Genomic DNA, 72089 nt, shown 5'->3' on the forward strand with positions numbered 1-72089 from the left:
CTGTTAGGATTATAAAGTGTAACAATTCTAACAGCCCATTCTGGCCTATGGAGAACAGGTAGCCTTGCAATAGTGAAAAACGAAAATGGCTGTAATTCACTATTAGGACATGCCTCACACATCAGGGCTTGTCCTACCTTATCCTTACAATGCACCCTGCCCTTGGGCCTACCATTGGGGTGAAAATTATGAAGATGAAGGAAGGTTTAATGACTGGCAAGTGGGTGCACTGGCTTAGTCAGCATGACAGTACCAGACTGCACGCAGGCTCTGCAATGGCAGACCTTAGACACGTTTGACAAGGCCGCTTCTGTGGGGGGCACAACCAGTACTGCAAGCCCACTAGCAGCATTTGGATTTACGTGCCCTTGGAAAACTCAGTGCATTGTATTAGGGTCTGACAAGTAAACCAAACATCAAATCATGGAACCACTAGTCAATACTCAATTTACAGTAGGGAGCACTCGCACTGTGGCACTGGACAGCAGGCAGGTCACAGTGTCCTTCCCGTCGCGGTGCAGGCTACGGTTCCTTGACGGCGTCAAGACGGAGTCGGTGAGCGCAGAGTTTGCACTGTTCGAGGCGGATGTTGCTCGTTGCGGTGCTTTCAGCTTACGGTGCAGGCAGTGACAGAGCGGTGGTTCGGGAGCTGGCATCGATCAGTCTGGATAGCGGTCCAAGTCGGGCGGTGCGTCGCGAAGCGTGCGAGGTGGTGCCCAACTCCGGTGCGTTCACAGGACTTGAAGTCAGCAGCAGTGACCGCGTCGGTCAGACCAGAATGAGTCGGTGTAGCGAGGCGTTGCACGTCACGGTGTCCTTCCAATCGCGGTGCTGGCTACGGTTCATTGACGGCATCGAGATGGAGTCGGTGAGCGCAGAGTTTGCATTGTTCGAGGCGGACGTTGCTCAATGTGGTGCCTACAGGACACCAGGCCGGTCGTGAGAGTCGGTCACAGCTCCCTGCCTCTGTAGCCACTGAAACAGCATTTCCAGCAGCTATTCACAAAGGCTGGTGAAGTCCACTGGTCCTGGGACTTCAGTCAGGGGGCAAGCTCTCCTCCAAGCCCTTGGAGATCTTTAAACAAGTTGAAAATAAAGTCCACAAAGTCCTTTCTCCTCCCTTTGGCAGTCAGGCAACCACTGCAGGCCAATCTCCCAAGCAGCACTTCAGCTTGGGAATAATCTCTCCTCAGTTTCTTCAGGTTCCTTCTCCTCAGCAGAGGTTTCCTCTTGTAAGTCCAGAAGTGATCTAATTTCAAGGGATCAGGGTCCCAATACTTATACCCCAAAACCCTTTGTTCTCTGAGGGGAGACGGGCCTGTGCCTAGTCCAAACCAGTTCTGAAGCACTCTGTTTACCAGACTTCTCCTTTCCTTTCACACCGCAGCGCAGGCACATCAGACGCACCACAGGAGGTGGAGCCAGCATTGTGGAAGGCAAGTACAGCCCTGGAACACTTTGTTGATAGTCTTCCTTCTCTTCTTTCAGTGTGTAGGGCAGAGACATGCGACGCACCACACGGGGTGAAGCCAGCACTCTGGGGTCCGGGACCAGATTTTTTCAGGTCCCAGGTGCAACTCCTCCCTCCCATCTAGATGCAGATCTCTCTATTCACCACCGGCTGCCCCAGCCTGTCTCCTGGAATCCCCCAGCCCTGTCACTCGCAAAACCAGACAAAGGAATACTCAACCTCGCAGAGGCAGGCTCAAATGGTTAGGCAAACAAATACCTATTTTCTAAAAGTGGTATTTGCAAACACAGAATATTGAAATAAACTTCACTAAAAGATATACTTTATTATTCTGAGTCCAGGCATACTAAAGTCGAATTTCTATGATGTTCTCAGAGCCTGTGATGATTATAAAGTGTAACAATTCTAACAGCCTGTTCTGGCCTATGGAGAACAGGTAGCCTTGCAATAGTGAAAAACGAAAATGGCTGTAATTCACTATTAGGACATGCCTCACACATCAGGGCTTGTCCTGCCTTACACTTACAATGCACCCTGCCCTTGGGCCTACCATAGGGGTGTCTAATATGAAGAAGATAGAAGGTTTAATGACTGGCAAATGGGTGCGCTTGCCCATTCAGCATGACAGTACGAGACTGCACACAGGCTCTGCAATGGCAGACCTTAGACACACTTTTACAGGTGGGTAATATATATATATATATATATATATATATATATATATATATATATATATATATATATATATATATATATATACATATATATATATATATATATGTGTATATATATAAAACATAATAAGGTGGGAAATGCACGAAGTTCAAGGTGTGCTACATATCGCAATCCCGTGCCCAGCCAGGCTCCATGTTCAAAGGGCCCCAGGACTCCCTTTCAATTGTTGGCAGCGGTGCGTCTCCATGGCTTGGACTGCCGTGCATATTTAACCTTTCCACATTGTCCAATAACGAGACCCAATCGCACCAGAAAAAATCATTTGTAGTGCACCAAAATTCAGCGTGACAGTTCCTTTTAATAATAAGGCCCAACGCGTCTCAAATCTTACATCCTTGTTCACGGGCCTGCAGCATTTGAGTGCCAGTTGATAATAAGGGATTCACCATAAATAGCCACACAAAGAGTAATTCTCCTCAGGTGAGTGAAATGAGATGCCATGCATTGTGGGATTGGTAGTCACTTAACAATAGTTCTAAACTGCCGCAAATTTTCCACATATCATATTGAAAACCATAATAAGTTGGGAAATGCATGAAGTTCAAGGTGCGCTAAATATCGCAATCCGGTGCCCTGCCAGGCTCCATGTTGAAAGGGCCCCAGGACCGCCTTTCAATTGTTGGCAGCGGTGCGTCTCCACGGCTTGGACTGCCGTGCATATGTAACCTTTCCACATTGTCCAAAAACGAGACTCACTCGCACCAGAAAAAATCATTTGCAGTGCACCAAAATTCAGCGTGACACTTCCATTTAATAATATGGCCCAACGCGTTTCAAATATTACATCCTTGTTCACGGGCCAGCACCACAGGCCAACCTCCTGCCTTTGCTAATGCTTTTTAAAATATTTTTATTTAACATCTTTGCAAATAGATAGAGAGGCTTGCAAAGATAGATAAATAGGGTTGCAAAGACAGTTAGAAAGACTTTCATAGATAGAGAGCATTGCAAAGGCAGATAGAGATGCTTTCAAAGATAGATAGTGTTGCAAAGACAGATAGAGAGGGTTATAAACATAGACAGTGTTGCAAAGACAGATAGATACAGAGGGTTGCAAAAAGGAGGCAGGCAGACAGACAAACAGACATCAGGAAATTGGTACAACAGCAGAGCTAAAATTAGTAGTGCCAAACTTAATAATATAATAATGAAGTTGCTAATAAAGCAATGCATGCAAGAGCACTGAAAGCACATGCCACACAAGCAGGACATACAGTCCTAACTGGTTTCCAAATATAGCTGCAGTCCTCAATTAAAATACATACCAGCATGACATATAGGAGTGCAGTTAAAAAGTACTTCATTGCTCGCATACTAGAACAACTTCATCAAGAACTGTTTTAAATGGACACAATGTGATATACTGTGAAATAGCAGCAGTCAGAGTCAAACAGGACTAGCCCAAATAAATTTACAGCAGGTGAAAAGGTACTATAAAACTGGAATGTGCCCTCTGTTCGACATGAAAGACCTGGGGGAAAATGGCCTGCTATCACACCAGACTCTAAACATAAAAGGATCACCAAAGCAATAAAGTAAAAAATAAACACTCGCACGGAAAAGAATTACATTGGGTTGGGATGCGCTCCTTGTAAAAGAGAAAAATAAAGTCAATAAAAGTGCATTTATCCAGTGGCTGAAGAGGGCTGACACTCTGCCTCCTGGGGTATGCTGTAGTGGGCAGAAGCATAACGTGAATGGCACACCAGAAGGCCAATGGATACAAAAAGCTGGCAGAAAGTCCCTTTAAATAAGTATATTACACATATATATATTTTTAAATCAAAAGTTTTTGGTTAATGTCAGACCTAAAAAGGTAACCTTTCCACTGATTGGTCACAGAGTATAAATATTGCTTTTGATTTTATATTCAGGCAGAAAATTGAACTGAGCTAGATTTGTATTCATTCTGGAATCCAGGGGAATCCGTTAAGAGCTTTTCCATTCTATTTGGTTCCTTGATGTACAATGCAGCTATTATGGTTGTTTCGCACATTGTGTGCACAATGCTTTGGTGTACTGTATTCAGAAAGGTTGCTCGCCACCACAGGTGGAAATACCTTATGTTTGGGCAATAAAATGAGTACAAAGACTGTAGAGCGCGGAGTTCTTTTTCGCTGATCCACCACTGCTTGCATGCAATCATTGGGGCGGGGAACGAAGCCCGTTTAACTAAAAATTGTTTACATGTTTCGTCACGCTTTCTCACCCCCGGCTGCTTGTGTGGATGTGTCTCTGATTTGTACCATTAGATGCGCATTGTCAACCTTTCCGTTCATCTATTTTTAAATTCCTTAAGCAGCAGTTAAAGCACTTCAGCCAACATTGCAATTCACGGGCGGTTAACGAGGGTATACATCTGGCCTTTGGGAGCCCTCAAGGGATTTAAGCACAGCAGTGGGCGGATCACTGGCATGCACTAACGAGCTTGTACATGATATGGCCACAGTGTCATGGACAGAGCTATAGTCCTGTTTATTTGATTTATTTTAGCATTTTTACACAGCACTAACTTGGCCTCAGAACGTTTTATATGAGATAACCAAAAGAAAGCCCTTGTGTGCATTACACATCTAGTATAGAACTCTGGGCAGCGGTGGCTGGCTCAGGGAAGTGCGATGGGGCGGGGCAGGACAGGGTGGGAGGGGGGGAAACCGGCAGACGACGGAATAGGTATTATTAAATAAATAAGTAATACCTATTCCATTGTCCGTCTTTTTCCCCCCTGCCCTACCCCACCGCGCTTACCTGAGCCGACCACCGATGACTCTGGAAATCCCTATAGTGCGCTCACACGTGCCACTCGCTGCGCCCCACTGCATCACTCCCAAGGAAATGGACAAAAGTCATTACTGTGGTTTAACCAAGGGTGTAGCCTTTTAATCACATACACACACCTCATTGTGAAATGATAAGTGACAACCTTCGTCATAGTAAAGCATATATTGTTAATAGAACACCGTTCATAAGATCAGCCAGATCATACATAATTGTTTGAAAGCAGGATATAGGGCAGATGAACAGTTCATCGATTGTGTAAGCAACACCTCAGTATCTCGACCTTCCTCTACCAAGGAACATTTCCAAAAGGTTAATGGCAAGTGCCAGCAGGCCCCTTTACTTATCCATCGCCCTCACCGTCAACCAAGGGTATACATTTATTAAAAACTTCCAGGGCACCACATCGCGGTCCATCCCTGCCAGGGGATACCTACCACTAGGCAATCTCCCCCAAAAGGTTCAATTTTCGGGCATCCCGGGGTAGGGCAGAAAGGTCCAGGACCACCAGCAGGTCAGTCCACCCTCCTGCCTGCCAAGTGCTCACATTAATAAAAAAACCTTTCCAAGGGGAAAGGCCAGTAAATCAGTCCACATTTGGGGTGGCCCCCATTTCTGCTGCAAGAAATTCTGCCACATTCTGCCTTCTTGCCAAGGTGGGTGGGTGGTTGTGCGAATCCGGTGTGATGGATCCCGGAGCTCGGTGGAGGGAAAAATATGCCGATCCCTCGCTGGCGGTGCCTTATAAGCAGTTGCCCCCCTTTGGCGCCCTCCGATGATGTCATGGGTGCGACCCCCACATTGTGGTGACACAGAGGAAGGACGACTCTCCACCCTTAGCTGCTCCTGCCCGTATCGCGACTAAGGGCGCCCCTCTGCTATGCGCCGAGTGCGCCTTCATTTCTAAAATTTTAGATAGAGAAAAGGTCCTAGTACATATCTTTGAACCCCTCATTTGGTGTGTTAGCCTAAAACCAGATCCAGTGCCCCACAGTGGATACACTAACTTAGAAAATGTGAAAATATAAGAAGTGCCTCACGTAAGCAGCTTCTAACGAGCGGTTGGCAGGTTTTCACCAACTTGCTCACTCTTTCATCATTGGCAACTCTTCCTATATAGGAAACAGAACCAACACCCAGACAAGTGTAAAAAAAGAAAGAATGTTGTACGTGTATGTTACCTAAAAGCATCTGTCATGTATACTGCACATCGAAAATATTTCCTGTGGGGCTCTCGAAAGGAGGAGAGACTTCTTCCTCACTACAAATTAATGATTAGTTCTGAAAGTACAGCGTATTCATCTTTAATTTGTTATGCCCACACTCATGGTTAAAAAACAAATACCATGTTTAGAGGGTGTGGTTGGAGCGCAAGTATGATGGCGACATAAGCGCTCAGCTCCGCTCCAAGGGAACAGACAAATGCTGAATATCTAGTTCCTAACTACGGATATGGAGACCTAAATGGCTGTCCTGACTGCCGAGCAACTCTAGCACCCGGAGGATGCCAAAGAAGACCCTTGACGGATTGGATTCTATTCTGTTGAACCCGCAGAGAACCCGATCTGAACACAGCTTACAAACACACCGGGCAGGGGAGGGGCAGAAGATAGTAGGCATAAGGCGGTGAGCTGAGCGAGGTGCCTGCCTAGAGCCCGGTGTGTTTCAGCCTGATCTGCAAAAAATGGCAAACTGTAAGTATTACCAAATGCAATATTAGCTGCCATCAGGGCCGGCCTTAGGCATGTGCAAGCTGTGCACCTGCACAGGGCCGCCAAACCCCAGGGGCCGCCACGCCAATATATATCCTTAATATAATAATCCTCTGAGGATGGATACATATTTGCGTGGCGGCCCCATTGGCAGGGATTTAGCGGCCTCTGGCTCTGTTTCACTTCCAAAAACCCTGACCCATTCCTGAGCTCCAGGGGGGCTCCGCCCCGCCCGGACCCCCTCTTCCGCGGCCCCCTACCTACGCTCCCAGCCCAGGGCCGCCATGAGCCTAGAGCCGCCCCTGCTGCCATGATGGCGGCGGAGAAGCAAGTCAGGCACATATTCCCCAAGCAGCTTAAGCGCCGCCTAGGAAGATCAATCTGGCCACTTTTTAGCTAGATGATTTACAGGGCCACTTTAATTTTACTGGCCTGGGTCTATTTTCTGTTCAAGTCCCTGCGTCTGCTATACAAATTACATACTCCGAACACTTGGTCCGCATCCTCTGCATGCGCTGTCTACTCACCGCATAGACTGTCCATCCGCATTATGTCCCCTTCACTTAGTGGTGTTAATTGTCAACCCTCTGCTTTAGCAGATGCAGCGAGTGTGGGGCTCTTTTGTCTGCAACTTGGCACAGGACAGACGGGAAGGTGAGCGGATGAGTGAAATGGTGGAGAGGTGGGTGATTGAAGGGATGCATGGATAGGTGAAATAGTGAAAGGATGGATGTAAGAATGGAGTAGTCAAAGGAAGGAAGGATTAACGGATCGGTAGGTGACTGAAGGGATGGATGGATGAGTAAGGGAAAGGATGGCTGAATGAAAGGATGGATGGAGTTAAAGGCTGGATGGATGGCTAGGTTGAAAGAATGGATGGCTAGGTTGAAAGGGTGGGTGGATGTGTGAGTGAAAGGATTGATGGATGAGTCAAAGCATGGATGTGTGAGTGAAAAGGTGGATGGATAAATGCATGAATGAATGAGTGACACAAATGTAAGGATAGATGAGTGAAAGGGTGAAAGGCTGGATTGATGATGGGAGAAAGGATGGATGTGTGAGTAAAATGATGCATCGATAAGTCAAAAGATAAATGGATGGATCAGTGAGTGGATGTGTGAATGGGCTGAGTAAAAGGGTGGATTGATGGATATATGGATGAGTGAAAGGGAGAATATATGGATAGCTGGATGAAAGGGTGGACGGATAGATCAGTGAAAATGGTGGGTGGATGGATGAGTGAGCAAAAGAATGGATGAGTAAAAGTGTAAATGGATGAAGTTTTGCTAGTCGGCAAGAATGCTAGTCTGTGGGGTGAGCACTGGTGGCCGAATGCTTTAGGTAAGGCCCCGCAACCTAAGAAGGAAGTCGAGAACTTGGGGGTGTGGATGGACTCCTCTCTTAGTTTCTGTATTCACAATAAAAAAGTGGCAGGTACATACTTCGGCCTTTTACGAGGTCTTAAACCTATTCTGAAATTGTTTGAGTCGTCAATCTCGTCTGGACTATGCTAGTTCTTTGTTATTGGGGGCTAATCAAGCTGAGATTATCCGGATGCAGTGTATCTAAATCGCGGCGGCCAGAGCCTTGGTAGGACTTCCACGGTTCTGTCCTATCGCCAATACCATCGGAGACTTCATTGGATCCCTATGGCGGAGCGGATTAAATTTAAGACTCTATGTCTTTCTTTTAAGATTCTGAAATTTGCCACACCTAATCTGCTGACCCCGTATGTTCCACCTCGCGCACTGCGTTCTCTGGGGCAGCATTTGGTTACTGTTCCCCGTGTGAAGCGTTGTCGTGCAGGGGGACGCTCCTTCCGCTACTTGGCAGCCAAATTGTGGAACTCTGTGCCGGTTCATGCATGTGGACTGGAGGGTCTGTTGGATTTCAGGAAGGCTATTAAAACACACCTCTTTCCTCTAAAATAGTCTATTCTCGCCGTGTTATGTTAGAGCTTCCCGCCGTAGTATTCAGTTCTTTTTTCTCTGTTGTTGGAAGCGTCGGGAAGCCCCTTTGCTGGGGCAGCTGAGCGCTATATAAGCTCCTATAACATAACATAACATGAGTGGATCAATGTGTTGAAGGGTGAATGGATGAGTGTAGGGAAGGGTGGCTGAACAAAAGGGTGGATTGATGGATGAGTGAAGGGGAAGATGGATGGATGAGTTAAAAGGTAAATGGATGTGTGTGTGAGTGAAGAGGTGGATGGATAGATGAATGAATGAAATAATGGAGGTAAGGATGGATCAGTAAAGGAAAAATGGATTGATGACTAAAAGGACGGATGGATAGATGATAGGACGTGTGGATGGCTGGTTGGATGAGGGAAAGAGTAAATGGAAGGACTGAGTGGATGGAAGAATGGATGGGCTAAATGAAAGGGTGAATGGATGGATGTATACATGGATACTTGAAAGGAAGGGTAGATGGCTGGCTGTATTAAATGGTATCCAATTAATTGGAGTCTCGGGGGAAAGGTAAAGGGATGCAGGCCGCCCCCCACTCAAAGCATAATCCACAAACACAGGCCTGTCCCCCAAGGCACTTTTACATTAGTTTAAATATAACGCGGATACGGTGATAAAGAACCCGCTATGATCAGAATTATCAGCAGATCGTGGGGCTGATAGCGAGAAGAAGCACTGTTACATGTTGTTGGTCTTTTTCTGTTGTTTGTTTCCTTTTCCCACTGTTATGAGAGTGAGTAACCAATGATGATAATTGGGATCACTGACAAATACTAGTCAGATAACCCGATTGGCGGTTCTTCCGTGAGGTGCTCACTCTCTTCTCCACACTTTTTTTCCCACGAATACTGCATGGTGGGTGATGGTACGGCGATAGATCGATTGGTTGTAGTGTGAGTACCGTATTAACTTAATTTTTGGACACTCAGATGGATGTGAAAAGCCAAAGAATACTTAGCTGGTGGTAATAAAAATTCGTTATCACCTTATCCGAGTTATATTTAAACTAATGTAAAAGTGCCTTGGGGGACAGGCCTGTGTTTGTGGATTGTATTAAATGGTAGACTGATGATGAGTGAAAGGCTGAATGGCTGGATAAATGAATGAATGGATGGGTGGATGAGTGAGTGAAAGGGTATATGAATGGATGAGAGGATAGATGGGTAAAGGGTGGATGGATGATGGAAGGATAGATCGCTGAGAGAAATGATGGACCAGTCAATGAATGAGTGAAAGGGAGTATGGATGAAGTAAAATGGGAGTTGGCGGAAGCAAGATGGCGGACTGAAGCCGCCACAGTGAGGACGCTTCTGCTGGACCTCCCGACCTTCATGCTAAGCTGAACCAAACGGCATCAAGAGAACTAGGAGGATGGAGTAGAGATACGTTTCTTTTTCGTACGATTGTACGATGTATGCAGACGAGCAGATGACTTAAGAGCCTGGGACCCTAAGCAGCTTTAAACTTTTCTTCAGAAACGCGGTTAACCCGCTAGATAAACTCTTTAAAAATTACTTACTTGCTGCTGCTTGCTCGAGAGAGAGAAAAGACGCTGTACAAGCATCACGCTACGTGGAGTCAGCAGCTGCTTGCTCGATAGAGAGAAAAGACGCTGTACAATCATCACGCTACGCGGAGTCAGTAGCGGTTAGTAACGGTAGCAGTGGCGTGCTGGGAATCCTTGAGACGGCGGCAGCTGCAGCTGTGAGACGAGCAAAGCGGAGTTAGTGAAGCCTCAGCCAACCCGTCAACCCCGCAAGCGCAACTACGCGAAGCAGAGCGGAGCAGAGCGCTGCGGAGGGGAAAGCGTCAGGTAGGAGCAAGCCAGCGGTTTTCCCAGTTGAGAGCTCAGGGCGGCAGCGAGGGTTAAACGAAAGTGGCGAGGACCAGGAGTAAGAAGAGGCTTGAGAACGGTGCAGCGATGGCCCCTAAACAAGCACCCAAAACCCCCCCTCGCCCGAATAAACTGCAGAAGGAGACTAATGAGGGTAAAGAGACTGTGGTGCCGGTGGGGGTTAAACCAGCAATAGCAGCACCAGAAACTGTAACAGTAATAGCAACAGCAACAGCATTAATACCAATGGCTGTTACCAAGCCTGCCTCTTCCCCAAGCGCTCTCACTCCCAGCACACAAGGAAAACAAGTCAGTAAACCAGTAGTAACCCGTCAGTTGGTATTACTGACCTCAGAGGGGAAAGATACAGCATCAAGTGCTGGAAAGAATGTAAAAGGAAAGAATGTAACTGTTAGCAATAAGGGGCTAGCTGGCCCTCCGGTTTCTTCTACTACTGTCCCCATGGCCAATAATCCTACAGACGTTGGCTTTACCACCACTAATGGCGTGCCTATAACTACAGACGACACCATTACAATTTCAGTCAACACATGCCAGTCCGAGACAGATGCGGCGCAGAGCTTCGTCGAAAACTGTCAAGGTCCTGAGGGGGCGAGCAGGGTGGCTCAGACCCCAGGATCTGATACGGAGAGAGTTAAACTGATCAACGATGTTGTATCTAATCAACCTGAATCACCAGCTAACTCAGACAATGATATTGTGATTACTAATTACATAAACACAAACATAGCAAATGCCTCAAATGGGACTGCAAACGAAATTGGAAAGGGGGAAGATCTAGCCAGAATTGACCTTTCAGCATCAGAATCTAATGAGGATGAATATGAGGACCTAGGGGTTAGAGAGGGCCTCGAGGGTCAGGAGACTGAAGAGACTGAAGATGATTCCGCGATAGTGATTAACGGTAAAAACACTGGTCTCTTAAAAAGGAAAGGGAAAGCTAAGACCAAGGTTAAGAAGGGCAGGGGCTTGAACTTTAACACTCTGCCATCGACATTGACATCTGCCAGTGCCCAGGAAAACTTTTAAAAGATCAGAGCCCACTGCGTAAGTGGATACAGGCAAAAGGAGGAGTTAAAACCATTGCTAAACGCCTCTCTGGCAATAATAACATAAATAACTTTAAGACTATATCTGCCAGTAATAATATACCTCCAGACTCTCTGCAGATAGCTTCACAGAATGTAATAGGTAATGGCTCCAGCTCCGCTACTACAGTGGGTGAGAATGCTGACTCCTCGTCTTCCTTTCACGTTGGTAGTGAGTCTCAGTCTACTCAGTCCCCTCATACCACATTAGCCCTAGCACCGATACCAACCTCACCCCAACAACAACCATCTCAAGCAACTGCAGCCTCCCCCACGGGAACTTCTTTGGATCTAATTTTGAAGACGCTATTAGAACATCGCCAAGAAGTTCAGCTCAGCTTCTCTCAATTAAGGGAGGACAACTGTAAAATGCAGAGCTGTTTGCAGGAGGTTAGAGGTAAACTGCACAATGTCACTGAGGAGATTGTTGAAATACAGCAGAGGATTGTCACAGTTGAGGAAACTCTTGCTACTACTGTAGTATCTTCAGATTGCCAGGATAGAGACATTCTGGTACTTAAGAATAAGGTTGAGGATTTGGAAAATCGCCAAAGGCGCCAGAACCTGCGTTTCTTTGGAATTCCCGAGGGGTCAGAAGGGGCGGACACCCGGGCATATATGGTCAAGTTTCTGCACAAAGCCTTCCCAGATCTATCCGATTGGGATTCCCAAATACAAAGAGATCATAGACTACCTTTGTTCACGAAGAAAAAAGATGGCAGATTTCCTAGACCTACACTGATTTATCTGGGAAACTTCTTATTAAGACAGGCTATTTCCATCAAAGCCAGGCCCAACAAACCGGTGACTGTGGATGATGTTACATTCTTTACGAAGTCAGACCTTAGCAAAGTTACAATGGACAAACGATGGGAGCTGCGAAAATTGATAGACCCTTTATAATCTATGGGGGCAGTGGTCTATCTCCAGGAGCCCGCCAGGCTTAAAGTTATAAAGGCAGGCCACACCCACATATTCAATGACTTTAAAGATGCTGAACAATATCTTGGCAACTGATCATTAGCTTAAAAAAAAAATGATTTTCGATAAAATATAGAGGGTTGGCTCTCTTATTTTTTCTTTTTCTGTCATTCTCTTTCCGTGTGTTTTTCACACCTTTCTATTTTTCTCTACTCTTCTAATAAGGCATTAAGGTACTCACGTATGATTTAATACGGAGGGAGGGGGTCCTTGAGGAGCTCCCACTGACTGGCTGCCCATCCAGCGGCAGCAGAAGATAGGGGTAGGCTTCCGGGTAGGTACAGGGTGTGGGGAGGGATGTAGGTTGAGGTTAGGGGGAGTTTGTGGGAGGGGTGGGAGGGACCTAGGGGAAACTGAAAAAGGTGACACAAGCAGGCACAATGGCAGGTACAAATTTACAATCTTAGAAGTGTTTTTTTTTTTTGAAGCAATTGTTCAAGACATATCTGAATTAAGACATGTGTCAAGTTAGCTGCCTTGCTTGGAATGTTTTAGGGCTTAATAATAAAAGCAAAAGACAACTTGTTTTTGAAGAATTAAAAATGTACAACCCTCATTTTGCACTATTAAATGAAACACATATACGATACAAAGATAGGAAAATATTGGAGCAAGGGGGGTATGAGCTTATAACATGCACACCATTGAATGCCTCTCTCCGTGGGGTGGCTATACTCAAGAGAAAGCTATTTCAGGTTGAAGTTAATAGGGTAGCATCGGATAAAGCTGGAAGATGGGTAATTGCTCAAATTACGCTATCTAATTTTAAATATGCCCTATGCACAGTGTACGGGTCTAATCACGATGATGCAGCAATATTCGACTGATTAAACATTGAACTACTAGGCTGGGAAGGGGAGATATTACTTATGGGGGACTTTAATTGTGTTATAAACTACGCAAAAGATACTACTAAGGGCATTCCCTCACAAAGAATGCGCAAGACCAGGGCATCTATTTTAGAACTAGCCCGTATACATAAACTGAAAGATGTTTGGAGGCATCTTCACCCTATGCTCGCTGGATATACTTATCACTCTATACCACATAAAATGTACTCGCGCATAGATATGGCTTGGGCAACGACCCATATTTTGGAGTGTTGTAAAATGGAGATTTGCCCTAAGGTAACATCTGATCATAACCCCATAATGGTAATCTTCAAGATCGTATCTAAAAAGACAGAACCTAGGCTATTCTCCTTTCCCAGACATTTGATATCTAATCCGAGGTTCACTTCTCTTTTGAAAGAACATATAAAAGAATTTCTAGAGTTTAATATTGATACGGCCAAAATTACCTCCGTTTGGGATTGTTGTAAAGCTAGCATCAGAGGCTTTGCCCAACAGTTTATTATACAGCAGAATGCCAATCGTAAGGAAGAGATCCGTTTAATCACATCAAGGATAAGGGGGTTAGAAGAACATTTGGCCGAAATTACTAGAAAAGAAGGTGCGGGGGCCTCTCATAACCTAAAAAAAGCTAAACTAGAACTCAAGCTGATAACGCTACGATGCGAGACTAAGAAATTTTTAAGAGATAAAGTCATCACTAAACTACATAAATATAAACTTTTGCAATATGAGAGCGGCGACAGAATAGGTAAAATCCTCACTTATAAAATTGCTGAAGACAGAGCCACTTCATTAATTAAGAGCATAGAAAGTGCAAACGGTATTAATTATACTCGCCCAGATCAGATATTGCAACAATTTGTAGAATACTATACTAAATTGTACACCCCAGAAGGTGTCCCCCCTACGGAGCTAGTGGAAAACTATATCAGAAACAATTGGCGGCTAGAGAAGGATATAGTAGATATGGAAGGACTGGAAAATGACTTTACTCAGGAAGAATTAAAATTAGCTATTTTTTCTCTACCCTCTGGGAAGGCTGCGGGGGATGACACTTTGCCGATTGAAATTTATAGAATTTGCTGCGAGGAACTACTTCCATTATTTTGTTCAGTCATTAATCAGATAAGTACAACAGATAGGACCCCGACCTCTTGGAACACTGCAAAAATTATTTTTTTCTTAAAAAAGAACAAACCACCTACGGAGTGCGGGTCTTACCACCCAATCTCCTTGATTAATGCCGATGCCAAGGTATTTGCTAAATTAATTGCCACAAGACTTTCTCCCCTCATGCCTAAGCTGGTTAGTGAACACCAGCATGGCTTTGTATTGGGCAGAGATACAACTCAACATGTAAACACGGCTATAACCTTGTTTGACATAGCTGCCATTAATCCCTCCCCACTCGGAATGATACTACTCGACGCTGAAAAAGCTTTCGACCGAGTGGGGTGGGATTATCTCTGGGTAATCCTTAAAGAAATCGGGTTTAAAACTAAGTTTTTAACGAAAATTCAAGCACTTTATGAGTGCCCTAATGCTGTAATTGGGTATGATTGTTTACTTTCTTCTAAATTTTCAATTTTGAGAGGGACCCGGCAGGGATGCCCGCTATCACCTCTATTATTTGCTCTGGCCATGGAACCTTTTATTAATGCTATACAGGCGCAGGTGATGATAAAACCATTTACATCTGGGACAAACTCGCTTAAAATTACTGCTTACGCGGATGATTTGGCAGTTTATACAACTGATGTGATTGAAGCTATGGCAGGAATTATCAAAGAAGCAGATGCATTTGGCGAAGTTTCAGGATACAAGTTAAATTTAGGCAAGACTCAAATTATAGCCAATTACAAACCACAGATACAGGTAACTGGAATATGCCACGCTGCTACCTATCTAGGTATTAAGATAACATCCAATATCAAGGACATAATGGCATTGAATTATGATGCTTTACTAAAAGAAACTCAGACTCTCCTTAAAAAATGGCATAAGGTGCCTTTAAACCTTATTGGGCGAATCAATCTTATTAAAATGAACATTTTGCCAAAATTTTTATATTTATTTAGATGCATTCCTTTGAAGATAAATAAAATATTTTTTAGGAAACTTGACGGCATATTGGGCAGTTTTATATGGGGCTTTAAAAAGAATCGTAGAGCACTTTCTTCTCTGAAATTACCTTTCATTAAAGGAGGGCTTAATTTTCCAGATTTCAGACTGTATTACTTTGCCTCATTTCTGGGACGGTTACAGAGGTTGTTTAATTCTAGCGATCCATATTTTTTCCACCAATTTATGTTAGGATCAAATTCCTTACAATTCTTGGCCAGAAATAATGACCCGAACTACTTTAAAAGAGTTAAGTTCAAGACAGCGAAAGATATAATAAACATATGGAAGACAGTAATGACTCAGAATAAAGCATCATTCTACCATTCTCTTTTAACTCTTTGGAATAACCCGGGATTACCAAGTATTTTTAGCGATTCAGGATGTAAGATATGAGCGAACCGAGACATAACAAGATTGGGGGACCTATATGGGTCAGCAGGATTCCTTGACTTTGATACACTTAGGCTATTATATAAATTACCAGCAAATACTTATTTCAAGTATATACAAATACGCGACTTCCTTATAGGGAAATTAAACCTTAAAGAGATTGTTGACTCAGACTTTTGGTTATGTATGTATAAAGGAGCGGGGAACAAGAAAAATACCATTAGCCAAGGATACAAATGTTTTATTGAATGCAAGATAGATGACTGTCCCAAATTAGCACTGAAATGGGCTTTACGGTTTACTACCGGTATTTGTTCAAATGATATTTCCTCCTTTTTAAACAAAATTGATACATTAGTCCACTCTTCAAGCTTAAAACTACAAGCATATAAAACGATATGTCAACTATACTATACCCCTTTACCAATAAGTAAATGGGCTCCCAACAACGCTTTCAGTGATCGTACTAAATGCCCAAAGTGCCATACTCAGGCTACCGATTTAGAACATATGCTGGTTCTTTGCCCTGTTCTTGCTCCCTTTTGGGACAGTATAGAAAATACTCTGGATCGAAACATCTAATTGAGGTACCATTATCATCAGATATGATTCTCTTAGGCCTGCAACTCAACACTTTTTTATCTCAAGATCTAATTTTTATTTTATTAGCATGTGCAAGGCTGGTTATAGCTCGAGCATGGATATCGGAACAACCACCTCATGCAAACGAATGGTGGTGCTTGGTGACAGAGATTCACCACATGGAACTACTGCTAGCTAGGAAAAGAGGTGCTAAAGCACTGGCCAAAATAGATAGAATATGGGGCTGCTTGTTTCCTACCTGCGAATTGAACTAATGTGAAACTAAGCCCTGTTTTATCTTACTATTTTGCAATTCTTTTTACTCATTCTATTCTTTTGTCTTCTTTTTATTTTTATTTTTTTTCCCTTCAACTGCTTCTTGTAATATTTACACAGATGATGGAAGTTTTGTTAAATGAAATACTCTGTATGTGCTTCAATTGCTTGTGCCACTTTTAAATAAAAATGTTTAAAAAAAAGGATGAAGTAAAATGATGGATAGATGAGAAAAGGGTGGATGAATGAAAGTGGGGATGGACAAGTGAAATGATGGATGACTGAGTAAAAGGATAGATATGTTTTGTGAATAGGTTTGAAGATGGATGAATAGGTTTTCATGTAGATGGGTAGATGGATGGATGGAATGGTGAAGTACTGAATATTGGCTGGAAGACAGAATGTAAAGGTGAAATGATGATTATCAGCAAGTGGATGGAAGTACCAATAGATGAATGGATAGATGTTGGATGCAAGAGAAAAGCAAACCTTTCTGGGAGGATCCCGATGACTTGCTTGGTGTCATAAGAGTTTTGGTTCAAAGTTGGGGGTATATTAGTTTTCTGGCTACTCCCTTGCCTATACTCTGTGTAATTCCACTTTCTAACCTTTTATCCGCTATCTCCACTCACCAAATCCGATCTCTACTGTGCACATTGTTGTCCACATCAGGCATCCTTTTCATACTGCATGTGTTCTCCACCCTCTAAGGCCATTGCCACCCTATTTATCTACTCTTTACGCTATAGTTTTTCTCTCAACCGTTCACTTGCTCTCTTCCCTCAGCACACATCTCAATATGGAAAGCACAAATGAAGCACATTTTTTGTAATTCTTTGAAGTGTGGTGGAAACAAATATTTCACTATGATTTAGAACAAATCAGTACACTAGGAGATGACACTTCCACACATTGTTTTGTGCACTGTATACTTTAAATCAGTAAAACTGTATGCCTGAGCAAATGTAATAGTCATTTAAATTGGAAATGTGTTGACTGTGCAGGCAGTGCACCATCACACCAGGCACACTCCACACTACACCACTCTACTCTCTACCACACCATGCCCCACCCCTCTACCACACACCACTGCACTCCCTTCTACTTTACAACATGCCACTCCACTCTGTCGCACTACTCTGACACTATGCGACATACCACTCTATGATACACCCCTCCACCCTACGGTCCTACATTTTTTGCAACAGCTCTCTACTTAGATACGCCAGTCTATGACACTTCACTATATTCTACACCACTCTAAAGCACTCCATGACGCTCTATGCCACTGTGTTAAACTCGCTCTACACCACTTTACTCCACGCTATTCTGACACACAACTCTGCTCTATAACTCTCTGTGCCCCTCCACTATACAACACTTCACTCTGCAACCCTTTACTCCACTCTACTCTACAACAATCTACTCCACTTTATGCAACTTAACTCTCCGACCCTCTATGCCACTTCACTCTACTCCACTTTATGCCACTCTGCGCCTCTCCCTCTATGCCACTCCACCTCACTTTACTCCACCTCACACTACTCAATCCTACAACACTCTGTGCCATTCCACTCTAGGACACTGTACCACTCCACTCTACTCCACTTTATGCCACTGTACGCAACTCCCTCTATGGCCCTCCACCTCACTTTACCCCACTCTACGCCATTTTCTGCCAGACCACTGTCACTCCATTCTACGACACTATTTCACTTTTTGCCACTCTAAGAGACAATCTCTATACCACACCACTCCATGACACACTACTACACTCTACGACCTCTGTGTCACTCCACTCTAAGATACTATGCTATGCCACTCTACTCTACAACACTCCACTGAACTCCCTCTATGCCACTCTACTCTATGACACTGTACTCCACGCTACACTACTCTGACACTCTCCCCCACTCCACAACACTCTACCCCCTCCACGACACTCTATGCCACTCCATTCTATGATACTCTACTCCACTCTCCCACTCCACATCAACAATCTAATACACTCTACGCAACAACACTCAACTCCACTGTCCACAACAGACTTTTGCGCCCCACCTAACTTTAATGGACAGGAGGTAAGCAACTTTTTTTTAATGTAACTTAAGCATCATGTGGTAGCGCATTATTTGCAGACAGCACATTTTCCATTTAAATGGTCAGTAAATGCGCACAGGCATACACTTTTACTGATAAAACTATACTGCACACAAATGATAACGTGTGGAAATTGGATTTCAGTGAATGTTATTTGATCATCACCAAGTAGAGTCTTAATTTGTTCTGATCCAACTAAAATCTTTGTTTCCATCATACTTCAGAATTGCAAAAAAGTACTTCGTTTTGCTTTCCCAACTGCTTGATATGTTCAGTTCATTGACAGATATTTAGATTTTGTTGTATGTTAGGTTAAAATGACATCCTTCAGCTTTCCTTTCACATTTCATGTACCCCAGCAGGATTGTCAGATAATTCACTTTACTTTCTCTGAATGCAAAGTGAGAGGAGTTCGTAAACAGCAGTTGTTGTGTTAAAATAATAAGCAGTCGAAGGGCTAGCCTATATTTTCCTGGACTTTGGCAACCCACCAAATTTGGCGTGGAAACCACAGTTTGGGAAACACTTCTCTACAATACTCTATGCTACTCTTCACCCTTTCACTCTACTCCATCTATGCCATTCCATTACAATCTATGCCATTCCACAACACCCCACTCTACGATATAGCACAACCCTTGTACCACTCTACTTTATGCCACTCTTCTGTACGACATGCCCCTCTATTCTGCGACACTCTTTCTGTCCTTTGCCAAAGTGTTCTCCTCCCTGCACAAGCACCCTCCACCCTGTATGTCCACGGTCCTCACTCACTATCGATATCTGTTTTCTAACCCACCACACTGTTCAAATCTACACATTACACCCAATTACTTAACACTGTATGTCTGCTCTCCACATGCGTGCTACAATCTGTACATGCGTTCCCTGTGTTCACACTTTATTTGCATGTTCGCTTTCTATCATCCATAATTTTATTCTACCCAACACTTGCACTGCTTGTGTACGTACATGTTTCACCCTCTGTATCCACCATCTACATCTGTTGCTTATCTCACATATCCAATCTAAGCCATCTGCATCCACTCTGAACCCTGTACATCTGTTCTCAACACTTGCTCTAGCCATTCCAAACACCACTTTTGCTCTTGGTGCACTACATCCACTCTCCATCTTATCTGCTAAATACTAACCTCACTAACTCCCAGCCCTTCTCATTCTCTCTGCATTACGACCACATCTAACACCATTTAAGTTCCCTCTGTGGGAGTCTTCTAGCTATTAAATTCATCTTCTACATCCACTCTTCTTCCATGATAGGAGCTTTCCATTTCCACTAAACATTCATTGACACTCCACTTCCACTTGTCTATAACCTCCAAAAGCGCACTCAATTTTTCACTTGGAACTGCTATCTTGCTGCTAGCCCACACTTCAGAACTGATCTTCAGATATGCTCTTCATAGAAGCTCTCCATATCCAATCTCAACATCCACTATGCCTTGTTCTCTTTACAAGCTCTCTTCAAATCTTCTGTCCAAATATACTTTGCACAACATATTTCACACGCCTTATCCTTACTCTTCTGTCCAGTGATGCACTGTTCTACCATTCACAAACGGTACTCAACTCATTACATATTCGGCCTTAGCATGACACATTTACACCTACAGTCCCATGCGTTTTTATGTTCCACACTACATATGTTAATATCTCCTCTCTGCAGTCAACATCTGCTATCCACATAGACTTTCCACATGAACATCCTCTCACACTGTACATCTGCAGAGTTTAACATCCACTTGCACTTAAATCCCATTCTTAAACAAAGAGTCAGAACAATAATTAAACTATTTGCCAACTGGGATTTAGAACACTTCTCACTGCATGGCTTACTAACTACACACATGGAGCATTGTGACTATATACAGCTCCAAAATCCATCACCATGCTCACTTATAGTACTAAACACACCCAATACAGCACCACACAAAGCACAACTTAGTAAACCACATCCATGAACACTAGCCAATAGATAATTAGAATACCACTTGGGACACCCTCACACCAAACAGCCATTGGCAAGACCACCATTTTCCTAAGCTGCTCAGACCTACTCACTACCTCACTGTACCATTCACCCACACAACATCATGAACGTGCAAGTCCATACACACCAAAGCCATTCACAATAAAACCCTCAGCTGTGACCATACTGCATTGAGTATTTTGCCCACTCGCCCCACTTGAAACTCATTTGAAATCCACTTTCTATACTGAACAACAATATCTCATCCATAGCTCCTCAATGCTACTCTCCTGCATCTGTGAAATGTACATGATAGTTCCAATTTAGAGAAAAAATATACTATACATTACTGAAAGCTGCTGTGAGTCCCTTTAAATTGGGAATGATGTATGAAAATGTGATTTTTATGTTATTCCTAATTTATTTTTAAGCTTACGGTTATCACAGTTTGTAGTTGCTGTAATAGTTACTAGAATTGTAGTATTACCACAACATTATCCCAGGCAGATGTCTTATATACACTAATTGAGGGCCTCTTTTTGCTTAACAGTAACCTCCAGTGCTATTAAAGCCTACATGAACTACCATGCAACCTATTCAGATGCGCTCACAGCGCAATAGTGAAGTAATAAGATTACAACCATAAGTGGTCATAAAGTAATTGTGAAGTAATACAAACACATCCTGAAGTAATCATGAAGTGCTCATTGGTCAATCTGCTCCCATCCCCTAGTTGTCATGGAGTCATCATGAGGTAATCTGCCCTCATCCTTTTGTTGTCATGGAGTCATCCCTTAGTAGTTAAAGATAATCACACATTTTCCAAGGAAGTAATCAGGAACTCATCCTGAAGTAGTTACTGTGATGACTCTGGATGGAGGCATCTCATTTAAATATTTATCCCTAAAGGCATACTTCAGTATGGCTTAGGATGACTTCCCCAGATAATTGCAGGAACAGCTCAGCTGAAGTCATCAGAGGACTTCAGAATGACTCCAGGATGATCTTCCTTTTTGACCTGGGCAGGGCAAGAACTGCAGCAGAACCTGAACGTCTGAGAGGAGGAAACCGGCAACAGAAAGACGGGAAGCCCTCCAAGATTTACCTAGCAACAAGGCGATAGCCACCATGGGGAAGGTATCTAAAAGGCGGGAAACGGAGCAGCAGGAACCGACGGGGATACACCAGGGGCATAAATCCCAAAGGCAACAACCCGCACCGCTGGGAGAGATGCCCTGGAAGACCCCTCCCTCTACGACAACTATTCCCTGTCCTTCGGTCCTTTGGAAAGCTGCAATTCATAGCATTTTATTTATTTATTTATTTATTTTATTTTTATTTTAGGAGTTTTATATAGCGCTGACCTGACTCGAGGGTATCGGAGTGCTTTACAACAGTGTTTCATAGGAGATACCTAATAAAGCAATATCAAACAAAAGTTCAGAAGTCCACGGGTGCTGCATATTCTTGAGGTAGTATTAGAGTCTTGAGGTGGCCTTGTTGCAAGCATTGTTGAGGTAGTTCAAGGGTCCTGAGGAAACCTCGGTTTTGGCTGAGGTGAGTCAGTTGGTGCGGAGCCAAAGCGCAGCGGGCTAGGTCTCGGCATGGGGGCGGGGGTTATCCCTTCATGTTGGAGCGGTTGAGGAGTAGGACTTTAAGGTGCATTTTGAATTTTGTGAAGGACAGGATTGTTCTGATGTCTGCTGGGATGGAGTTCCAGATTTTGGGCGTATTCCCCACGAATGACCTAGCAGCGGTTGATTATTTGCGTGCACTCATGGGGATGAGAAGGAGGGAGTTGGAGCTCCTGAGGTTCCTTGTCTGACCTGCCCTTTTGAGCTTGGAGGCCAGGTAGTCGAGTTTCCCTGTGTGTAGGACTTTGTGCACGACGCAAGCCATCGCACAATGACTCATGGACCACATGTTCTTATTTTAGCAATAAAGGCCACTTTATTAAGACAGGTGCCATTTATTTTCTCAAAAACACCTTCTGCCGTTTTATGATCAATCCAATCCCCAAGCTTATACCAAACTATCTACAACCTAACCCCCCAAAATGTTGCCCCCCAACAAATCCAGAAGAACTGACCCCGTTGATGACTCCCCCTCATTCTCATTTCCTTTGTGTGTACCCCACCTCCCCCTTTGAGGATGGACAAACCCTCTGAAGGCTGCCCACCACCCCCCAGAAAAATTCAGCCTACCAAAATTGGCTAAAGAAAAAACCTGTCTTTTCGTGGCACGAAAGCATGGAAAGAAAACCCTGGCAGTAGCCAAGGAAAATTGGACCCTGGACAAAAAAGAGGATCAGAATGAAAAAAGAGGGAAGGGTGGGTGGGACAAAAAGTCCTCCGCACCTCCTGCCACCCGAGGGCACAGTGATTTTCCCGCCCGCCCGCCCTGCTAAATAACGTTCCCCGCCGCGCACCAGCTGCCCTAATTGCCCGCTTGCCCACCTGTGTGGCCGCTCCCACCATGCGAAACAGCCCAGGGGGAGACCGACTCGTGCCCTGCTCCCCCTGGGTCCCCCCTCGCACAATGACTCACGGACCACAAGTTCTTAGTTTAGCAATAAAGGCAACTTTATTAAGACAGGTGCCATTTATTTACTCAAAACACCTTTTGCCACTTTATGATCTATCACATCCCCAAGCTTATACCAAACTATCTACAACCTAACACCCCAAAATGTTGACCCCCAACAAACCCAGAAGAATTGACCCCCGTTGATAACTCCCCCTCATTCTCATTTCCTTTCCCATGTGACTGTGTACCCCCCTCCCCCCTTTGAGGATGGACAAACCCGCTCAAGGCTGCCCACACCCCCAGAAAAATTCCACCAACCAGGAAAACAAGGAAGACAATTCATAACATTGTGTTAGAGCACCATACATTTACCTGCCAGATTTCTGCAATCAAATCCCTTAATTTGAGTAAATAGAAGGCCTGCCCCATTTTAGACAAATGTACCCCATCCTCATGGAAAATATGTCTTTCAGTGCTTTGTATGGAAGGATGAGAAAGCACCTTGCCTCCGGTGTCCCCACAGTAAAGTGTCATTGCTCTATTGAGCTTCCGTCTCGCCTTCTCCAAAGCTGCATGGTTCCTTGCACCTCTCCAGTGCAGCCACGTTATGAATTCAGTCCATATCAACGTGGTGTCAACCCAGGTAGACTTGATGACGGCCAGATCAAGTTTCATCAGTTTTATTAGAGTCAGGCCAGATAAGGCAACAAGATCATTCTCACCAAGGTGAATGACAAGCAAATCCGGAGGGCTCCCTCTTTTAAGGCACATCAGAGACAACATTGGAAACAAACCCTCCCAATGCATTCCCCCATTCCCTTTCCATACCACCTCATGTCGAGCACTGGTGAGGCCCAACGATCTCCCAAAAATCTGTTATCCTGCGTAAACAGCAGCCCGCTTTACGAAGGAGTGTCCTACTATCCAATTAGTATTTTTCAAACTTACAAGCCTTGGAAGCTGACCTAGGTGAAAAAACAACCATTAACCAAAGAAACAGCGGAGTACTGGACTTTATTTCCCTAACGTATTTCTTACAACACTTGGACCTCCATCTCCCAATCCTACGTATGGCTGACCAAGACCACCCCAATCTCGCAGCCTCTGTTGCCGCCCCAATGTGAAAAGAGTGTGTGCCAAATCTGAGAGGGTCTTCACCCAAAGGAAGGAGTACCTTCCTCATCACAGCCAACAGCTCAGCTATGGAAATCTGACGTCCCTGCCCATGGCAGAAAATGGTTCCTGAGGTAAAAAAAATGTAAGCAGTGAAAATCTCCCACTCCCCCACAGGACAGCACACCCCCACCCGCTCCTGTTCAAGAAAACCCATTTTCCCCTGCCCAATTGATCCATCTTGGAAGCCCTCAACAAAATTTTCAATCTGTGGTCGTCTATGAAAACTTCCCCACTGCTAATGCCTACCCTATTGCGTAAACCTATCAACTCCGATGCACTGAAAGCCCCAAAAAACAACCATACAAAACATAACCTAAACTTGCAACACTCAAACTCATTGTAACAGGAATCAGATAATTGCACCAACACCCGTTGCAAAAAAGAAAATGTCACTGGCTGCCGTAGCTGCTTGCTACCAGCCTGTTCCTTACTGAGAACCCTAAGAACCCTCTTCACTAGCACCCCTCCCACCGGATCCCTCCCCTACCTCAACTGCCCATAAAAAGAAATCCCAGCCAGCTTGCCAGAAATGGCCCTGTGTGAAAAACCTTTATCTATCAGGTGTAACACAAAACCCAATAAAAACCTCTCATCATACACCATCTCCCCATGTGCAGCAACCTTGTTACCATAACTCAAAAACTCGTCCCAGGCTTGCTGGTAGCTTCGTCTCGTGGAGGCTGCTACTGATTACTCTACCAATTCGACAATTCTCATTCCCCCCACGTTCAGACACACTGCGGGATCTGAGTCTTGTGAGCTTCTGCCCCAGGAGCCAGCCTGCAAAATTTCACCCACTGCAAACGAGAGAGAGCATCTGCCATACAGTTACTGACTCCTGGAATATGCCTCGCTTTAAAGACAATGTTAAGCTGCAAACATTTGAGCATAAAGGCACGCAATATCCTCAACACTCTCAAATCCCTGGCCTTTTGGTGATTGATCAAGTCAACCACTGCTCTATTGTCCACATTAAACCAAACAGGTCTATTCTGGAATTCATCACCCAATACATGCAAAGCCACAAGAAGAGGAAAAAACTCCAAAAAGGCGATACTGTGACCCTGCTGTAGCCAATGTTCAGGACAGCTTATGGCGCACCACCGCCCTTCCCAGAATATACCAAAACCCTGTGCACCAGAAGCGACAGAGTAAATCTGAATTTGCCAAATCATATCTTCGTCCGCAAAAAACAAAGATACACCATTAAAGTCTGCCAGAAAAGTCAACCAAATGTACAAGTCAGCCTAGTGTCTGCTGAAAGACGCACCCTGTGGTGAGGGAGATAAGCCCCTGACATGGACATACCCAACCTCCTACAAAATGTTCTACCAGCACGAATCACCCTGCACGCAAAGTTTAGGTAGCCCAACAACTTTTGCACCTACCTAAGCTCCAGTCTAAGCTCTTCAATTACAGAAGACAAAAAAGCGAAAATCTCCTGCACTTTCTCTGCCGGCAACCTAGCTACCATTGCAATAGTGCCAATTTCAATTCCTAAAAATGTCATTCTTGTACTGGGTCCCTCCGTTTTGTCAGGCGCCAATGGCACACCTAGCTCCCGGGCCATAGCCTGAAATGTTTGTAAAGCCTGTAGGCAGTGCCCTGTATTCTGAACACCAATGAACATAAAATCGTCCAAATATTAACAAATGAGTTCATGACCACTAATGTAGGTAAAGCGCCACTGCAGGAAGGTGCTGAATGTCTCAAATAGGGCACATGATACCGAACACCCCATGGGAAGAACCTTATCCACATATAATTATCCTTGGAAGTGCATGCCTAGCAATTCAAAATCAAAAGGATGGATGGGCAAGAGCCTGAAAGGCAGACTAGATGTCACTTTTAGCCAACTGTGCCCCTCTCCCTGCTGGCCTGACCAACCTCAGCGCATCATCCACAGAAGCGTAGGACACACTGGAATCCACAGGTGATATAAAATCATTAACTGAGGAGCCCTCCAGCCAGGATAGATGGTGAAAGAGACGGAACGCCCCAGCTTTCTTTTTCGGCACCACGCCCAGAGGAGAGACAATCAAGTTACGCTTTGGACAATGAACAGGGGCCCACAACTCTGCCTGCTTCTACCTCGGGCCTGTAACTTCTGCTGAACAACCTTCGGAAACTCTTTAGATGACTTCAAGTTATCAGACCACCTGTACTGCCGGGGCCCCTGATAGCCTATCCGAAAACCATCTATGAAACCCCAAAATAACCTGGAAGCTGCGTCCGTGTCCAGGTAATCTCCCAGCCATTGTGCCAATATGTCCAGCTTAACTGGTGTATGAGCCCTTTGGTACAAACTGGAAAGTCTGTCCCTTACCCCTCTGTCCCTGACATTGCTCTCCAAATCTCTGACCAGGGAAACATTGAGTGAGGGGATGTTTGCCCCCACATTGTGAGCAATCGTGCTTGTATCTACAGAATTGCCTATTGCAAAACCACCTGCTGAAGTTCCAACAGTCTCCAAAAACAGGTGGTTGAGCCCTGCCACCAAACCCCGCCCCTGTCTGGGCGGGATGAAACTGAAAGGGCTGATAAGATACTGGCAATCCACTGGCGATATGGGTGGTAGCAGGCAGCTGAGAAGACGCCATCCACTGTAGCCACAACTACGAGTCTACATCTCCCCAAGGTCTGTCATGGAAAATGCTCATGTGTGCTCTAAACTCCTCATCATAAGACAACCAAGCATAACCCCCAAAATAACTCTGAGCATTACTTATGATGTCCATGTACTTAAACATCGCTATTGCTCTGTCCTGGTGTTTTTCGCAATATATACTAGCATATATAAGAAATGCTGAAGTCCAGTTTTCAATTGTTTTAGCGACCCTAGGTCTCCTGGCCAGATCCCACTCCTCCTTCTTTGAGCCTTCTTTGGCTTGAATGTCCCGATGTAACAACTTAAAAACATCCACAAATTTGTGATGCCAAATCCTGCTTTTAGTTTTCTCAGATAAATGAGAGATTAATGGAATACCAATCCCCATGCAAGGCACTTTCTTGTGAATTTTCCTATCCTCCTCCCCAGCTGCTGTGTCCTTTGCTCCCAATGCCTTGACCTCCGTAACGACTGTGGCAGGATCGCCACCCACCCACTCCTTCTCCTGCAGAGCAGCTGTCTGACCAGACCCAGTAGATTCTTGGCCCCCTTCCTTGTCTCCCCAACTCCAATAGATATGGTAGCTGTCTGTGTTTGTCCCCCTTGTTGCCACACCATCCACCAGCCCTGCTCACCTTTCGGTAACTGGGACGCTCTCTGCAGGAAGTCCTGAGGATCATCGTGTGGCTGAGTGACAGTTGTAGGGTCCCGTACAATTACTCGGTCCGCACTTGACGTCTGCAAAAGACTAAGAACACTGTTGCACCCCAACACAACCCTCTTATCCCCCGCTATTCTCAAAAAGTTCTCCCCGCTTTCCCCACAATCCCCATCTCTCAATTCTCCTTCTTCAAGATCATCACTTTCCCCATCAAAAACCAAAGAATCACCAATTCTCCCAGAAATGTTCCCACTTCCCCCCGGCATCTCCCCGTCCCCTACTCCCCCATCGTAAAATTCCCATTGAATACTTTTTGTAGCTTGTGGTGGAAAAGAATGAGAGGTAAAATCTGCACCAGATCTCCCCCCTGCTGAGCGCCCTTGTGGCAGTGCTGCGACATGCTCTTACCTAGCCACTCTTTTGCCAGGCGCCTTTTCGGTTAAAGCTGGCATTGCGTTCACCAAGCCGCTCTGACCTGAGTGTTCCTTTACACCAGGGGTACCCTGCTTCCCCTGTTTCCTTCCCCCCTGTGCCCCACTGTCTGAACCACTACTACCCACCCATACCCAGTGACCACCTCCACCTTTCTGCATGACCTGCTGCAAGGGCCCGCCTGCCTTCACACCCTGCTGACCCAACAACATGGCTGGGGTGACCAATTGTCTTACAACTTGCACTGCGCCCACCTGCTGAGCAAACTGCGCTCTTGCACCCACCACCTGTGGGGACCATCCCGGCCACTGCCCCGCCTCCTTGCCGTCCAGAAAATCAGGCCGATACCAAAGCATCCCACTACTAGGGGCTGCCCTGCCCGAAGCCCACCCTGCTCCGGGCATACAGCACCAGGTGTACAACCCCCCCAGGGGGCCCGTGGGCAAAACCTCTGAAGACACAGCCTGTGTAATTGCACCATTAAAAGCTGGGGCAGGGCTCCATAAGTAAGTGTGCCCCTGGATATTGAGCAACTGCGTGTCTCCCTGCACATTAAAACTAGCCTGGGGGTTCAACTGGGCAGCAGGGGCTTCCTGGCGCTGACCAAGCTTAACAGCTGTGGCCACAGTGCTCTGTAGCAGCTTGCTCTCTGCTCCTTTCTTGCCTGCAAAACTCAATCAGCCCAGGGCGCCACCCCTCAACCTCCCAGCCCGGTCCACATGACGCCGCCCCCTCCTCCCGCCCACCGCAGCGCTCCGCTCAGCATGGGAAGCACCAGTGTCATCAAATACCTGAGCGGCAGTGAGGCCTGCCGCACCCGTGTCCTCTCGCTGCCCTAATTGCCCGCTTGCCCACCTGTGTGGCCACTTCCACCGTGCGAAACAGCCCAGGGGGAGACCGGCTCGTGCCCTGCTCCCCCTGGGTCCCCTCTTCTGAAGTACGATGAAGCATGATGCCATGTCCTTTCTTTCGCTTTCCTACTCGACTGACAGGTACTTTGTACCCTAGTGGTCATCAGACCTGTTGCAGGAGATATCCTGATAGGGCAAAATTCGATGTAGATAAATTTCGAATGTAACAAGGTGCCCCTCAGCATCTGGGACACACATCGACCGCCAACCAGGAGCAATGTCCCGCTACCAGTCACGTCACCGCCGCAGTCAACACATAAGCACAAAGCAGAAGGCAGGGCCACTCCAAGGCATGGGCAGGGCACAAACACCACAGGGACGCACCACCCCAAACTGCACAGCAATACACCCCATCAAGTCACAGGCCAGGTGCCCATCCTGTGCACCCCCATGTACACCAACAAGCAACAAGCACTGCAGCAAGCAAGCACAATACACACCCTGCACCACACAACACACAACCAGGGAGACAGCTACTGCAGGAGTGGCTGACAAGGAACACACAACACCAGTGCCACACACACTGAAGGTCCACAAGCCTTGCCAGAACATACACACACAAACAAACACACACCCTGGGTGTAGCCACAAACACAACACACACACAGGGATGCCTCAAGAACAACACACAAACACTACAGGAACACATACTGAACCCCAACAGAAACAGACATACCCTGTCAGCCAAACTGGGGAAAGGCAATGGGAGCACAGACACAAGAGGAGTTCACAAGATCATCACTCAGGAACAAAACACACACACCATAACACATATCACACAAGAAGGTCATCAGGACAAACCCACACTGCCACATCAAACCAACCACAGATGCACATAAAACACTAATCAACAAACACCACAGGACATTAGGAGATGCACATCAGGCAATGCCAAGGCCACATACACACAGCACTGCATGCACAACAAGCAGTGTGTGCATAACAAGCACAACAGCCACACACAGACATGATTGACACAACCTCATCACACACACCACAAACCAGCACAGCACAAATACAACAGCACACCCAGGAAGTGAAGCAATACCACAGCCAACACACACACAGCCAACACAAAAACTACACATGCACCACTCTGGGATACAAGAGCCAAGCCATCTCCACCAGAGCACTGGACAGCACACACAGCTGAAGTGCACATGACCACCACAGAATGACCAATAGCACAAGGACAGCACACATACACCATTGTGGCAATGTCCAGAGGGGAACAACACTCATGGCCCAAGAACTGCAACACACAGCACAAGCTCACAAATGAAGTGATGGGGAGGCACACACACATGGAAACCAAGAGGACAGCTGACATCAAAGTGAAATACCCTGCATGTCAGTAGCAGACGTGTAAGGGGTGTACCACACACAAATAAAGGGAGGGAAGATCCACAATGGCCAGGCACAAGTGGCACACATAGGGGATGGCTTAACACCACACATACCATGCCATGTAGGAGGAGAAAAGCCACCATGTGCCTGCAATGCATGACAAACACAAACACAATGCCAGTGTGGAGCAGCAGGCCCACACAGTCTACACAAACACACCAAAGACACCTTATTTATTTTTATTTTATTTTATAGCATTTGTAAGGCGCACAGCTACCCACAAAGGGTTTCCCGGCGCCGAAAAGCGGGTCACGAGCACAGCTAGAGAGAGAGAAAATCCAAGGGTACTTATTTGTCAAACAGCCAGGTCTTTACACTTTTTCTAAAGTTCCTGTAGTTTTCCTCTTTGCGTATTTGGATGGGCAATGTGTTCCACAGGGTTGGGCCCAGATATGAAAACGATCTCCCGCCCATTCTAGCCCGTTTGTACCTGGGAACCGCAAAAGTCGCTGATGTAGCTGAACGAAGATTGCGATTGGGAAAGTGGGGCTTGGCAAGATCTTGGAGATACTTGGGAGCGGTCCCAGCTTTAATTTTAAACAGATAGCTTAAGGTTTTGAAACGAATCCGGTTTTCAACCCTGAGCCAGTGAAGATCCCTAAGATGTTTAGTGATCATGGCGTGTCTGGGTATTCTACAATGCTTCTACAAAGCAGTCTGGCCGCGGCGTTTTGTACCAGTTGTAAGCGTCTTACTACTGCTTTGTTTGCTTTGTCTGCTTTGTTTGCACCCAGGTACAGGATGTTACCGTAGTCAAGCCGAGAAGTTACTAAGGCATTGACTACGGTCTTCTGGGTGGTAAGTGGCAACATCCAAACAATTTTACGAAGCCATCTAAGAATAGTGAAACATGTGCCCGCCACTTTGTTGGCTTGCTGTGTCATGGAGAGATTGTCATCAATGATGACCCCAAGATTTCTGACTTGAGTGGCTGGAGGCGGTAGCTTGCCTAGTGATGTCGGCCAGTGGGGATCACTCCGAAGATCCTTATTGTTCCCTAAAAGGAGGACCTCTGTTTTGTCCCCATTCAATTTAAGTTGATTGGCCGACATCCAGCAAAATATCTCATGAAGGCCTATTTTGAGTGCGGAAGGAGCAGACGTGTCAGATTTAGAAAGAGAGAACAAAATCTGAGAATCGTCAGCATATGTCATTAAAATAAGACCAAAGCTCTCAGCAAGATTGGCTAGAGGACGAAGATACAAATTAAACAACAGGGGACTCAGGATAGATCCCTGTGGTACACCATGGGGAGAATAGAAGACATCCGAGCAGGCCTCAGCAGAGGTGATCTGGAAGGTGCGTAGGGATAAGTATGATTTAATCCATTCTAATGCCCTGCCCTCGACACCACACTCCTCCAGCCTGACAAGCAGTCTGGAATGAGAGATGGTGTCGAAGGCCGCACTGAGATCTAACAGGACCAGTGCCACCGTTTGTCCATCATCTCTGAGCTCTCTGATCTTTTCCGTAATCCCGAGCAGGGCTGTCTCGGTAGAGTATCCACTCCTAAAACCGGACTGGGACGGGTGGAGTAATTCATTTTTCTCCACATATGAGGAAAGTGCCTCATGAATATGCCTTTCCAACATTTTGGAAAAAGCAGGGAGTAACGATATTGGCCGATAATTGGCCAATATCGTAGAATCAGCAGTCGTTTTTTTTAACAAAGGGCTGACTATGGCATGTTTCCATAAAGCAGGAACTGAGGCCTGTTCCATGGAGGCATTAAGTGTATCTGTGATGGGCATCAGGGTGGAGTCCTCCAGTTGGCTCATGATACTGATGGGAATGGGGTCGCGAGGGGAACCCGATTTGATAGATTTTAAAAGTTTCCTCAGTTGATCTGGTGTAATGGGAGGCCAGGCTTCAAGATGGCAATTACCTTTGGGGGTTAGGGGAGTGTCATCTTGGTTATGGACGTTAGTGCTGTTTTTGTTAATATTGGAGACGATCTTCTCAATTTTTTCAGAGAAGAAGGACGCCAGATCCTGACACTGCTGGGTGTTAAGTGGAGCCGCCTCCGCTCTACAATTTTCTCCAGCCAGTTCCTTCACAGTGTTGAAAAGCGTCTGGACTTTGTTTACAGCTGTATTTATGGTGGTAGTCACATAACTTGCCTTGGCTTTCATACATGCCGAGTGATAGCTGTTTCTGGCCTTTCGATAGATCTCTTTTTGTTGCAGTTCGTATTTCTTGCGCCACTGCCTCTCTAGGTTCTTACAAGAAGATTTTTCTTTCTTGAGGGCCTCTGTAAACCAAGGGGCAGGGGGACGATGAACTTTCCCTTTACAGCGGGATAATGGCAGACTGGCGTTCACTGCGTCGTTTAGCCAAGTCTGTATAGCATCAGATATATTTTCCATATCACCCTCAAGGCGTGGATGATCTTTATTCAATGCACTATTGAGGTTATCTAGATTTAAGTTTTTCCAATTTCTCCTAAAAGAGTCCGAAAGAGTAACGGGTGGGCGTATGATAGGTTTAAGAGAAATAGTAAAGAGTATGAGAAAATGATCTGACCAGCAAATGGGAGTGGTGTTCATCCATGATAATTCTTTCAGGTTTGAGATGATAGGATCGAGAAGATGTCCCGCTTTATGGGTAGGGCCCTTATTACGTAATGTCATGTCTAAAGCTATGAGGTCATCTATAAGATTTTTACAAATCTTGTTGTTGTCGTCGTCCAGATGGAGATTCAAGTCCCCGAGTACTGTAAAATTTTGAGCTTTTAAATGGAGAGGTAAAATAAAGTTTGCTAAGTTTTCTGACCAAGTAGGGTTATTAACTGGAGGTCGGTAAATAAGTAGGCCAGAGAAGGTGAAATTAGGGCTGAGGGTGATTTTAAAAGATGCCGCTTCACAATTAGGAATGTCTGCAGGTTCGAAATGGCATGCAAACTCCCTTTTATAGATAATGGCGATGCCACCTCCTATTTGGCCAACACGATCCCTCCTTACAATAGCATAGCTCGGGGGGAGTGCCGTGGCCACATCCGGGCCAGCACTATCATGAAGCCAGGTTTCTGTGAGAAATATTGCACTAAGCTTCTCTTCCAATAGGAGGTGGAAAATATCTAGTTTGTGTTGGGGTAATGAACGGCAATTTACTAGGTAAAATGTAAAATTACTAGAGCACTCTTCCTGCCGTGGGGTATTATGGGAGGGGTCGTGAGGAGTATCCGGGTACGGCTGGTAATTTGACAGAGTGATAGAGCACTCAGGGCACGTTTGTGTACCAGCACAAGATGGGTTCAGTGTTATACATTTGTCATGTCTAGCGGGGCGAAGCGCTCTAAGAGACTCCCCAGATAGCATCATACCTGCGTAATGAGTGAGGCAGAGTATTGTGCCCTATGTCCCGGCCTGGCCCGGACAGGCACAGACGGGCTGACTCTGGCTGGACTCCGGCGAAAACGAGGCGTGACCGCTAAACGCGTCCGCTATCGCGGAGAACAACTGTTTCCTTTTATAGCGGAGACTAGCGCTCTCTCACCACGCTGTCCCGCAGTAAAATGGCTGCCACAGTATTCCCTGATGCTCGGTGCCTTGCCCTAACTCGGCAGGTATCGAGCGAGTGAGAAATCAAGGATCAAACAAAGGATCAAACAAACACAACACTGATGTGCAACTCACACAATTTGCACACTTCTAACTTACCAACACTTCTAACTTACCAACACATCAAGGAGGAGTCACACACAACAGCATGGAGACACCAACACACAGCACAGTGCACAACAAACAGCTCACACAAGTGCGTACAGTCTTCTACACAGGGCACGACAAAACAAACAACAGGCACCCAACTCCTGGATGACACATGTGTATCTCTCACAATCCAGGGGCACCCACAGATCCACTACAAACTTACACCCTTCACACTGCACACCTCTGCTACACCCAAGACCACACATCTCATGTAGGTCATGGTACCAGGACTAAGGGCCAACATAAGATGACCATACACATACACGGCTGGGCACACATAAAGGAATCCACACACATACATCATTACATATCCCAGCCTGCTTCCAAACCTTTGCACAGCATCACACCCTGTGCTGGCAGTGTCCCCAACCTGCCATGTGAACAGTGTAGCCAACAATAGCAAATCACAAAGAAGAAAACTGCATGGCAGGTAAAATAGCCTTTCACAGATTACACTAATTACACTATTATCAGGTTCAGAATGGACAGAAGACCCTGTCACCCCTGTCTAAAAATCTGATGCTTGCAAAGAGCTTTGCAATGTTGAAGTGATACATAGAGCGTGGGGCACAGCCAAACTAATGCAAACACCAAAAGAACTTTAATCAGCAAGGACACTGACAAAACACACAACAGGCGTAACTGTATTTATTCACATATTGCACAGCTGTGGCAGTAGAACAATAGTAGACAACCGCAAAGCACAACATGATGATCATATGCAAGATACTATGCACAGGTTAAATACAAACAGGAAGGCCAGTGTCCATAGCACAGGTGAGAGCCCAACACAGCAGAGCAACAGGGCAAGTGTCCATAGCACATGGGAGAGCCCAACACAGCAGAGCAACAGGGTCAGTGTCCATGGCACAGGTGAGACAGCAAGTACATGAGAGACTGCACAGGGGAGAGTACAGCACAGCAGAGCAACAGGGCCAGTGTCCATAGCACAGGGGAGAGCCGAACACAGCAGAGCAACAGGGCCAGTGTCCATTGTACAGGTGAGACAGCAAGTACATGAGAGGCTGCACAGGGGAGAGTGCAGCACAGTAGAGCAACAGGGCAACTGTCCATAGCACAGGGGAGAGCCCAACACAGCAGAGCAACAGGGCTAGTGGCCATGGCACAGGTGAGACAGCAAGTACATGAAAGACTGCACAGGGGAGAGTACAGCACAGCAGAGCAACAGGGCCAGTGTCCATAGCACAGGGGAGAGCCCAACACAGCAGAGCAACAGGGCCAGTGTCCATGGCCCAGATGAGACAGCAAGTACATGAGAGGCTGCACAGGGGAGAGTACAGCACAGTAGAGCAACAGGGACAGTGTCCATAGCACAGGGAAGAGCCCAACACAGCAGAGCAACAGGGCCAGTGTCCATGGCACAGGTGAGACAGCAAGTACATGAGAGGCTGCACAGGGGAGAGTGCAGCACAGAGGAGCAACAGGGCCAGTGTCCATAGCACAGGGGAGAGCCCAACACAGCAGAGCAACAGGGCCAGTGTCCATAGCACAGGGGAGATCCCAACACCGCCGAGCAACAGGGCCAGTGTCCATGGCACAGGTGAGGCAGCAAGTACATGAGAGGCTGCACAGGGGAGAGTACAGCACAGCAGAGCAACAGGGCCAGTGTCCATAGCACAGGGGAGAGCCCAACACAGCAGAGCAACAGGGCCAGTGTCCATGGCACAGGTGAGACAGCAAGTACATGAGAGGCTGCGCAGGGGAGAGTACAGCACAGCAGAGCAACAGGGACAGTGTCCATAGCACAGGGAAGAGCCCAACACAGCAGAGCACCAGGGCCAGTGTCCATGGCACAGGTGAGACAGCAAGTACATGAGAGGCTGCACAGGGCAGAGTACAGCACAGCAGAGCAACAGGGACAGTGTCCATAGCACAGGGGAGAGCCGAACACAGCAGAGCAACAGGGCCAGTGTCCATTGTACAGGTGAGACAGCAAGTACATGAGAGGCTGCACAGGGTAGAGTACAGCACAGCAGAGCAACAGGGCAAGTGTCCATAGCACAGCGGAGAGCCCAACACAGCAGAGCAACAGGGCTAGTGGCCATGGCACAGGTGAGACAGCAAGTACAGGAAAGACTGCACAGGGGAGAGTACAGCACAGCAGAGCAACAGGGCCAGTGTCTATAGCACAGGGGAGACCCCAACACAGCAGAGCAACAGGGCCAGTGTCCATAGCACAGGGGAGATTTCAACACAGCAGGGCAACAGGGTCAGTGTCCATAGCACAGGGGAGAGCCCAACACAGCAGAGCAACAGGGCCAGTGTCCATGGCACAGGTGAGACAGCAAGTACATGAGAGGCTGCACAGGGGAGAGTACAGCAGAGCAACAGGGACAGTGTCCATAGCACAGGGAAGAGCCCAACACAGCAGAGCAACAGGGCCGGTGTCCATGGCACAGGTGAGACAGCAAGTACATGAGAGGCTGCACAGGGGAGAGTACAGCACAGCAGGGCAACAGGGCCAGTGTCCATAGCACAGGAGAGAGCCCAACACAGCAGAGCAACAGGGCCAGTGTCCATGGCACAGGTGAGGCAGCAAGTACATGAGAGGCTGCACAGGGGAGAGTACAGCACAGCAGAGCAACAGAGCCAGTGTCCATAGCACAGGGGAGACCCCAACACAGCAGAGCAACAGGGCCAGTGTCCATGGCACAGGTGAGGCAGCAAGTACATGAGAGGCTGCACAGGGGAGAGTACAGCACAGCAGAGCAACAGGGCCAGTGTCCATAGCATAGGGGAGACCCCAACACAGCAGAGCAACAGGGCCAGTGTCCATGGCACAGGTGAGACAGCAAGTACATGAGAGGCTGCGCAGGGGATAGTACAGCACAGCAGAGCAACAGGGACAGTGTCCATAGCACAGGGAAGAGCCCAACACAGCAGAGCAACAGGGCCAGTGTCCATGGCACAGGTGAGACAGCAAGTACATGAGAGGCTGCACAGGGGAGAGTACAGCACAGCAGAGCAAGAGGGCCAGTGTCCATAGCACAGGGGAGAGCCCAACACAGCAGAGCAACAGGGCCAGTGTCCATAGCACAGGGGAGATCCCAACACAGCAGAGCAACAGGGCCATTGTCCATAGCACAGGGGAGATCCCAACACAGCAGAGCAACAGGGCCAGTGTCCATGGCACATGTGAGACAGCAAGTACATGAGAGGCTGCACAGGGGAGAGTACAGCACAGCAGAGCAACAGGGACAGTGTCCATAGCACAGGGGAGAGCCCAACACAGCAGAGCAACAGGGCCAGTGTCCATAGCACAGGGGAGATCCCAACACAGCAGAGCAACAGGGTCAGTGTCCATAGCACTGGGGAGATCCAAACACAGCAGAGCAACTGGGCCAGTGTCCATGGCACAGGTGAGACAGCAAGTGCATGAGAGGCTGCATAGGGGAGAGTACAGCACAGCAGAGCAACAGGGCCAGTGTCCATAGCACAGGGGAGAGCCCAACACAGCAGAGCAACAGGGCCAGTGTCCATGGCACAGGTGAGACATCAAGTACATGAGAGGCTGCACAGGGGAGAGTACAGCACAGCAGAGTAACAGGGACAGTGTCCATAGCACAGGGAAGAGCCCAACACAGCAGAGCAACAGGGCCAGTATCCTTGGCACAGGTGAGACAGCAAGTACATGAGAGGCTGCACAGGGGAGAGTACAGCACAGCACAGCAACAGGGCCAGTGTCCATAGCACAGGTGAGACAGCAAGTACTTGAGAGGCTGAACAAGGGAGAGTACAGCACAGCAGAGCAACAGGGCCAGCAACACACCCAGGTTGTAAACAATGGTCAGGACTAGCACACCTGTATGAGGCACAGGCGTATGAGGGGGATGTCAACTCACTCCTGGCTGTCATGCGGACTTGGACCTGGCTGTGTGTCGGGGACAGCAGGCCCACTTGACTGGGGTGACAGAGTCCCAGGTGATGGGGGGCTAACAGTGGCATGGCAAGCTGGAGGGCTGTGTGGACCAGGTGGCATAGTGGCACGTAGAGGTGGAGTCATGCAGACCTCTGACACAGTGTGGGCGGGAGAGGTTTGAGGGGTGCCCTTCCACTTCTTGGGAATATGAAATGGCTTCCCTGTCTTGGGGTTGATGGGAAGTGGTGATGACACAACAGGCACACACACCAACGGTCCCAAATCAGGTGTAGACACTGGCACTACCTCTGGTGATGTGCTGGATCCTGCGGAACGCTTGGTCTGATTTCGCTGCTGGACCACCTTCCCCTCTTTGCCAGGTGTACCCCCTACAGTGCCCTCCTTTGCCTTTTTCCCTGGTGTACCCCCTACAGTTCCCTCCTTTCCCTTTTTGCCAGGGGTATCTCTACAGTGCCCTCCTACACCTTATTTAATGGTCTTGGAATTGGGGTTGATGTGGTGGGTGGATGAGTCCCTGTGCTCTTCCTAGGTGTACCCCTGATATGCCACACCTCCTCAGTGGGCACAGACACTGCATGGGTAGGTCTGTGTGTTTTTTCAGTGACAGGAGAGTCTTTTGCTGGCGATGCCTCTGAGGCATCTGAGCCTGATGTCTGCCTCATTGCTCTTTTGGCCTTGCTCTTCCCTGACTGGCTCTTGTCTGTGCATTCTGGGGTGGCCCTGCTCTTCAGGGGGGTTGGTGTCTGTGGGCGGGAGTGCTTGGGTTGTGTCTGTTGTATGCTCCTTGTGCTGTATCATTTTGGTGACGCTGGCGAACTGTGGTCACTGTCATCTGATGTGGCCACTGACTGGGGGGTGGACAAAGGCACCTGAGCTGGAATGGGAGCATGTGCCTGTTGAGGGGCAGACGTCACTGTGGATGACAATGCCTGGACTGTACGGTGTAGCCGACCCACGTCAGAGTGTATGCCCTCCATCTATGCAACCACCTGGCCTAATTTCTTGTCATGGTCACTGAAGGCATTGAGCAGGGTGGTCTGGCCCACACAACGCTGGCGCAGGAGCTCTACACACTCTGCACTGAGGGCAGCAGGGGGGAGAGGTGCAGGGGCAGCGGTGCCAGGTGTGAATGTGACTCGTCCCCTCTTAGTGACACGGATACGGGCAGCACCAGAGGAAGTGGATGGGAGGCTTGACACTGGCCGCTGGGTGGTAAATGATGATGCAGACTCCCCATCCCCTGTGACTGCCAACATGGATGCATCCCCACTGGCATCAGATGATGCGCTACTCTGTGTCTCAGCCACGGATTCTTCCTGCATACTTCGGTCCCCCTCAGATGCGCTCGTGGGCTCTGTGTCACTGGCCTCCGCTGCAGCTGTTGTGCTACTCTCGCTACCACTGGTTTCTGGCTCATGTTCCTCCTTGGTCTCTTGCGAATCTGCATGAGAGAGATACAGGGTTGTGTAAGTGTCATCATCTGGTCACAAAAATTCAAATCAATGCAGTACAGGAGAGGCCCAAATCTACATGGTAACCACCACACCCTGCAATCACTGTGCAGCAACACACAACAAAGACCACAACAGTGCCTGTAACGCAGAATATCTGCCATGAGTGAACCATGTTGATGCCACACAGCACTACACCATGCCCGTAGATGGAGTGCACCACACACACAACTTGCCCAGCCCTCACCTAGGGACTTGATGTGGGTACAACACTTATTACCAATGACAGACCTTCAGGGAACAGGAGGGGACAACACACACACCTATTATGACATTACAGTCCACAATGCCAAGTAGGCCATAGCAAGCACCATGTGGTCAAGGTAAGTGCCTTTTAATTCTTTCTAACATTTAAATTAAAGTATTTAGTGAGGACGGGAGGGAGGGAGGCCTGTGGTGCATAGTGGGGCTACGCGGAGTGCGGAGGTGGGCGTAGTTTCTCGCCCACTTCACGTAGCTCCGCGAAGCCCCACTACGCCCACTACGCCCAGGGCTAATATTTATTCAATCCATGAATATATTCCATGTCTCTTTAAATGTTCAACTTTTTACATTTGTTTTCCTGCTTTTACAAAAGCTTTTTTTACAATGAGAATATTCCCAATGCATTTCGTGCAACTCTGTGCACTTCATCAGGGGATATCTGGAAATAAATGTAAAATGAAATGAGGGGCCACCCTTCAAAATTGAAGTATTACTATGATGCTAATTCAGTGTTGCTGGGATTTTGTCGCTTTAACTGTGTGAATTTTTAGTAATGTTAAACGTGATGGTTAAAAAGATCTAGACTGCTGTACTCTATTTATATCATGCATGATGGTGGCTTTATGTGGATTAAAAAACAGAAGAAAAAGAAAAAAGTGCTCGATGTTAAAAGCGTCCTCTGTGTATCAAAAGATTAGCTCTGGTGAATTGTGTCAAGCATTGTTTTTATCGGTACTCTGCAAATCTGTGATTATGCATTTCGGCGTGCAAATTAAAATTCGGTGAAGTTGCAGCATGCGTTATGCGGTGGTATTACTGTGGTAAATAGTTTAGTAATTTACCTTGATCGGAATTTCTATATTATCAATAAGGTCAAGTATGAAGAGCAGAGTCCGTGGTGATTCGAATTCAGGGCATTTATTCAGTAACTCGAGTTAAGGGAGAGCTCCGTCACCTGAGGAGGATCGGAAGAATCTCTAACTTTATTATCAGAACACTGGGTATTTATACATAGAAAAGAGGAAGGAGCTTCCCTTTAATGCAGGCACGTGTCATATGTTGCAATAAAACAGAAGTCATGACTAAGGAAAAAAGGCTGCGTCATGAAAAGAGGAAACATGGCCGAAGAGATGAGCTGCGTCATGATTAAATGAAGAAGCACAAGAGAAACAGAAGTGTGGAGAAATCACCCTAGGCTGGTTCCTTAGACAAGAGAGAGATGGTCATGACAGGATGTCTGTTTGTCGTGTTTCAGCATTCGGGGGCTCTTCTTCTCGGAATTGGTTGTCGTGGTTTAGCAAAACAGGGCCTATTTCTCGGAATCGGCCCGATTTCAAGGAAATGGTTACAAATGGAAGGGTCTTGTTCTCGGAATCGGCTTGACCATAGGAATGTACAGTTTGAGTGAGGAAGCTGGTTTCTCGGAATCGCCCTGACCATAAGAATGTACCTTTGAATTTTAGAGGAAGGAAAGTGCGTGTGCAACTTTGTGTGTGCGTGATCGGGTTAGCTCGGGTGTTCGTTTTGCTTGTTTGCTTGTTTCTGACATGAATGGGCTCGGGGACGTGACTGAGAGGGTGTATGATGGGACATAAACTACGAGAAATAATCCTTTTCCACATTCCCTCTTTGTCCTATAGTATACCCTTTAAAAATTCTTCTTCTTTTTAGTCTACTTCTATACTCATTAGGCCGTCTACTTGTTCCTGTAACATGATTCTTTCCTTTTCTTTCTTTCTGGACTGGAGTTTGGGAATGCAGGCAGTGATACAGAAACTACAGAGAGCTGGGCCGCACTGAATACAGAGGCAACAGGAGAAGAGAATGGCTAGAGCAAGACCTATTATCGTAAGGATCTTCCATCCCCATGAGGACAGGAGGCCCCAGAGCCATCCCGTCAGGGACCAGGCAGCAGTGTCTGCGTCTAGCTTCTTGGAAAGTACATGAAGGCGGGAAATGGCAGAATACACTGAGGGAGCATTATCTGGAATGTATATACAGCAGCTGGATCCGATCAGTTCACATACACCACCACGGTCCGCTAATATGATATCTAGGACCATACGGTTCTGTAACGTCATGAGTCTATCGGAAGCCATCTCAGCGGTGATGTTACTTAATGCACCAGCTGTTTCATTTATGGCTCCCTGGACTACACGAGTCAGTTGTCTTCTGTGGCGGCTATTGATCAGGGGCCCCCAGAAAGGGATGATTCCTTTAAAGAAATCGCCAGCCTCCTGATCCACTGTGTCTTCAGCATCTATGACCCCCCTTCGCCGTCTATTAATCACGGTCGGAGGATCACTTAGATGATAATCTGCTGGGGCGGTGTAGGTAGGGGGGAGGAAAAATGCAATATAGCACTTCCCGGACCAGCCTTGAGGTAGCCAAGTACGTGCGTGAGGTCCACAGATAAAATATGTGTTGGGGCGGTGGTCATTGTGGGGAAGTTCAAATCGGGTAGGGTATACGTCTTATTACACTCACTGTCTCCCATCTTTTGACCCTTGCCCTTACCTCTTACACAAAACAGACCCTTATGAGGCACAGCCCATCCTCCCTGCTCTGTCTGTCTCTTCTGAACTGAGAATGTTTCTCTAAAGGTGGTAGTGTCGTTAAAGAGGGAATAACTGGTATTTTCACTAGTATCTGCTCGTCCCCATGTCGCAGTGAAATCTACAATCTTTTGAACAACGCGCACAGTCTTTGTCTTAATCTCGTTCCAGGTACTAGTGTTTTTGGTCTTGGTCTCAGGGATGTTTCTAACAGAGGCGGAGAATATCATAGAGGGAGCATAGGTAGATCCAGCATAGCCGAAAGGGAGAGGGATGAAAGGCATACCTCCGTGTACGGAGTGTGGCATTAAGCCGCAGACCCAACAGTTAGTTTTGTTGATAACTAGTTGGTGTTGATGGAGTGTGGAGATGAATGTGTTATTGATGAATTCTTTTCTCCTACTTTCGAGATGCGGGGGAAGATGTACGTGTGAATGCACAGCAGTGTTGTTCAAAAGCGTAGGGGGAGAGAGTGGAAAAGCTAGATGAAGGAACCAACCTAGACAAGCCATGATGCAGAAAATTGGAATCATGATAGAAAGAAAAATGGAAACTTTGTTCTCTAACAATTTCGCACAATGAGTCTTTATCTTCATGATTTCGGCTGCTTAGTCTGAGTAAAGTATGCACCAGTGACCGGACACTTCCGTGCAACCGCTTCACCAAGCGTCCGTCTTGGGCTTAAATAGCCACTGGCAGGCCGAGGTCAAGTGCAATGTCTCAAGTCTGTTTTGGATAAGATCGCAGCTGCGATTTGTACTCTTCTTTGGGCAAGAGTTCTGGAAGGGGTGAAATAAAGTCTGTCGTTTCAGTGTCTTTAGAGTCTGATGTTTTAGTGTCTCTGGGATCGGGATCAGCAACAGCGTCCGAAGGAGTTGGCCCGTAGAAGGGCTTGCAGTGGCTCACGTGGAGCCACCCTTTTCGCCCTTCGACTTTGACGGCGGTCCTCGTCGTGAGCAGCACCAGCTTGGGAGACATCCACCTTCTTTCAGAGGGCTGGTTCGGTCAAAATTTCTGACGAGCACCCATTGGCCAGGTTGAAGAGAGTGCTCGTCGGGCGTGGTCTTGTCTGGAAAGGCTGCAGCCACCTGTGAATGGCAAGAACGTAGTGCAGACATCGAAGAAGCCAAGTAATCTGTCAGTACATTTGCATGAATGTCAGTTAGCTTTTTAGGAGATGGGACACCCCAGATATTTGGAGGTCTCCCATATGTAACCTCGTAGGGTGACAGACCCGTCCGGGAATGTGCCACCATTCGCATGTAGAACAGGGCGACGGGAAGGGCTGTCACCCAGTCTATTTGTTTGTCAGCGCATATTTTTCCCAACTTGGTTTTCAATGTTTGGTTATGTCGTTCGACTAGGCCTGCTGCTCGGGGATGTCTGACACAGTGAAATTTCCATGTGTATCCTAACAGTAAGGAGACTGCTTCCATTAATTTAGAGGGGAATGGTTGTCCATTGTCAGAGTAGATGACTCTGGGCAACCCATATCTAGGGAAAAATTCTCTCACCAATTGTTTAGCTGTCATTTGGGCACCATAGTCTGGGACAGGGTAAGCTTCAGTCCATCGGGTTAAGGTACAGACTACTACGAGGACATACTTGTATCCTCGACATCTTTCCATTTGGATATAATCCATTTGGAGGACTTCAAAGGGGTGATCTGGAGGATGGAACCCTCCTTGTTCAACTGATACACCTTTCCCGGGATTGAACTGACAGCAAATCATGCAGGTTCGTACCTTTTGTTTGGCTGCTGTACGCAGATGCTTGTTGTGCCATATCAAATTCAGACTGTCTAACAATCCTTTTTCTCCTAGATAGGCAGGACCATGGGCAGTTTCTATCATTACGGGAACCATTATGTCAGGGAGAAACCATTTGGACTTGTCTTTTGTTACCCAACCCTGACCTGTGTGTGAACCTCCCCTTTCCGCCCATTTTCTCTTTTCGGTCTCTGTGGCTTGGTTTTGGATGTCTACTACATCTTTGGTGGGATCGATAACTGTACAGATGGTTCTAATGGTGGTTTCGGTGTTTAGCGTTCCTGTCTGAGCAGTATGTTTAGCTGTGGTGTCCGCCAGAGCATTACCTCTAGTGATAGAGTCGATGACTTTGGTGTGTGCTTTACATTTTAGTATAGCTACTTCTGTAGGTCTGTGTATTGCTTCTAGTAGCTGGAGGATAAGATCTCCATGTTGGATCTTGGTTCCATGAGAGGTTAGAAAACCTCTCTCTCTCCAGAGGATGCCGAAGTTATGGACTACCCCGAATGCGTACTGCGAATCGGTGTAGATGTTGACTTGTTTTCCTTTAGACCACTCACATGCTTGTGTGAGAGCTATTAGTTCTGCTGCTTGAGCTGAATGTACGGATATTCTAGCTGCTAAAAGGACTGTGTTTTCTGTAGTAACAGCATAGGCTGCTGAAAATTCGCCTGATTGGAGGCGTATACAGGATCCGTCTACAAACAGTGTGTGTTCTGGTGCACTTAGGGGGACATCTGTAAGATCAGACCGGGGTTTTGTGACTAGTTCGACTACCTCTAAGCAGTCGTGAATCTGATTGTCAACTGGAACAGTAGGCAGTAGTGAAGCTGGGTTGAGGATATTGCATCTTTTGATGATGATGTGGGGTTGGAACAGAGTGACTTCATAACCTGTGAGGCGAGCTATGGTCAAGTGTTGTGTCTGTGTCCTATTCAAAAGTAGTTCTACTGCATGTGGAACTTGTACTTCAAGAGAGTGTCCTAGTACTATGGAATCACTTTGTCGTATTGCTAGAGCTGTAGCTGCGACAGATTTCAAACAGGCAGGCAAACCTTGTGCAACAGGGTCAAGGGTGCTAGAAAAATAGGCACAGGGACAATGTTTGTTGGCTTGTGCTTGTGTGAGTACTGACAAGGCTGTACCTTCCCGTTCTGTGACAAAAAGGACAAAAGGTTTGGCATAATCGGGTGTAGCTAGGACTGGGGCAGAGCATAATGCTTGTTTAAGGGTGTCAAAAGCAAAAGTATGATCAGGTGTCCATGGCAATGGGGAAGAGGTTGTGGTCATTAGCTGTATCAGGGGTTTGGTCAAGTATGCAAATTGAGGAATCCACTGTCTACAGTAGGACGTGAGGCCGATGAAGGCACGGACTTCTTTCTGTGTCTTAGGAACAGGAATGTTAAAAATGAGTTGAATTCTTTCAGGTATGAGTGCCCTCCCCTCCTTTGACAGCAGGTGTCCTAGATAGGCCACCTGCTGTAAACACATTTGTAATTTCAAGGGTGACACCTTGTGGCCATGTTGTGCAAGGAACATTAGGACAATTTGTGATGCTTGTTCACATTCTGGTTCGGAGCGTGCGGTCATCAGTAGGTCATCGACATATTGTAACAATGTTTTATTTGAGGGCATAACAATGTCATCTAACTGTCTTTTAAGTGCCTGACTGTAGATACTGGGACTTTCTGTGTACCCTTGAGGAGCTCTTGTGAAACAGAAACTACAACCTTGTAGTGAAAATCCGAATAGGTACTGACTGTCTTGGTGAATGGGTACACTGAAGAAGGCGTTCTTCAGGTCGATTACAGTGAAGTGTGTGGCATCAGGATCTATAGCTGTTAACAGAGTACTGATGTCAGAGACCACAGGGTATTGTGGTACCACACACTTGTTCAGTTCACGTAGGTCAACTACTAGTATGTAAACTGGTGGTGCACCGTCATCTGTTTTCCTTCTTACTGGTAGGACTGGGGAATTACACATGTTGGAAGGGACTTCTTTGACTACTCCTTTCTGTATTAAGTCATCGATAATCTGGATAAGGGCTTGTTCTGCATCTGGAGGTAGCTTGTACTGTCGGACACGAGGTAGGACAACACCTTCTTTCAATGTGACCATGTGTGGTGTAATGTCCATGAACCCTACGTCAGTCGGGTCTGTTGCCCATAATGTAGCAGGAATGTCTCTTAGTCTGACGTCTAGTTCTCGTGTGGTGAAATGACCTTTGAAATCTCGGAGGAATAGTCGTATTCCTTCCGGGGAACAGCATATCACAGCACCCAGTTCTTTTAACGTCTGGATGCGAGTAAGTTTTCGGGACATGACTTAGTAAGTACAAAATCAGTGGATGTTGTAAGAGGACCAACTTGAAGTGATACTGGTTCAGAAACCTTGTTGATGACTGGTGCACCTGAAAAACCCAAGGAAATACTATTTGAGCCAGAGAGGGGTACCTTGGGAACTTCGCTGTGTTGCACTGTCGTCCTACTGGCCCCGGTGTCTATTAGAAATTTTGTTTTCTTACCTAAGAGCTTAGCATTTACATAGGGACCCTTTTGGTCAACCGGGACGGGGATCAGTGGATGACTATTGTGTTCCTCCCAGCTGTCTCATGAAATTGAGGGGAATTCAGGATAGGATGACACTGGGTACTGATAGAGTTGGGTGTCAGGTTTAGTATCAGTTAGAGGAGCTGATGTGGGAACAGAAGGTCGAGGAGGATAGTTACGAGGTTGTGTCTCCCCAGTGGCAATATTATGTTGTAATACTGGGCAGTCACGCACAAAGTGGCCTTGCTTTTTGCAATAATTGCAAGTAATTGCAAGTAACTTTTTCTTGTGACACTTGATGTTGTTTAGGGGTCTGTTGGATCGTATTAGTCTGTGCTACCAATACCTTAATTTTAGTATCTTTTGTTCTTTTCTTTTCTTGTTCTTGTTCATCTCTGATTCTATTTTGGTGGTACTGGAGCATCTGAAGTGCTCGGGACGGGGAACTTGCTTGCCAAGTACTCTCTACCTTCAGTACTCTATTTCTGATCGTAGGCAAGGCATTCTCTACGAATTTGGAGAAAAATATTCGACTATAGGCGTTTCCACCTGAGGAGAACCCGCTGTTGATGAGAAAACACCTTTCTAACCTTGTATAATAGTCCCCTATATCCTCATCTGGTTTCTGTTTGCATGCAGAGATAGCATCCCAATCTTCTTTCTTAGTGGCCAGCAACTGGGAGAGTATTTGAGGGAGCTCCTGAACTTGAGATCCCAAGCCTTGTCCGGTATCACGAGCACTTTCCTCTGCTTCCCATGCTACCTTTTTCCCTTCAACCTCCCAATCTTTTCCCTTTAATTTGTCATATGTCACTTGAGGCAGTAGGACTTTAAGGGGAATGTTGAGATCCTTATAGGTGAAGGAACCCATCTGGAGTATATCCTTGAGCTCCCTATGGAAACCTGAAGGATCCTTCTCATGAGAAGGGACCATTTTCTTCATTTCTAGTATTTCTAGTTTTGTCAAGGGAGTGTGAACAAATGTTTGTTGTAACTTTCCTGCAGAATCTACAACGTGGTGTACTTCTCGGAGGGGGAACTGTCCTTGGTCATAGTGAGGGGGATTTGCGTCATAACTGTCTGAAGAGTATTGAATGTATCGCTGTTGTAGATCAAGGAAGATATTAAGGAACTCTTGTCCCCTGGCCACCCACCTCTCTTCTAAGCAATCTCGTAAGAGAGAATGTAAATTTTTGGGCGGGCAACCAGTATCTTCGTACATCGTAATGAGGTGTTGAACCATATAGATGCTGGCTACCTTTTGAGATGTCAGAGGGATTGAGAAAAACATTTGAGCAACTATATCAGGGCCATATATAGAATATTGAGATACCCAATGAGTGCTTGATTGAGCTAGTTCCTTTTCTTGGGTAGTGAGTGGGGGTTCACGTCCATCCAATCATCTAGAGCTTTTTGCGTTTGTTGGAACAACCTGTCTGTAGGAACTGACAATTTCTTAGTTTTAAGTTTGAATTGTCCACTATTCTGAGAACGAGGGATACGGGAGCGTACTGCTCCTTGAAAGGCAGTTTCTTCTTCCCTGTCTGTACTCTCATTCTCTATTTCTTGAGTGGGGGTGTCTTTTCAATGGGAATCAGAAACCTTACTCGTAAAGAGGGGAATAAAAAGATCTATTTCTTTTCTTTTATTGTAACTTCCTGCAACCACTGCTTGATCTAGTTGTAGTAAATCATCGGGAACTTTTTCCTGCACTAGCAATCATTCTGATAAAACAAGTGATCATTAATTGTAAGAGGCATTTCCTATGTGCTATAGGTCTATTTTTAATAGCTTCTTTTAGGGCTTCTAAATTTTCTCCTGTTCGGAGAGCCTCGTAAATCTTGTTTAGACAATTTGTGACATTTGGTACCTCCCGTATACCTTCTAGAGCCTCTCGTAGGCGAAGGGAGATATCCGCTTGTGAACCTTCCTCTGGGGTCGGGTCGTAATCGCACTCTAACATGGGTGGAATTCCGCTTGATGTGTCAGAGATGGTTTCAGTCTGGGTGACTATTCGTCTGGCTGTTATCTGATTGGTATAGGCAGGAGGAGGTTCCATTAAGTAAGTAGTAATAAAATCGTCGGATACAGAAGGAACCTTAGGGCGTGGAGGTGCCGTAGGGATACTAGAGTCTGAACTAACCTCGGACCCTATCTTTGGTGAAAGGACAAGACACATACCCGTTCTGGAGGCCGAGACCTCCCTTCTCTTTTGTTCTAGATTGATTTCATCATTCTGATCCTGTAACATCTTTATCTTACTTTCTTCTGACATTCTCTGTGCTTTCTCAACTTTCCCTTGTTCTTTCTGTTGTTTTCGATGTGCTTCTTTTCGCCATAGTTCTACACTTTCTAACATTGAGGATCTTGCTTTATTTTCCCAACATTTTCTTTCAACTGCCATAATACAATTCAAATCCCATGTACCACTCTTTGGCCATCTGATCGCAATGTCTAAATCTTGAGTGTAATTCTCCCAAAGATCTAAGTTCAAGATGGCACCAAGGCCATACTTTGTATACATAAAATAACCTGGAGTATCCTTTGGGGGGACTGGTACATGTTGTTCCAGTAACCCCTTCTGGGTACCCAGTTTACACTGTTTAGAGAACAAAGGCATTGTATTAAATACAAATAAAATTTATACTTTGAAAAAAAACTTGATATACTCTGAGTATCAGAGTACAAACGGACCGTTTTCTAGAAACCTAGAACCCATCTTGACCGTGCTCTGACAAATCAGAGCCCGTCTTGATACACTCCGAGCAGTACTCACCGAGGTGCAGAGAACTTGAAGACCTTGAAGGTCTGGATACTTGATTGCGCAGCGCTCGTGGACAGGGACTGGTCGGGTTTCAGAAGACCTCGGACTCAGCAATCTTCACGGGTTTCGAGCTCTGGGTCGAGACTTCCGCTGTCGTCCTCACCGCCTCATATGGATGCTCGGACCTCGGTACAGCCTCTCTTGGACACGAAGGAGTTCATGCAGGAACACCCTGCAGCGTGCACTCTTTTGAAGTCCGTCGATGTCTTGAAGAGACCGGTTTGGGTCCGCATCACCGGCGTGTGGGGCGAAAGGGAAGTACCTGTTCGGGCGCCAATTTACTGTGGTAAATATTTTAGTAATTTACCTTGATCGGAATTTCTATATTATCAATAAGGTAAAGTATGAAGAGCAGAGTCCGTGGTGATTCGAATTCAGGGTCTTTATTCAGTAACTCGAGTTAAGGGAGAGCTCCGTCACCTGAGGAGGATCGGAAGAATCTCTAACTTTATTATCAGAACACTCGGTATTTATACATAGAAAAGAGGAAGGAGCTTCCCTTTAATCAGGCATGTGTCATATGTTGCAATAAAACAGAAGTCATGACTAAGGAAAAAAGGCTGCGTCATGAAAAGAGGAAACATGGCAGAAGAGATGAGGCTGCGTCATGATTAAATGAAGAAGCACAAGAGAAACAGTAGTGTGGAGAAATCACCCTAGGCTGGTTCCTTAGACAAGAGAAGGATGGTCGTGACAGGATGTCTGTTTGTCGTGTTTCAGCATTCGGGGGCTCTTCTTCTCGGAATTGGTTGTCGTGGTTTAGCAAAACGGGGCCTATTTCTCGGAATCGGCCCAATTACAAGGAAATGGTTACAAATGGGAGGGTCTTGTTCTCTGAATCGGCTTAACCATAGGAATGTACAGTTTGAGTGAGGAAGCTGGTTTCTCGGAATCGCCCTGACCATAAGAATGTACCTTTGAATTTTAGAGGAAGGAGAGTGCGTGTGCAACTTTGTGTGTGCGTGATCGGGTTAGCTCGGGTGTTCGTTTTGCTTGTTTGCTTGTTTCTGACATGAATGGGCTCGGGGACGTGACTGAGAGAGTGTATGATGGGACATAAACTACGAGAAATAATCATTTTCCACATTACAATAAGAAGTCCATTATCTATATCACAGATGCTCTTTCCTCTAGAGTTACGATGTGCTCTCAACGCCGTCTCTGTGCATTTTCGTTAGTACGTGGGTAAGCGCCAAACGTGTGTCAGTAAGTTTGGAGATTGAAAGGGGACTAGATAGAAGAGTGTACCTATGGCGGCCATGTTGGAACGGTGTTTCGTATGTAGTACTCCCTAGTGTTATGCTGTTCCGTAATTGTTAGGGCGATGCTGTAATAAAGATAGAATCTAAGCATGCATGGTTATGTATGAAAGGTAAAGGTTGTGTAATGCAACGCTGCAATGTTAAACTGAGTGGTGTGTATGGAATGTGAACACGCTATATGGTTTAGGCTAGTTAATGTGAAGGTGCAGTGCCTGAGGTGACAAGAACGGGGTTGAAGAGGACACTGGAGATGATGTGTTCAAAATCTATTGTAAATGCATCCCACGTATGAGTATTAAAAATCAGAAGTCAGCAAAAAATTGAAACACAAATAAGATGAAATTAAAATAAAGTAAAATCAAATAAAATGAAATCAAATGAAATTAAATAAAATTAAATTAAATTAAAAAGTGAACGTTGTTCTGAGGTATATAAATTGCATGATCATGTAAATGTAAATTAAAGTACAGCAGGGAGGGAGCAGGGTGGGCCAATGCCTCATACAAGCACACATCCCAGCAGCCACTTACATTACACAGCACAGCAACACACGTGCATCACATGGGTCCCCGCTGCAACAGGCCCTGTACACATGCATCCACTCCTAGCAAAAGGCACCCTCCCCAGATACTCACCACCCCTGCCTTGCCGGCGATGCTCCTTCAGACGTGCATCCAGGCCTGGATGAGTCACTGCCAGGATGCGGCTCATCAGTGGAGTCATGCTGCGCCTTGCCAAACGCCCTGTGCGTGGTAGCATCCCCAAGGTCATCTCTGCCACTTGCTTTGCCAGTCGGCTGATGTCGTCCCACCTCTTGTGACAGTGGGTGCGTCATCTGTTCGATACCCCCAGGGCTCGCACCTTTGCTATAATGACCCTCCACACGACCTTATGCTGGTGTACCTTGACCTGCAGGTATGAGAGAAAAGAAGGGTAAATGACCAGTTACACAGTACCAGGTACCAACATCTATCAGTACAGTACCAAGACACAGACTCAGGACCAATTGTAACTTCCCTCCCTCCAAAACTGGGGCACCCCTCACAAGGGCACTCTGCATGGCCCAAACAGATGTGATTGCATGCACACATTGGGGCGTTGAGGGTCCATGACAATCTCACGGATGCAGGATGCATCAACACAATATGCATCAACAGAAGTGTGTAAGAGTGCAATTATACAGGACACAGATGAGCCATATCTACTATTCATTGTGAAGGAACTGGAGCAAGGAGCATGTAAGTCTGGTGATGTTTTCTCGTTTGGGTGGGTAGGCACTGGACCTACACTCTGGGTCACACTGAGTCAGACAACAGGGGCACACTGAAATATTCACACAATTACTTACTTTCCTGGCACCTACATGGCTAACATCTGGTGCCTCTGTATGGCTGACAATGTAACACACCCCACTCACACATACAAGTACAGGCATGGAAAAGAGTGACTTTGGGACACACACACTCCCTCACCCTGAAAACAGCTTGTCTGTCAGTGTTTGACACAACCCCACACCCCCAGGTGCATACTGCAGCTGCACAACTACACGTCTGACAACCCCCTGCCCTACAGCTACCTTCATGGTGACTTACCATTACATTGGGACCACCAAACAGCCTTGTGTACTGTGCCAGCACCTCGTCCACAAGGACCTCCAGCTCCTCACTTGTGAATGGACTGGCACGGATCTTCTCTGTCCTTGCCATCCCTGTGGACATGGAATACCTGTGGTGGAAGTGAGTGGTGAGGGGTCCCAGGCAGCAGGCTCTTGAGGCAGCAGCAGGAGAGGGTCCCAGGCAGCAGGGTCTTGAGGCAGCAGCAGGAGAGGGTCCCAGGCAGCAGGCTCTTGAGGCAGCAGCAGGAGAGGGTCCCAGGCAGCAGGCTCAGATTTATAGCCCCCTGGGCTCGTTTTTAAGCTGAAAAGCTGCTACAATTGGTTGTCCAGGTCTGCCTCTTTCAAAAGCATCCAATGACCGCCTCCGCGGTGGCGGTGCACACCTTCCGCAATTTTCAAATATGCATCATGCCACTGCGATCATCGCTGCCATTGGCTGTAGGCAATGCTCCATGGCGGTGATGCACCGCGGGGACCCGGGGTGCGCTACCACAATGGTGCATCTTTCAAAAGCATCCAATGACTGCCTCCGCGGTGGCGGTGCACACCTTCCGCGATTTTCAAATCTGAATCATGCCACCGCGATCATCGCTGCCATTGGCTGTAGGCAATGCTCCATGGCGGTGATGCACCGCCGGGGCCAGGCAGTAACTACCGCCATTTGGGTGGCGGATCATGCCTACAGCCATCTACACATGTCTCCATGCCAATGGCTACCGCACTTGTGAAGGGGGTGGTGCTGGTGTCACACCGCCGGGCCAGGTGGTAGATACCACCATTTTAGTAACATTTACTGGCTATGTCCATCGTGAACACTGCATCAGTACACAGCAGCAACATGGTGAAGGGCACATCATTGTACACACAATGCCATTCTTCCATATCCTCCACAGGTGGACGCACGTTCTGTGTGACGCACTTTGGTCTGTGATCCCTGCCATGTCACTTATGCATTTGATGGTTGATGATGCCTGACACTCTTAAGCTGGTGTCAATAATGTTGAAAAAATCAATGTGTTGTGGGTCAGTGCTGACCTTGTCAAGGCTTGTCTTACTGTATGGTATCATACCAGACTGGTACTTTCACATCAGCTCATGCACACAAGTGAAATTTTTCCATCTACTGTGATCATTGTCTTGTGGATGTGTGCAGAGTTTACATGATGCATTGAGGTGTGACAGGTACACCAGATGGGTATGATACAGTCATGGTCCTTTTAGACACATTGGCGGATGGTACTGCACCAGGCGTGCACATGTGAAATGTGTGGTTCAGTATGTGTGCATTCACATTGACCTATGTGTTATTTGCCGCTCTTGTGTATTGTTAGTGGAGAGGTGTGCCCTCTGTGTGTCTCAACTGGCCACCCATGTAACCTGGTGTGCCATGCATCTCTCAGGGCAGTCTTTTGCCATGACATTGTTGATGGTGAGCGCTGTGGCCATGTGATGATGGTTGTCACTGACATTTGCACATTTACATCTCAACTAGGAGGAGGCCAAATCTCCTACGTCACCTGACAGTGCTGGAGGACATGGAGAATGTTGCAATCATTCGGAAATTCCGCCTCAACAGACCAAGACTGAAGACCCTGTGTGATCTTTTGGAACCCCACCTGCAGCCTCACCTCCACTATCCAACAGCATTCCCACCCACACACAAGGTGATGGCAGCCCTCCACTTTTTTGCAACTGGTTCCTTCCAGAAGACCGTGGCCAGCACTGGAGGGATGTCGCAGCCCATGTTCAGCCAGGTGCTGAGGGATGTTCTTGCAGCCATGATGCGATATAAGAATTGCTACAATCATTTTTGGGATAAGGGGATAAGGGTGGGGAGTATTTTAAAATAATGAGTAATAGTTTTTAACAATTTCGTTTTATTTTTTAAATTTCGAAATTTCATTTTTAGAAATTAAATAAAAAATTTCGAATTTATATTAATTATTTAGGAACGGGATGTTGGGTTAATAGGGGAAAAGGTTGGGGAGTGTTTAAAAATAATGAGTAATTTTTTTTATTTTAAAATTATTAGAAAAAAAAACTTAAATTTTAAAATTTAAAATGTACATCAATGTATTCTATGAATGGGGTGTTGGTTTAATAGGGGATAAGGGTGGGTAGTGTTTTATAATCATTATTAATATTTATTTCATAATGAAATCAAGAAAAATAAATTGCAAATATATTTTTAGAATTTAAAAAAAAATATTCAAAATTTATATAAATTTTGGGGGAATGGGATGTTGAGTTAATAGGGGAAAAGGGTGGGGAGTGTTTTTAAATAATTAGTATAATAAATAGTCATATTTTATCAAGTATAAAAATTAAAACAATAATTTCGAAATTATAATTGTAGAAATAATTTACAAATTTTAAATCAATTTCTTTTAATGAATGGGTTGTTGAATTAATAGGGGATAATAGTGTGTTTTTTTATATTTATTTAAACATTTTTACTTATTATTAATGTAAAAAATAATATTTTTTATTTTTAGATAATTAGTTTTAATGAAAAAATAATTTTTAAATACTTTTTATATTTATATTTTAAAAAGGTATACTTTAAAATGATTTTGAAAAATTTACTTTTAATTTTTTGTGAATTTGAAAATAATTAATACATTCTTTTAATTGTTATAACTTATAAACTATATTTTATAGTTTGCATTCTTGTTTATTATTTGGTTAGTGTCCAGCATCTTCCATGACTTTCATCTGACTGGAGTTGGAATATTAAATTATATTGGGTCAGTGTCCAGCACCTTCCCTGACTTTCACATGATTGGAGTGGGAATAGTAAATTATATTGGGTTAGTGTCCAGCACCTTCCCTGACTTTCACCTGAATGGAGTGGGAATAGTACATTATATTGGGTTAGTGTCCAGCGCCTTTCCTTATTTTCACCTGAGTGGAGTGGGAATAGTAAATTATATTTGGTTACTTTCCACCACTTTCCCTGACTTTCATTTTACTGGATTTGGGAATAGTTAAATGTATTGGGTCACTGTCCAGCACCTTCCCTGATTTTCACTTGACTGGAGTAGGAATAGTAAATTATGTTGGGTCAGTGTCCAGCACCTTCCCTGACTTTCCCCTGACTGGAGTGGGAATAGTAAATTATTTGGGGTCAGTGTCCTGCACCTTCCCTGACTTTTACCTGAAAGGAGTGGGAATAGTAAATTATATTGGGTCAGTGTCCAGCATCCTTCCCTTGACCTTCACCTGACTGGAGTGGGAATAGTAAATTATATTGGGTCAGTGCCCAGCACTTTCCCTGACTTTCACCTGACGGGAGTAGGAATAGTAAATTATATTGGGTCAATGTCCAGCACCTTCCCTGATTTTCACCTGACTGGAGTGGGAATAGTAAATTATTTTGGGTCAGTGTCCAGCACCTTCCCTGAATTTCACCTGACTGGAGTGGGAATAGTAAATTATGTTGGGTCAGTGTCCAGCACTTTCCCTGACTTTCACTTGACTGGAGTAGGAATAGTAAATTATATTGGGTCAGTGTCCAGCACTTTCCCTGATTTTCACCTGACTGGAGTGTGAATATTAAATTATTTTGGGTCCGTGTCCAGCACCTTCCCTGACTGGAGTGGGAATAGTAAATTATATTGGGTCAGTGTCCAGCACTTTCTCTGACTTTCACCTGACTGGAGTAGGAATAGTAAATTATATTGGGTCAGTGTCCAGCACCTTCCCTGACTTTCACCTGACTGGATTGGGAATAGTAAATTATGTTGGGTCAGTGCCCAGCACCTTTCCTGACTTTCACCTGACTGGAGTGGGAATAGTAAATTATATTGGGTCAGTGTCCAGCACTTTCTCTGACTTTCACCTGACTGGAGTAGAAATAGTAAATTATATTGGGTCAGTGTCTAGCACCTTCCCTGACTTTCACCTGACTGGAGAGGGAATAGTAAATTATGTTGGGTCAGTGCCCAGCACCTTCCCTGACTTTCACCTGACTGGAGTGGGAATAGTTAATTATATTGGATCAGTGTCCAGCACCTTACCTAATTTTCACCTGACTGGAGTGGGAATAGTAAATTATATTGGGTCAGTGTCCAGCACTTTCTCTGACTTTTACTTGAGTGGAGTGGGAATAGTAAATTATATTGGGTCAGTGTCCAGCATCCTTCCCTGACTTTCACCTGACTGGAGTGGGAATAGTAAATTATATTGGGTCAGTGTCCAGCACTTTCCCTGACTTTCACCTGACGGGAGTAGGAATAGTAAATTATATTGGGTCAATGTCCAGCACCTTCCCTGATTTTCACCTGACTGGAGTGGGAATAGTAAATTATTTTGGGTCAGTGTCCAGCACCTTCCCTGAATTTCACCTGACTGGAGTGGGAATAGTAAATTATGTTGGGTCAGTGTCCAGCACTTTCCCTGACTTTCACTTGACTGGAGTAGGAATAGTAAATTATATTGGGTCAGTGTCCAGCACTTTCCCTGATTTTCACCTGACTGGAGTGTGAATATTAAATTATTTTGGGTCCGTGTCCAGCACCTTCCCTGACTGGAGTGGGAATAGTAAATTATATTGGGTCAGTGTCCAGCACTTTCTCTGACTTTCACCTGACTGGAGTAGGAATAGTAAATTATATTGGGTCAGTGTCCAGCACCTTCCCTGACTTTCACCTGACTGGATTGGGAATAGTAAATTATGTTGGGTCAGTGCCCAGCACCTTTCCTGACTTTCACCTGACTGGAGTGGGAATAGTAAATTATATTGGGTCAGTGTCCAGCACTTTCTCTGACTTTCACCTGACTGGAGTAGGAATAGTAAATTATATTGGGTCAGTGTCCAGCACCTTCCCTGACTTTCACCTGACTGGAGTGGGAATAGTAAATTATGTTGGGTCAGTGCCCAGCACCTTCCCTGACTTTCACCTGACTGGAGTGGGAATAGTTAATTATATTGGGTCAGTGTCCAGCACCTTACCTAATTTTCACCTGACTGGAGTGGGAATAGTAAATTATATTGGGTCCGTGTCCAGCACCTTCCATGACTTTTACTTGAGTGGAGTGGGAATAGTAAATTATATTTGGTCAGTGTCCAGCACTTTCCCTGACTTTCACTTGACTTGAGTGGCAATTGTAAGTTATATGTTTTTTATATTTTAGAGAAAAGTAATGTTAAAACATGTATGTTCCAAAATTATAAATGCTTAATAAATATATGTAAGCGAAATATTATATATAATATAAACACATTTTATTGTTTGAGAAATAAGAAAATATTAATAGTTTGAACATTTTTATTTACAGGATTTATTTATATTAGTCAAAGTACAGAAAATATTAAAACAATTTTTTGTTTATGTTAAACTTTTAGGTAATGAAATTGAATAGAGAAGCACTCCTTTCTTTTCTTCTTTATTTTAAGATTGATCTTATACTATTTTAACCAAGAGTGCTGCACAGGTAGCACGTTTGTCCTAAACCATGCCTGCTCACAAAACCTTCCTACCTCGAGTTACATCGTACTCGACATCTGTGCACTGTTGCTACTTCTGATTTTTGCTTCATTCTGAACTAAAAACACTTTTTAACATTTTTGTCAAACTTATTATTAAGGAAAAATATCTCAATGAATCTTACACTTCAACAGGTTGAATCAACTCAAAATAATGCTCATAAACAATAAAGCTTCAACTCCTGCTTTATCTTTGATTTGCGAATAATCACATAAACATTTCCACAATTTTCCAAAAGGAGTTTTAAATTCTTAAACAATAAACAAACAATATTATTGTCATCTCTTGATTCCAGTGGATGCCCAATGCATTTCGAGCCCGATGGGCTCTTCTTCAGGGGCCTGAAAACTGAACACATATGAAACTTTATTGACAACCAAAATTTCAATTTGAAAAATCTCAATTTAACATGATCTTTCTCTGTTGAGCATCTAATATGCTAGGGGTCACAATATATTTTACTGGTCCTCGTGTTTGCACCGTTTGACATGTAAACAAAAATGCAAACAGAAAGTGGATTCTCAGCGCTTCTAACCCCTTCACCCCACCGTGACAATGCGTGCTCTCAAACAAATAATTACCCACTCGATTCCCGTTGCCAAGTGTTATGTTTCCTTGTAAAAACTGTAAAACAGAAAACATCAAACATCCTAAAACATGCCGCCTTATGAACTCGAAGTCGCCAGCTGACTCCATCAGCCTGTTCGCTTACCTCAATGTTCTCAAACACTAAAGCCTTCCACTCCTCAAAACTCCTGAATTCAAACTTGCCTCTCATAAACCTTAAAAAAAGTGTATACGTCATGAAAACCAGCTTGTATCTTAACTGGGCTCTAATCACCATTCTGATTACTCTAAAACCCTTCGTGAAAACCTGCACATACCTGATCAACCATGTCACTCTACGTCTGACAAGCGCCGGGACTATGAAGTTTTCAATCGCCTCCAGTTCATACTCTAACTTAAAACTAGCGTACAACAGGAACTTCTTTCCGCCGAATGCAGCAGCACTAACAATGGACTACGCGCCTCACAGACTACGGGTGCCATCTTTGAATGGTTACTAAACCCGATAACTCCCATACTAATAAGATCCTTAGGCTTCACAATAAATGTGCGACTCAGTGTTTACAGTGCTCATGCAATTAAGTGAGAAATAAAAAAGTAAAGAAAAAGTAAAGAAAAATATGTCAGAACTTGGTGCTCAGTTTACCATTGTTATTTACTGTAAAAACAGCATACATCAGCCTACAGGCTCAGGGTCACACGTGAAATACCTGGTAATTCACAGAAAACATATATAATCTATTTTCTCATTGAGACCCCTAGGTTCCTGTGTTTCTAAGTGTTTAATCCAATAGATCTCCCTTTGAAGCAGGGATCTGGTTAGATCCATACCTTCATGTGGTTTTATTTTCTCTAGTACTGAAAGCTGAATCTGGGCTATGTTTTGCTTGCCCTCAATCCAATGTTTAGCCAAATTACTGTTGATGTTTTTATTTCTGATTGTACTTTTGTGTTCCGATATACGGATTTTAAGTTTTCTCTCTGTTTTTCCTACATATAATTCCCACATGGGCATTTTATATAGTAGATCAAATTGTTGGAATTGCAATCAGAATCATGATATAATGAAATAATTTTTGCGGTCTGAGGATGGTTTAATGTTGCCCCAACTATTATATTGTGACAATGAACACAATTAGCACATCTTTTCATTCCTCTATAATCTTTTTGGTATTGTACAGGTGCTGTCATTAGTATTTCCTTCAAATTTTTTGATCGTGTAAACGCAAAAATTGTTTTTTACGAGAAGATCCCCTGAAAATCAGGTTTGTATTGTAACAATTCCCAATAACGGATCACTATGTTCTTTATCCTCTGTGAGCTTGTTGAGAACTTGGAGACAAAAACATGTCTCTCTACCACCTTTTTGGATTTTTGTTTAAGGAGATTGTCTCTATCAAAAGCCAATATATGATTTTTTGCTTTCTCTAGGACCTCTTGTGGATATCCCCTTTCTACATACTTCTGATGTTGAAATTCCGAATGTCTTTCAAGAGTTTGTGTGTCAGAGCAAACCTTTTTTATCTTCATGTACTGTCAAAACGGAAGGTTGTTTTTCAAATTTTGAGGATGAAAACTTTGGAACAACAAGAGTTGTTAATATCTGTTTCTTTTCGATAAACTTCTGTATGAATTTTTGATGTCTTGAATTTAATAGCAACATCTAAAAAAGAAATCTCAGTTTCGCTGATTGTGTGAGTAAATTTGATTTGTTCAACAAACTTATTCAATGTTGCTATTTTCTCCTGTAAACGTTCTCTACTGTCAGTCCATAAAACAAAAATGTCGTCAATAAACATACAATAAAAAATTGCATGTTCTTGCCATTCTTGGTCACTATAAATAAAATCAGATTCAAATTTAGCCATAAAGGTATTGGCGTACGCAGGAGCCACTGCAAACCCCATGGAGGTACCTTTCTGTTTCAGAAAAAACTTAGTATCCCATTGAAAATAACTGTGGTATAAACAAAAATGAAGAAGTTCCAGAATAAAAACCTTTTCAGCTCTGATAGTGGGTTGATTCAACAAAGCCCATTCCACAGCTTCCAGACCAGATTTGTGAGGGATTGATGTGTACAAAGATTTGACATCTATTGTACACAACAACATATTCTTTTTTGGTGTAATTTCCTTGAGTTTCAATAAAAAATCATTGGTATCCTTGACATATGAAGGCCATTGTTGGACGAAAGGTTGTAATAATTTGACAAGATATTGTCATAGTGGCTCACAAATGGTGCCACAACCTGTCACTATAGGTCTCATAAGTGGGTTGTGTAGGTTCCTGTTGATACATAAACATTTTGTTATATGTACATTACGTTTTGAAAATGCAAATTCGATCATTCGACATCATGTATTTTAGCATGACTTGATCTTCGAGTTAATTGTATAATCCAGGACAGTGTACAATGGATTGTTAGCAATATAATTTATGTAGTGACAAAGAATTTTTTTTTGAATGATATAAAAGTGCAATCAATATCACACATCTATTTGGTCGTTCATTTGATAAAAGTGATATACTTTACATAGCAGTGCATATGGCATACCAGTGGGTTTCCACTAGCAGTTGATCAGTTTAGTTTGGCTGACCGCCTTCTCACCAGATAGCACGCACTCATTATCAGTTTGTTTTATTATCGGTTATATCAGTCCAGCAGGGAGTGCACAGACTATACCAGTCACTCTTGTCTATTCTCGCCAACCTTTTAGTCAGTAGCACCCCGACACAGTTCATGAACTTGTCATTTGATAGTATTTCAAGTCTAACAGACAATCGGGCAGACACCCGCACATACGCTGATACTCAGGTACAAGCCATCTATTCTCTTATCCAAGAAGCACTATCGTTCAATGCCCAAGGCAGTTCCATTTCTCAACAAATTCGCCAACTAGAGTTCATAACACGCAGAGCACTCAGTCAGCGGTTACACGCATCAACATTAATTCAATACCACAAAGTGTAAAGAATTCCTTGTGGTCTCCGTTTACCAACTAAGCCTCTCCTTTACAAATTTCAATTTAACAAGAACTTTATGGAGAAATGGCAGGCAGTGCTTAATAAATGTTCACTAGATTAACTTTTACTCTTAATTGAAGAATTGTCTAGAACAATCAAAGAACTAGAGGAAGAAATTTCCACCATCAAAGTAGATTTATCTAGCCGATGTGAAGCTGAATTCTGGAAAATTACGTTGGATGATCTCAATAACAAGATAGAGAGCTATGGCAAAGACATACAAGAAAGGAAACTGCGGAAATTCTGCAGAGATACCATTGATTATAAATTGAATGAGGTGTACACCTGGACAGAGGTGTACGCCCGCAGACGTCCATTTCAGAAACCTCACACTTCATCGCAAGAGTCAGTGGTAACAGACACCGAATTGAACCTTTCCAGACCACCTGTTGTAGTGCCACCAGAGTCAATAAGTGCAAGTGCCAAGAATGGAGTAGGGACATCATCCCATTCATCCACAGTAACTGAACCTCCACCGTCTTTTTTAGAGAAGGGTCCGATAGTGGCAAACCTCCAGATACCAAAAAACAAGGAAGAGTGAAGGACAAAGAAAAAGAACTCAGAGACAAAGAAGCTCGAACACTCAGGAGCAAAGGCAAACCCTTGTAATTAACATCTCCTCTAAACAATTGTTACCAGCTTAAGAGGCGGTACTCAACAAAGGCACGTAGTTTGTGCCTAACTATCACACAAACTCTCTTGAATTAGAGGTATCCATTTTCAGATTCATGCGGAACCTAAGGCTTAAGCATTTTTTTACCAATGTCTTACCTCATTCAGAAACAGACTCAACACCAGACTTGCAAGAAACAGACTCGGATTTGAGTACATTCAAACCAAAGAGTGTATATATGGCACCGGTGTCTCACAAACTTTTAGACACCTTTGAATCCTTGGTAAGACATGATTTAGCAAAATTAAATCTGAAGCCACCTGTTAGACCTAATTTACACAAACATGAGATGCATATGTTAAGAGAACTTACAGCAGAAGCTACTATCACTTTCCAAATGGCAGATAAGGGCGGTGTCCTGGTTATCATGTACACTAGTTTTCATCAAGAAAAGGTGACATAACATCTATCAGACACCTCTACTTACATTAAACTAGACTAGGATCCAGCACACACGATTATGGAAGCACTTAATCAGATTCAGAATATCCTAGAAGACCCAAACTGTATATGCTTCCAAAAGTGCACAAAAGCATCACTGATCCTCCATTTCGCCCAATCGTCTCAGGATGCGATTCGATATTCGCACCCGCAGGACGATTGGTAGATCATTTTCTCCACAAATTTGTGCAAACATGGCGTAACTACGTCAAAGATACAACACACTTTTTAAATCTTCTCCAGCAATTTCAGAACAATTTTTCAAAACAGTGGCTGGTGTGTACAATTGATGTAACTTCGTTGTATACTTCAATACCATTGAAGGAAGGAGTTGAGGCCTGCAAATGGGCATTGTTGCAATTACCAGAAATCGCAGTAAACAAAATTTTTATCCTGAAATTACTCATCTTCTGTTTGCAACACAGCAACTTGGCATGGCAAGACGTTTTTTACCTACAAGTTAGTGGGACCTCCATGGGTTTTCCAGGGGCTCCTTCATACGCCAACACCTTTATGGCCCAGTTTGAGAACAATTTTATCTTTGAGCAAAATGAATGGCAGACTAATCTAACATTTTATGTTAGATTTATTGATGACATTTTTCTAATTTGGACTAACTCACAAGAATCATTGGAAAGACAGATTGAGGCACTCAACACTAAGCATGAGAGGATCAAATTCACTCACTCTAACAGTTCACACAGCATTTCATATTTATGGATGTACTCATCAGTAAGAACAATAATTCTCTTGAAACATCCGTTTTCATAAAGCCTACAGACAGGAACATTATTTTGCTTCATTCTAGTTTCCATCCACCGTCGTTAATTCAGAATTTACCCTTCTCGCAAATGCTCAGAATCAAACGCATAATTTCTGACGACAACAGATTGCAAGAAGCACTCCAAGAATAGAAAAACAAATTCATGGATCAAAGTTATCCAGATAGCATACTAGATGTCGCAATAGCTAAAACACAATCACGAGATCGAGTCAGTTTACTCAGGCCACAAGTCAAACAACCAACTAATCGGTTGGTATTTGTGTCTAAAATTTCTACTCGATCACATTCGATCAAGAAAATAATTAAGTCCAGATGGGATCTATTACGAGGTGAACCAGATTTCAGCAGGTTATTCAATGAAGAACCTCTCTTCGCATATACCCGGAGCAAAAACATTAAGGATATACTTTCCACCAAGATATTGAAGAAGCAACAATTCAAGGGAATGTGCAAATGTTTTAACTGCATACACTGCAACAACGTCATCGTGGGCAATGTGATTCACCATCCACATTCATGCAAACCCATCACACTCAAACACAACAGTGATAGCAATTCAAGAAATGTTATATATGCAATCAAATGTCCGTGCGGGTTGCTCTATGTGGGCAAAACTTTGCGTAAAATAAAAATAAGAATAACAGAGCACAAGAGTACATTTCGCACCAAATCAGTCCAACCTTTTTTTGCTTCACATTGGTTCGAGAACCACCATACTAATGCTCAACTACAATTCACTATTCTTCAGTCATTGACATTCACTCAGGGGCAAAACTCAGACAGGATACTAGGACAAAGGGAGGCATGGTGGATCAAGTTTCTACAGACCTTAGCACCAGGGGGTCTGAATGATAGAATAGAATTGCTATGCTTTTTGTAAGAATACAACATGTTTACAATTTTATGTGTTCCCATTGAGTGCTCCTGTAGTTTTGTACATGAATCAGCTGTTTGTTCAAGTAATACATTGGGAATAAGGTTTCTTTCTCACACACGGTGTATATGTTCACAATTTCTCCCAGCTCATTATCATTCTTTCTTTGCACACAAATTTCTACATGATTATTTTTTTCTGTTCTACAAGTGCAGTCACCTAAATTTTCAGTGAAATGTCACCCCTGGCAATCTTGTATTTAACATCACGTGGCTCACATTTGATTCGGAGGCGTTCTTTAGCACAATGTTATGCTCATCATTGTGCGTTTTGGAAATTATCTCAACGCTGATCAAGTTTAATAACAATCCTAAACAGTCGTTGTTTCCCACTTTGAAATGTAGTTTTCATGTAGTGGGATTCATGCTAGCACTATTCTAAGATGGCTGCCAGTGAAAGTTTTCTTTTTAGTTGAAGCTGTTGACATCTCCTAATACATGCGTGCATCCAGCACACACGTTCGTTCGTTTTAGTGACCCGAGGAAGTGGGCTTACTTTATGGGCTAGAATAGTTCTCAGGGAGACTAGCAGTGCATTTATAGTTATTCCCTGATTCAATCTTCCACTAACATAGGTATTGGGTGGCAATATGTCAACACTACCTCAAGATGGCCGCCAAAGATAGTCCTCTTTTGTGTTCGAGCCAGTTTCGATATTACATAATACACATGGCCAACCCGCATACACCTCCATTCAGTTTGGTGATACGAGGAAGTGCGTCTTTTCAACGGGTAAGACATTGTTCTCAGGCAGAGTAGCAGAGCTTATTGAGTCAATTTTTGATTTTAGTTCCCATTCACAGAGATATTTGGTTATCGTTCACAGACTTCACGCTGGCTGTGGAGTGAGCATTCAGCGGGAACAGTTTACCCACCTGCAGCAAATATTACATTGGGTTCTAAGCTGCAGTACAGCGATTTTCAAGCAGCGTTTCAGTGAGTACACGCCAAGAACTTCATTACAGACACGGTTGGTTAAATTGGGGTGTTTAGGCTCATGAAAGCATTTGGTTCTTTTATTTATAGATTGACACAGCAAGGTATTTTGAGTACCGGCAATATCACGCTTAATTTGTGACTGTGTGGCGAGTGTTTAGCAGTAACAGTTCACCTACCTGCAGAAAACATTTCATTGGGTCTCTAGCAGCTGCACAGCGATTTTCAAGCTGCGTTTTAGTGAGTACATGCCAAGAACTTCATTATGGACACGTCTAGTCAAATTGGGGCGTTCAGGTTCATGAAAGCATTTGGTTTTCTCATTCATAGATGGAAATCGCCCTTCCTTGGTCACATTGTAGTCGATCCTTCGTGGTCACACAGCATACGGTCTTATTAAGTATGCACTGGCACATCTCTACTTGGTCAGGGTTTCTGCAATCACATTCGGTCGTAGGGTAACTTTAAAATAAGCAGAATCACACAAGAGCGCATGTCACGGATACGATTTGGTCGTGTTTTCTCTCTCTCTCCCTCTCGCTTTTCATCTTGGTTCACCCTGTTTACTCATCGTATTCACAAAATCTCTGTGCAGGTACGCTGGTTCTCATTTTGCCTCTCAGTATTCCTCGGTTGTGAGTTATTTCACACTATATTCTATCCTTGATTCACCTCTTTTTAATCTGGACATACAGCTGGAACATTAGGTAATCACCACCAGATACATTTTGGATATCCATATATTGAGAGTTACCTTGGAGATTATTTTACGTATTTTCATTATAAAGACAGTAACAATTGTTTCTATCATGCAGTTACATTACATGTCATGTTGGTTTCTTGTTGTTCTCTTTACAGCGCCCACTAACTTTTAACTCAATAAAGCCCATTACACAGCTTCCAGACCAGATTTGTGCGGGATTGATGTGTACAAAGATTTGACATCGATTGTACACAACAACATATTCTTTTTTTGTGTAATTTCCTTGAGTTTCAATAAAAAATCATTGGTATCCTTGACATATGAAGGCCATTGTTGGATGAAAGGTTGTAAGAATTTGTCAATATATTGTCCTAGTTGCTCATAAATGGTGCCACATCCTGTCACTATAGGTCTCATAGGTGGGTTGTGTATGTTCTTATGAACCTTTGGGGGCATATAGAGACGAGGTCTACTTGGATGTTAAACAGATAAAAATTATTTAGTTACTGAAGAAATATGACCTAGATCATGTACCTGATCAAGAATGATTTGAAGTGTTGTCTCTAATTCCTCTGTGGGATCTTTTTCCAATAGCAAGTAAGTTAGTTCATCGGACACATGTTCATCTACTTTTTGTTGCTAAAAACTTTTGTCCATGACGATGATCGCTCCACCCTTAACTGCTTTTTGGATGACCACTTTATCATTTTCCTGAAGACCTTTTAAGATGTTCCTGTCCTGAACTGAAAGATTTTTCTTTTTTGTCTTTCGCATATTGAGTTTTTGAAAATCGTTCCGCACAGATTTTTTCAAATGCATCTAGTATTTTATGCTACACTGGTGCTTGATATTTAGATTTAAGTCAAAATTCAAAAAAATCTGTTTCTTCTTTTTCTGGTTGTTTTGTCAAGATGTTGGTAAAGAAATGTCGTAGTTTGAGAACTCTCATAAATTTAAAAAGTGCATTTTCACTCTCAAGGATATTGGTGTCATATGTAGGGACGAACCCCAAGCCTTTATTTAATACCCTTACCTCATGTGCTGTTAACTCAGTTTGAGAGATGTTGATGACTAAGTTTGTTTGTGGCTCTTTGTGCGAGCTCCTTCTACTACCTCGCCGGGTTTTCCTACCGGTCTTGTTTTCCCCGGTGGATGGCTTGAATCCACTGCCTTGGGTAAAAAATGAGTTGATCCAGGAGTTTTTGTTCCTTCTTTTTCAGTTGTTTCCGTTGTCGTCTGTTCACCTGTAATTTGTATGTGTGCTGATGGTCTGTTAGTGCTTAGGTCACTATCAGATACTATACTCTCTTCCGACGATGTTGTTGCTTTTTTCTTTGGATAAACTCTTCGTTGGGCATAAACCTCCGCCAAAGTGCAGACTTCGTTCAACTTGTAGTCTAACATGTCCCTTATAAATTTCCACAGTTTTCCTTCCCGGACTTCTTTTGAATATTTATCCAGCTTTATGTTGATATCATTTAAAACTTTTTTCCAAACATCCTTGTCCATGCGATCTTCTAAATTGTGTTTGATTTCCTCAATTTCGTTTGTCAGTTCATGAATTGCCTTTGCTAGTTCTTCAACCAATAATAAAATCAAGTCCAAGGAACACTTATTCAAAATGGAGTTACACCTCTCCATAAAATCCTTATTCAGATGGAACCTGTATAGCATTGGTTTTATTGACAGCCTCAACCCTCGTGGGATACATTTAACCCTGTGGTACTGCACCAACGTTGATGCATGAAGTTTTTGACTAACTTCTCTCTTGCCAGAAATTCCAGCTGTTTTAGTTGTTGGATTATTGTATTTCCTTGAACATTAGATGCTTTTACTTCTTGAATTAATGAATAAATGTCAGAAGCTTGTTCTGTTGTGTATGCTAATGTGCTCACCCTATTCTCCGTGATACTGGAAATTTGATCAAAAGACATTGTTGGGTGCTTAACTCTCTTTGGACAATCTAACAAAATGAATAAAATTGAATAGAGAAGCACTCCCTTCTTTTTTATTTTAAGATTGATCTTTTACTATTTTAACCAAGCGTGCTGCAGTGGTAGCACGTTTGTCCTAAATCGTGCCTGCTCACAAAACTTTCCTACGTCGAGTTACATCGTACTCGACCTCTGGGCACTGTTGCTACTTCTGATTTTTGCTTCATACTGAACTAAAAACACTTTTTAACATTTTTGTCAAACTTATTATTAAGAAAAAATATCTCTATGAATCTTACACTTCAACAGATTGAATCAACTCAAAATAATACTCATAAACAAAAAAACTTCAACTCCTGCTTTATCTTTTATTTGCGAATAATCACATAAACATTTCCACAATTTTCCAAAATAGTTTTAAATTCTTAAACCATTTTTGCATTTACACGATCCAAAAATTTTAAGGAAATACTAATGACAGCACCTGTACAATATTAAAAAGATTATAGAGGAATGAAAAGATGTGCTGATTGTGTTCATTGTCACAATGTTATAGTTGGGGCAACATTACAACATCCTCAGACCGGAAAAATAATTTCATCACATCATGATTCTGATTGCAATTCGAACAATTTGATCTACTATATAAAATGCCCATGTGGGAAATTATATGTAGGAGAAATAGAGAGAAAACTTAAAATCCGTATATCGGAACACAAACGTACAATCAGAAATAAAAACATCAAAAGTAATTTGGCTAAACATTGGATTGAGGGCAAGCACAACATAGCCCAGATTCAGTTTTTAGTACTAGAGAAAATAAAACCACATGAAGGCATGGATCTAACCAGATCTCTGCTTCAAAGGGAGATCTATTGGATTAAACACTTAGAAACACAGGAACCTAGCGGTCTCAATGAGGAAATAGATCATTTATGCTTTCTGTGAATTACCAGGTATTTGACATGTGACCCTGAGCCTGTAGGTTGATGTATGCTGTTTTTACGGTAAATAACAATGGTAAACCGAGCACCTAGTTCTGACATATTTTTCTTTACTTTTTTATTTCTCACTTAATGGCATGAGCACTGTAAACACTGAGTCGCACATTTATTGTGAAACCTAAGGATCTTGTTCGTATGGGAGTTATCGGGTTTAGTAACCATTCAAGGATGGCGCCCATAGTCTGTGAGATGCGTAGTCCATTGTTAGTGTTGCTGCATTTGGCGGAAAGAAGTTCCGGTTGTACGCTAGTTTTAAGTTAGAGTATGAACTGGAGGCGATTGAAAACTTCATAGTCCCGGCGCTTGTCAGACGTAGAGTGACATGGTTGATCAGGTATGTGCTGGTTTTCACGAAGGGTTTTAGAGTAATCAGAATGGTGGATGGAGCCCAGTTATGATACAAGCTTGTTTTCATGGCGTATACATGTTTTTTAAAGGTTTACGAGAGGCAAGTTTGAATTCAGGAGTTTTGAGGATGGGAAGGCTTTAGTGTTTGAGAATATTGAGGTAAGCGAACAGGTTGATGGAGTCAGCTGGCGGTTTCAAGTTCATAAGGCGGCATGCTTTAGGATGTTTGATATTTTCTGTTTTACAGTTTTTCCAAGAAACATAACACTCGGCAACGGGAATCGAGTGAGTAATTATTTGTTTGAGAGCACGCATTGTCACGGTGGGGTGTAGGGGTTAGAAGCGCTGAGAATCCACTTTCTGTATGCATTTTTGTTTGCATGTCAAACGGTGTAAACACGAGGACCAGAAGTAAAATATATTGTGACACTTGGCATATTAGATGCTCAACAGAGAAAGATCATGTTAAATTGAGTTTTTTCAAATTGAAATTTTGGTTGTCAATAAAGTTTCATATGTGTTCAGTTTTCAGGCCCCTGAAGAAGAGCCCATCGGGTTCGAAATGCATTGGGCATCCACTGGAATCAACAAGAGATGACAATAATATTGTTTGTTCATTGATTAAGAATTTAAAACTCATTTTAGAAAATTGTGGAAATGTTTATGTGATTATTCACAAATCAAAGATAAAGCATTAGTTGAAGCTTTACTGTTTATGAGCATTATTTTGAGTTGATTCAACCTGTTGAAGTGTAAGATTCGTGGAGCTGGATAAACATTCAAAGGAAGTTCGGGAAGGAAAACTGAGGAAATTTAAAAGGGACACATTAGACTACATGTTGAACGAAGTCTACACTTGGGCAAAGGTTTATGCCCAACGAAGAGTTTATCCAAAGATTTTGTTACCAACATCTTGCCAAAACAACCAGAAAAAGAAGAAACAGAGTTTTTGGAATTTCGCCCTAAATCTAAATATCAAGCACCAGTTTAGTATAAAATACTAGATGCATTTGAAAAATCTGTGCGGAACGATTTTCAAAAACTCAATATGTGAAAGACAAAAAAGAAAAATCTTTCAGTTCAGGACAGGAACATCTTAAAAGGTCTTCAGGAAAATGATAAAGTGGTCATCCAAAAAGCAGATAAGTGTGGAGCGATCATCGTCATGGACAAAAGTTTTTACCAACAAAAGTAGATGAACATGTGTCCGATGAACTAACTTACTTGCTATTGGAAAAAGATCCCACAGAGGAATTAGAGACAACACTTCAAATCATTCTTGATCAGGCACATGATCTAGGTCATATTTCTTCAGTAACCAAACAATTTTTATCTGTTCAACATCCAAGGAGACCAGTCTCTATATGCTCCCAAAGGTTCATAAGAACCTACACAACCTACCTATGAGACCTATAGTGACAGGATGTGGCACCATTTATGAGCCACTAGGACAATATCTTGACAAATTCTTACAACCTTTCGTCCAACAATGGCCTTCATATGTCAAGGATACCAATGATTTTTTATTGAAGCTCAAGGAAATTACACCAAAAAAGAATATGTTGTTGTGTGCAATAGATGTCAAAACTTTGTACACATCAATCCCGCACAAATCTTGTCTGGAAGTTGTGGAATGGGCTTTGTTGAGTCAACCCACTATCAGAGCTGAAAAGGTTTTTTACAACAGAAAGGTACCTTCATGGGGTTTGCAGTGGCTCCTGCGTACACCAATACCTTTATGGCTAAATTTTAATCTGATTTTATTTACAGTGACCAAGAATGGCAAGAACATGCAATTTTTTATTGTAGGTTTATTGACAACATTTTTGTTTTATGGACTGACAGTAGAGAACATTTAGAGGAGAAAATAGCAACATTGAATGAGTTTGTTGAACAAATCAAATTTACTCAGGCAATCAGCGAAACTGAGATTTCCTTTTTAGATGTTGCTATTATATTCAAGACATCAAAAATTCATACAGAAGTTTATCGAAAAGAAACAGATGTTAACAACTCATTGTTGTTGCAAAGTTTTCATCCTCAAAATTTGAAAAACAACTTTCCGTTTTCACAGTACATGAGGATAAAAAGGATTTGCTCTGACACACAAAATCTTGAAAGACATTTGGAATTTCAACAAGAGATGACAATAATATTGTTTGTTTATTGTTTAAGAATTTAAAACTCATTTTGGAAAATTGTGGAAATGTTTATGTAATTATTCGCAAATCAAAGATAAAGCAGGAGTTGAAGCTTTATTGTTTATGAGCATTATTTTGAGTTGATTCAACCTGTTGAAAAGTAAGATTCATTGAGATATTTTTCCTTAATAAGAAATTTGACAAAAATGTTAAAAGGTGTTCTTAGTTCAGTATGAAGCAAAAATCACAAGTAGCAACTATGCACAGAGGTCGAGTACGATGTAACTCAAGGTAGGATACTGTTAGGTAAAACAAATTTAGTACATTACATTTATTTATTTTCATAAATGTTTCTGAATTCAAATACCACATTTTTTTATAACATTGCTTTTTTGAACAATATGTACAGTGTACTTTGTATTTGAGAGATTTTTTTACATTTTTATAAACAATCATTAACAGGTAAACAGAAAACAGGTAAGCATATGTTTAGTATTTTTCATGCTTCATATATATATTATAAACATTTATATACATAAAACAGATTGTTAATAATAATAATTAATATTTGTTTTTAATTAT

General features: G+C 44.1%; 1 pseudogene; it reads right to left on the reverse strand.

The window, feature by feature from the left end:
• Window positions 1-41620: 41620 nt before the first annotated feature.
• LOC147692152 (uncharacterized) lies at window positions 41621-43104 on the reverse strand (annotated as a pseudogene).
• Between the last annotated feature and the right edge of the window lie 28985 nt (window positions 43105-72089).

Source organism: Lissotriton vulgaris, chromosome 9 (genome assembly GCF_964263255.1).
Source record: "Lissotriton vulgaris chromosome 9, aLisVul1.2, whole genome shotgun sequence".
Classification (NCBI taxonomy): Eukaryota; Metazoa; Chordata; class Amphibia; order Caudata; family Salamandridae; genus Lissotriton; species Lissotriton vulgaris.